This window comes from Amblyomma mixtum, chromosome 6 (genome assembly GCF_055824585.1).
Source record: "Amblyomma mixtum isolate Tamu chromosome 6, ASM5582458v1, whole genome shotgun sequence".
Taxonomy (NCBI): domain Eukaryota; kingdom Metazoa; phylum Arthropoda; class Arachnida; order Ixodida; family Ixodidae; genus Amblyomma; species Amblyomma mixtum.
Window position 1 is genome coordinate 5,747,058 of NC_143017.1, and position 70,425 is coordinate 5,817,482.

At 46.7% G+C, this 70,425-nt stretch overlaps 1 protein-coding gene across 1 annotated transcript; it reads left to right on the plus strand.

The window, feature by feature from the left end:
* The first annotated feature begins 29,421 nt into the window (after positions 1–29,421).
* Positions 29,422–50,456, plus strand: LOC149338126 (uncharacterized). The gene is made up of 5 exons (XM_089550111.1): positions 29,422–29,428; positions 46,894–47,122; positions 47,534–48,185; positions 49,293–49,397; positions 50,153–50,456. The coding sequence occupies exons 1-5, from the start codon at positions 29,422–29,424 to the stop codon at positions 50,264–50,266; spliced, it is 1,107 nt and encodes a 368-aa protein (XP_089406237.1). The 3' UTR covers positions 50,267–50,456.
* The last annotated feature ends 19,969 nt before the right edge of the window (positions 50,457–70,425 follow it).

A 70,425-nucleotide genomic window follows, 5' to 3' on the forward strand; every position in this document is an offset into this window, starting at 1 on the left:
CCCGAAACCAATACGCGGAGGCTCGTAAAGCAGAGGGTAAATTTTGTGATTGGTTTTTGAGGAAGGGAAATGCGCCGTATCTGTTTTCCACAGCTCCGAAACCAATACGTGGGGGCTCGCAAAGCAGAGGGTATAATTTGTAAATAGGTTTTTGAGGAAAGGAAATGCGCCGTATCTGTTTTCACAGCCCAGAAACCAATACGCAGGGGCACAGAAAGCAGACGGTAAAATTTCTGATTGGTTTTCGAGGATAGGAAATGCGCCGTATCTGTCCTCCAAAACTTCGAAACCAGTAGACCGGGGGCTTGGAATGCAGAGGGTAAAATTTGTGCATTGGTTATTGAGGAAAAGAATTGCGCCGTATCTGCCTTCCACAGCTTCGAAACCAGTGGACCGGAAGCTTGGAAAGCAAAGGGTAAAATTTGTGAATAGGTTTTGGAGGAACGGAAATGCACCATATCTGTCTTCCAATGCTCCGAAACAAATAACGGGGGGTATGGAAAGCAGGGGGTAAAAGTAGTAAATAGGTTTTCAAGGAAAGGAAATGCGCCATATCTGTATTCCCTAGCTTGGAAACCAGTAGAGCGGGGGCAGGGAACGCAGAGGCAAAAATTTTTATATTGGTTTTTGAGGAATGAAAATGACCATATCCTCTTCTACTGCTTCGAAACCAGTAGACCGCGCGCTTGAAAAGCAAAGAGTAAATTTTGTTCATTGGTTTATGAGGAAATGAAATGCGCCGTATCTGCCTTCCACAGCTTCGAAATTAGTAGACCGGGGGCTTGGAAAACAGACGGTAAAATTTGTTCATTGGTTCTTGAGGAAAGGAAATGCGCCGTATCTGCCTTCCACGTCTTCGAAACCAGCAGAGGGTAAAATTAGTGCATTGGTTTTTGAGGAAAGAAAATGCGCCGTATTAGTCCTACAAAGCTTCGAAACCAGGAGACCGGGATCTTGGAAAGCAAAGGGTAAAATTCGTGAATAGGATTTTGAGGAAAGTAAATGCACTGTATCTCTTTTCCACAGCCCCGAAACCAATACGCGGAGGCTCGTAAAGCAGAGGGTAAAATTTGTGACTGGTTTTTGAGGAAGGGAAATGCGCCGTATCTGTTTTCCACAGCTGCGAAACCCATACGCGGGGGCTCGGAAAGCAGAGGGTATAAATTGCAAATAGGTTTTTGAGGAAAGGAAATGCGCCCTATCTGTTTTCCACAGCCCAGAAACCAATACGCAGGGGCACAGAAAGCGGAGGGTAAAATTTCTGATTGGTTTTCGAGGATAGGAAATGCGCCGTATCTCCCTTCCACAGCTTTGAAACCAGTAGACCGGGGACTTGGAAAGCTGAGGGTAAAATTTGTGCATTGGTTTTTGAGGAAAATAAATGCGCCGTATCTGCCTTCCGCAGCTTTGAAATCAGTAGACCGGGGGCTTGGAAAGCACAGGGTAAAATTTGTGCTTTGGGGTTTGAGGAAAGGAAATGCGCCGTATCTCCCTTCCACAGCTTCGAAACCAGTAGACCGGGGGCTTGGAATGCAGAGGGTAAAATTTGTGCATTGGTTATTGAGGAAAAGAAATGCGCCGTATCTCTCTTCTACTGCTTCGAAACCAGTAGACCGCGCGCTTGAAAAGCAAAGAGTAAATTTTGTTCATTGGTTTATGAGGAAATGAAATATGCCGTATCTGCCTTCCACAGCTTCGAAATCAGTAGACAGGGGGCTTGGAAAGGAGACGGTAAAATTTGTGCATTGGATTTTGAGGAAAGGAAATGCGCCGTATTCGCCCTTCACAGCTTTGAAACCAGTAGACCGGGGGCTCGGAAAGCAAAAGGTAAAATTGAAATTGGTTTTTGAGGAAAGAAAATGCGCCGTATCAGTCCTACAGAGCTTCGAAACCAGTAGACCGGAGCTTGGAAAGCAAAGGGTAAAATTTGTGAATAGGATTTTGAGGAAAGGAAATGCACTGTATCTGTTTTCCACAGCCCGAAACCAATACGCGGGGGCTCGGAAAGAAGAGGGTAAAATTTGTGATTGTTTTTTGAGGAAAGGAAATGCGCCGTATCTGCCTTCCACGGCTTCGAAACCAGTAGACCGGGGGCTTGGAAAGCAGAGGATAAAATTTGTGCATTGGTTTTTGAGGAAAGAAAATGCGCCGTATCAGTCCTACAAAGCTTCGAAACCAGGAGAACGGGATCTTGGAAAGCAAAAGGTAAAATCTGTGAATAAGATTTTGAGGACAGGAAATACACTGTATCTGTTTTCCACAGCCCCGAAACAAATAGGCGGAGGCTCGTAACGCAGAGGGTAAATTTTGTGATTGGTTTTTGAGGAATCGAAATGCGCCGTATCTGTTTTCCACAGCTCCGAAACCAATACGCGGGGGCTCGGAAAGCAGAGGGTATAATTTGTGATTGGTTTTTGAGGAAAGGAAATGCGCCGTATCTGTCCTCCGAAGCTTCGAAACCAGTAGACCGGAAGCTTGGAAATCAAAGGGTAAAATTTGTGAATCGGTTTTTGGGGAAAGGAAATGCACCGTATCTGTTTTCCGCAGCCCTGAAACCAATAAGCAGGGGCTCGAAAATCAGAGGGTAAAATTAGTTCATTGGTTTATGAGGAAGTGAAATGCGCCGTATCTGCCTTCCACAGCTTCGAAATTAGTAGACCGGGGGCTTGGAAAACAGACGGTAAAATTTGTTCATTGGTTTTTGAGGAAAGGAAATGCGCCGTATCTGCCTTCCACGTCTTCGAAACCAGCAGAGGGTAAAATTAGTGCATTGGTTTTTGAGGAAAGAAAATGCGCCGTATCAGTCCTACAAAGCTTCGAAACCAGGAGACCGGGATCTTGGAAAGCAAAGGATAAAATTCGTGAATAGGATTTTGAGGAAAGTAAATGCACTGTATCTCTTTTCCACAGCCCCGAAACCAATACGCGGAGGCTCGTAAAGCAGAGGGTAAAATTTGTGACTGGTTTTTGAGGAAGGGAAATGCGCCGTATCTGTTTTCCACAGCTGCGAAACCCATACGCGGGGGCTCGGAAAGCAGAGGGTATAAATTGCAAATAGGTTTTTGAGGAAAGGAAATGCGCCCTATCTGTTTTCCACAGCCCAGAAACCAATACGCAGGGGCACAGAAAGCGGAGGGTAAAATTTCTGATTGGTTTTCGAGGATAGGAAATGCGCCGTATCTCCCTTCCACAGCTTTGAAACCAGTAGACCGGGGACTTGGAAAGCTGAGGGTAAAATTTGTGCATTGGTTTTTGAGGAAAATAAATGCGCCGTATCTGTCTTCCACAGCTTCGAAACCAGTAGACAGGGGGCTCGGAAAGGAAAAGGTAAAATTGGAAATTGGTTTTTGAGAAAAGAAAACGCGCCGTATCTGTCCTCCAAAGCTTCGAAACCAGTAGACCGGGAGCTTGGAAAGCAAAGGGTAAAATTTCTGAATAGGTTTTTGAGGAAAGAAAATGCACCGCATCTGTTTTCGAAAGCCCCGAAACAATACGCGGGGGCTCGGAAAGCAGAGGGTAAAATTTCTGATTGGTTTTTGAGGAAGGAAAATGCGCCGTTTCTGTCCTCCAAAGCTTCGAATCCAGTAGACCGGGAGCTTGGAAAGCAAAGGGTAAAATTTGTGAATAGGTTTTTGAGGAAAGGAAATGCACCGTATCTGTTTTCCACAGCCCCGAAACCAATGCGCGGGGGCACGGAAGGCAAGGGTACAATTTGTGATTGGTTTTTGAGGAAAGAAAATGCGAAGTATGTTTACCACAGCTCCGAAACCAATACGCGCGGGCTCGGAAAGCTGAGGGTAAACTTTGTTCATTGGTTTATGAGGAAATAAAATGCGCCGTATCTGCCTTCCGCAGCTTTGAAATCAGTAGACCGGGGGCTTGGAAAGCACAGGGTAAAATTTGTGCTTTGGGGTTTGAGGAAAGGAAATGCGCCGTATCTCCCTTCCACAGCTTCGAAACCAGTAGACCGGGGGCTTGGAATGCAGAGGGTAAAATTTGTGCATTGGTTATTGGGGAAAAGAAATGCGCCGTATCTGCCTTCCACAGCTTCGAAACCAGTTGACCGGAAGCTTGGAAAGCAAAGGGTAAAATTTGTGAATAGGTTTTTGAGGAAAGGAAACGCGCCGTATCTGTTTTCCACAGCACAGAACCCAATACGCGGAGGCTCGTAAAGCAGAGGGTAAATTATGTGATTGGTTTTTGAGGAAGGGAAATGCGCCGTATCTGTTTTCCACAGCTCCGAAATTAGTAGACCTGGGGCTTGGAAAGCAAAGGGTAAAATTTGTGAATAGCATTTTGAGGAAAGGAAATGCACTGTATCTGTTTTCCACAGCCCCGAAACCAATACGCGGAGGCTCGTAAAGCAGAGGGTAAATTTTGTGATTGGTTTTTGAGGAAGGGAAATGCGCCGTATCTGTTTTCCACAGCTCCGAAACCAATACGTGGGGGCTCGGAAAGCAGAGGGTATAATTTGTAAATAGGTTTTTGAGGAAAGGAAATGCGCCGTATCTGTTTTCACAGCCCAGAAACCAATACGCAGGGGCACAGAAAGCAGACGGTAAAATTTCTGATTGGTTTTCGAGGATAGGAAATGCGCCGTATCTGTCCTCCAAAACTTAGAAACCAGTAGACCGGGGGCTTGGAATGCAGAGGGTAAAATTTGTGCATTGGTTATTGAGGAAAAGAATTGCGCCGTATCTGCCTTCCACAGCTTCGAAACCAGTAGACCGGAAGCTTGGAAAGCAAAGGGTAAAATTTGTGAATAGGTTTTGGAGGAACGGAAATGCACCATATCTGTCTTCCAATGCTCCGAAACAAATAACGGGGGGTATGGAAAGCAGGGGGTAAAAGTAGTAAATAGGTTTTCAAGGAAAGGAAATGCGCCATATCTGTATTCCCTAGCTTGGAAACCAGTAGAGCGGGGGCAGGGAACGCAGAGGCAAAAATTTTTATATTGGTTTTTGAGGAATGAAAATGACCATATCCTCTTCTACTGCTTCGAAACCAGTAGACCGCGCGCTTGAAAAGCAAAGAGTAAATTTTGTTCATTGGTTTATGAGGAAATGAAATGCGCCGTATCTGCCTTCCACAGCTTCGAAATTAGTAGACCGGGGGCTTGGAAAACAGACGGTAAAATTTGTTCATTGGTTTTTGAGGAAAGGAAATGCGCCGTATCTGCCTTCCACGTCTTCGAAACCAGCAGAGAGTAAAATTAGTGCATTGGTTTTTGAGGAAAGAAAATGCGCCGTATCAGTCCTACAAAGCTTCGAAACCAGGAGACCGGGATCTTGGAAAGCAAAGGGTAAAATTCGTGAATAGGATTTTGAGGAAAGTAAATGCACTGTATCTCTTTTCCACAGCCCCGAAACCAATACGCGGAGGCTCGTAAAGCAGAGGGTAAAATTTGTGACTGGTTTTTGAGGAAGGGAAATGCGCCGTATCTGTTTTCCACAGCGGCGAAACCCATACGCGGGGGCTCGGAAAGCAGAGGGTATAAATTGCAAATAGGTTTTTGAGGAAAGGAAATGCGCCCTATCTGTTTTCCACAGCCCAGAAACCAATACGCAGGGGCACAGAAAGCGGAGGGTAAAATTTCTGATTGGTTTTCGAGGATAGGAAATGCGCCGTATCTCCCTTCCACAGCTTTGAAACCAGTAGACCGGGGACTTGGAAAGCTGAGGGTAAAATTTGTGCATTGGTTTTTGAGGAAAATAAATGCTCCGTATCTGTCTTCCACAGCTTCGAAACCAGTAGACAGGGGGCTCGGAAAGGAAAAGGTAAAATTGGAAATTGGTTTTTGAGAAAAGAAAACGCGCCGTATCTGTCCTCCAAAGCTTCGAAACCAGTAGACCGGGAGCTTGGAAAGCAAAGGGTAAAATTTCTGAATAGGTTTTTGAGGAAAGAAAATGCACCGCATCTGTTTTCGAAAGCCCCGAAACAATACGCGGGGGCTCGGAAAGCAGAGGGTAAAATTTCTGATTGGTTTTTGAGGAAGGAAAATGCGCCGTTTGTCCTCCAAAGCTTCGAATCCAGTAGACCGGGAGCTTGGAAAGCAAAGGGTAAAATTTGTGAATAGGTTTTTGAGGAAAGGAAATGCGCCGTGTGTGTTTTCCACAGCTCCGAAATTAGTAGACCTAGGGCTTGGAAAGCAAAGGGTAAAATTTGTGAATAGGATTTTGAGGAAAGTAAATGCACTGTTTTCCACAGCCCCGAAACCAATACGCGGACGCTCGTAAAGCAGAGGGTAAATTTTTGACTGGTTTTTGAGGAAGGGAAATGCGCCGTATCTGTTTTCCACAGCTCCGAAACCAATACGCGGGGGTTTGGAAAGCAGAGGGTATAATTTGTAAATAGGTTTTTGAGGAAAGGAAATGCGCCGTATCTGTTTTCCACAGCCCAGAAACCAATACGCAGGGGCACAGAAAGCAGAGGGTAAAATTTCTGATTGGTTTTCGAGGATAGGAAATGCGCCGTATCTGTCCCCCAAAGCGTCGAAACCAGTAGACCGGGAGCTTGGAAAGCAAAGGGTAAAATTTCTGAATAGGTTTTTGAGGAAAGAAAATGCACCGTATCTGTTTTCGACAGCCCCGAAACAATACGCTGGGGCTCGGAAAGCAGAGGGTAAAATTTCTGACTGGTTTTTGAGGAAGGAAAATGCGCCGTTTCTGTCCTCCAAAGCTTCGAATCCAGTAGACCGGGAGCTTGGAAAGCAAAGGGTAAAATTTGTGAATAGGTTTTTGAGGAAAGGAAATGCACCATATCTGTTTTCCACAGCCCCGAAACCAATGCGCGGGGGCACGGAAAGCAAGGGTACAATTTGTGATTGGTTTTTGAGGAAAGAAAATGCGAAGTATGTTTACCACAGCTCCGAAACCAATACGCGGGGGCTCGGAAAGCTGAGGGTAAACTTTGTTCATTGGTTTATGAGGAAATAAAATGCGCCGTATCTGCCTTCCGCAGCTTTGAAATCAGTAGACCGGGGGCTTGGAAAGCACAGGGTAAAATTTGTGTTTTGGGGTTTGAGGAAAGGAAATGCGCCGTATCTCCCTTCCACAGCTTCGAAACCAGTAGACCGGGGGCTTGGAATGCAGAGGGTAAAATTTGTGCATTGGTTATTGAGGAAAAGAAATGCGCCGTATCTCTCTTCTACTGCTTCGAAACCAGTAGACCGCGCGCTTGAAAAGCAAAGAGTAAATTTTGTTCATTGGTTTATGAGGAAATGAAATATGCCGTATCTGCCTTCCACAGCTTCGAAATCAGTAGACAGGGGGCTTGGAAAGGAGACGGTAAAATTTGTGCATTGGTTTTTGAGGAAAGGAAATGCGCCGTATTCGCCCTTCACAGCTTTGAAACCAGTAGACCGGGGGCTCGGAAAGCAAAAGGTAAAATTGAAATTGGTTTTTGAGGAAAGAAAATGCGCCGTATCAGTCCTTCAGAGCTTCGAAACCAGTAGACCGGAGCTTGGAAAGCAAAGGGTAAAATTTGTGAATAGGATTTTGAGGAAAGGAAATGCGCCGTATCTGCCTTCCACGGCTTCGAAACCAGTAGACCGGGGGCTTGGAAAGCAGAGGATAAAATTTGTGCATTGGTTTTTGAGGAAAGAAAATGCGCCGTATCAGTCCTACAAAGCTTCGAAACCAGGAGAACGGGATCTTGGAAAGCAAAAGGTAAAATCTGTGAATAAGATTTTGAGGAAAGGAAATACACTGTATCTGTTTTCCACAGCCCCGAAACAAATAGGCGGAGGCTCGTAACGCAGAGGGTAAATTTTGTGATTGGTTTTTGAGGAATCGAAATGCGCCGTATCTGTTTTCCACAGCTCCGAAACCAATACGCGGGGGCTCGGAAAGCAGAGGGTATAATTTGTGATTGGTTTTTGAAGAAAGGAAATGCGCCGTATCTGTCCTCCGAAGCTTCGAAACCAGTAGACCGGAAGCTTGGAAATCAAAGGGTAAAATTTGTGAATCGGTTTTTGGGGAAAGGAAATGCACCGTATCTGTTTTCCGCAGCCCTGAAACCAATAAGCAGGGGCTCGAAAATCAGAGGGTAAAATTAGTTCATTGGTTTATGAGGAAGTGAAATGCGCCGTATCTGCCTTCCACAGCTTCGAAATTAGTAGACCGGGGGCTTGGAAAACAGACGGTAAAATTTGTTCATTGGTTTTTGAGGAAAGGAAATGCGCCGTATCTGCCTTCCACGTCTTCGAAACCAGCAGAGGGTAAAATTAGTGCATTGGTTTTTGAGGAAAGAAAATGCGCCGTATCAGTCCTACAAAGCTTCGAAACCAGGAGACCGGGATCTTGGAAAGCAAAGGATAAAATTCGTGAATAGGATTTTGAGGAAAGTAAATGCACTGTATCTCTTTTCCACAGCCCCGAAACCAATACGCGGAGGCTCGTAAAGCAGAGGGTAAAATTTGTGACTGGTTTTTGAGGAAGGGAAATGCGCCGTATCTGTTTTCCACAGCTGCGAAACCCATACGCGGGGGCTCGGAAAGCAGAGGGTATAAATTGCAAATAGGTTTTTGAGGAAAGGAAATGCGCCCTATCTGTTTTCCACAGCCCAGAAACCAATACGCAGGGGCACAGAAAGCGGAGGGTAAAATTTCTGATTGGTTTTCGAGTATAGGAAATGCGCCGTACCTCCCTTCCACAGCTTTGAAACCAGTAGACCGGGGACTTGGAACGCTGAGGGTAAAATTTGTGCATTGGTTTTTGAGGAAAATAAATGCGCCGTATCTGTCTTCCACAGCTTCGAAACCAGTAGACAGGGGGCTCGGAAAGGAAAAGGTAAAATTGGAAATTGGTTTTTGAGAAAAGAAAACGCGCCGTATCTGTCCTCCAAAGCTTCGAAACCAGTAGACCGGGAGCTTGGAAAGCAAAGGGTAAAATTTCTGAATAGGTTTTTGAGGAAAGAAAATGCACCGCATCTGTTTTCGAAAGCCCCGAAACAATACGCGGGGGCTCGGAAAGCAGAGGGTAAAATTTCTGATTGGTTTTTGAGGAAGGAAAATGCGCCGTTTCTGTCCTCCAAAGCTTCGAATCCAGTAGACCGGGAGCTTGGAAAGCAAAGGGTAAAATTTGTGAATAGGTTTTTGAGGAAAGGAAATGCACCGTATCTGTTTTCCACAGCCCCGAAACCAATGCGCGGGGGCACGGAAAGCAAGGGTACAATTTGTGATTGGCTTTTGAGGAAAGAAAATGCGAAGTATGTTTACCACAGCTCCGAAACCAATACGCGGGGGCTCGGAAAGCTGAGGGTAAACTTTGTTCATTGGTTTATGAGGAAATAAAATGCGCCGTATCTGCCTTCCGCAGCTTTGAAATCAGTAGACCGGGGGCTTGGAAAGCACAGGGTAAAATTTGTGCTTTGGGGTTTGAGGAAAGGAAATGCGCCGTATCTCCCTTCCACAGCTTCGAAACCAGTAGACCGGGGGCTTGGAATGCAGAGGGTAAAATTTGTGCATTGGTTATTGAGGAAAAGAAATGCGCCGTATCTGCCTTCCACAGCTTCGAAACCAGTTGACCGGAAGCTTGGAAAGCAAAGGGTAAAATTTGTGAATAGGTTTTTGAGGAAAGGAAACGCGCCGTATCTGTTTTCCACAGCACAGAACCCAATACGCGGAGGCTCGTAAAGCAGAGGGTAAATTATGTGATTGGTTTTTGAGGAAGGGAAATGCGCCGTATCTGTTTTCCACAGCTCCGAAATTAGTAGACCTGGGGCTTGGAAAGCAAAGGGTAAAATTTGTGAATAGCATTTTGAGGAAAGGAAATGCACTGTATCTGTTTTCCACAGCCCCGAAACCAATACGCGGAGGCTCGTAAAGCAGAGGGTAAATTTTGTGATTGGTTTTTGAGGAAGGGAAATGCGCCGTATCTGTTTTCCACAGCTCCGAAACCAATACGTGGGGGCTCGGAAAGCAGAGGGTATAATTTGTAAATAGGTTTTTGAGGAAAGGAAATGCGCCGTATCTGTTTTCCACAGCTCCGAAACCAATACGCGGGGGCTCGGAAAGCAGAGGGTATAATTTGTGATTGGTTTTTGAAGAAAGGAAATGCGCCGTATCTGTCCTCCGAAGCTTCGAAACCAGTAGACCGGAAGCTTGGAAATCAAAGGGTAAAATTTGTGAATCGGTTTTTGGGGAAAGGAAATGCACCGTATCTGTTTTCCGCAGCCCTGAAACCAATAAGCAGGGGCTCGAAAATCAGAGGGTAAAATTAGTTCATTGGTTTATGAGGAAGTGAAATGCGCCGTATCTGCCTTCCACAGCTTCGAAATTAGTAGACCGGGGGCTTGGAAAACAGACGGTAAAATTTGTTCATTGGTTTTTGAGGAAAGGAAATGCGCCGTATCTGCCTTCCACGTCTTCGAAACCAGCAGAGGGTAAAATTAGTGCATTGGTTTTTGAGGAAAGAAAATGCGCCGTATCAGTCCTACAAAGCTTCGAAACCAGGAGACCGGGATCTTGGAAAGCAAAGGATAAAATTCGTGAATAGGATTTTGAGGAAAGTAAATGCACTGTATCTCTTTTCCACAGCCCCGAAACCAATACGCGGAGGCTCGTAAAGCAGAGGGTAAAATTTGTGACTGGTTTTTGAGGAAGGGAAATGCGCCGTATCTGTTTTCCACAGCTGCGAAACCCATACGCGGGGGCTCGGAAAGCAGAGGGTATAAATTGCAAATAGGTTTTTGAGGAAAGGAAATGCGCCCTATCTGTTTTCCACAGCCCAGAAACCAATACGCAGGGGCACAGAAAGCGGAGGGTAAAATTTCTGATTGGTTTTCGAGGATAGGAAATGCGCCGTACCTCCCTTCCACAGCTTTGAAACCAGTAGACCGGGGACTTGGAACGCTGAGGGTAAAATTTGTGCATTGGTTTTTGAGGAAAATAAATGCGCCGTATCTGTCTTCCACAGCTTCGAAACCAGTAGACAGGGGGCTCGGAAAGGAAAAGGTAAAATTGGAAATTGGTTTTTGAGAAAAGAAAACGCGCCGTATCTGTCCTCCAAAGCTTCGAAACCAGTAGACCGGGAGCTTGGAAAGCAAAGGGTAAAATTTCTGAATAGGTTTTTGAGGAAAGAAAATGCACCGCATCTGTTTTCGAAAGCCCCGAAACAATACGCGGGGGCTCGGAAAGCAGAGGGTAAAATTTCTGATTGGTTTTTGAGGAAGGAAAATGCGCCGTTTCTGTCCTCCAAAGCTTCGAATCCAGTAGACCGGGAGCTTGGAAAGCAAAGGGTAAAATTTGTGAATAGGTTTTTGAGGAAAGGAAATGCACCGTATCTGTTTTCCACAGCCCCGAAACCAATGCGCGGGGGCACGGAAAGCAAGGGTACAATTTGTGATTGGCTTTTGAGGAAAGAAAATGCGAAGTATGTTTACCACAGCTCCGAAACCAATACGCGGGGGCTCGGAAAGCTGAGGGTAAACTTTGTTCATTGGTTTATGAGGAAATAAAATGCGCCGTATCTGCCTTCCGCAGCTTTGAAATCAGTAGACCGGGGGCTTGGAAAGCACAGGGTAAAATTTGTGCTTTGGGGTTTGAGGAAAGGAAATGCGCCGTATCTCCCTTCCACAGCTTCGAAACCAGTAGACCGGGGGCTTGGAATGCAGAGGGTAAAATTTGTGCATTGGTTATTGAGGAAAAGAAATGCGCCGTATCTGCCTTCCACAGCTTCGAAACCAGTTGACCGGAAGCTTGGAAAGCAAAGGGTAAAATTTGTGAATAGGTTTTTGAGGAAAGGAAACGCGCCGTATCTGTTTTCCACAGCACAGAACCCAATACGCGGAGGCTCGTAAAGCAGAGGGTAAATTATGTGATTGGTTTTTGAGGAAGGGAAATGCGCCGTATCTGTTTTCCACAGCTCCGAAATTAGTAGACCTGGGGCTTGGAAAGCAAAGGGTAAAATTTGTGAATAGCATTTTGAGGAAAGGAAATGCACTGTATCTGTTTTCCACAGCCCCGAAACCAATACGCGGAGGCTCGTAAAGCAGAGGGTAAATTTTGTGATTGGTTTTTGAGGAAGGGAAATGCGCCGTATCTGTTTTCCACAGCTCCGAAACCAATACGTGGGGGCTCGGAAAGCAGACGGTAAAATTTGTTCATTGGTTTTTGAGGAAAGGAAATGCGCCGTATCTGCCTTCCACGTCTTCGAAACCAGCAGAGGGTAAAATTAGTGCATTGGTTTTTGTGGAAAGAAAATGCGCCGTATCAGTCCTACAAAGCTTCGAAACCAGGAGACCGGGATCTTGGAAAGCAAAGGATAAAATTCGTGAATAGGATTTTGAGGAAAGTAAATGCACTGTATCTCTTTTCCACAGCCCCGAAACCAATACGCGGAGGCTCGTAAAGCAGAGGGTAAAATTTGTGACTGGTTTTTGAGGAAGGGAAATGCGCCGTATCTGTTTTCCACAGCTGCGAAACCCATACGCGGGGGCTCGGAAAGCAGAGGGTATAAATTGCAAATAGGTTTTTGAGGAAAGGAAATGCGCCCTATCTGTTTTCCACAGCCCAGAAACCAATACGCAGGGGCACAGAAAGCGGAGGGTAAAATTTCTGATTGGTTTTCGAGGATAGGAAATGCGCCGTACCTCCCTTCCACAGCTTTGAAACCAGTAGACCGGGGACTTGGAACGCTGAGGGTAAAATTTGTGCATTGGTTTTTGAGGAAAATAAATGCGCCGTATCTGTCTTCCACAGCTTCGAAACCAGTAGACAGGGGGCTCGGAAAGGAAAAGGTAAAATTGGAAATTGGTTTTTGAGAAAAGAAAACGCGCCGTATCTGTCCTCCAAAGCTTCGAAACCAGTAGACCGGGAGCTTGGAAAGCAAAGGGTAAAATTTCTGAATAGGTTTTTGAGGAAAGAAAATGCACCGCATCTGTTTTCGAAAGCCCCGAAACAATACGCGGGGGCTCGGAAAGCAGAGGGTAAAATTTCTGATTGGTTTTTGAGGAAGGAAAATGCGCCGTTTCTGTCCTCCAAAGCTTCGAATCCAGTAGACCGGGAGCTTGGAAAGCAAAGGGTAAAATTTGTGAATAGGTTTTTGAGGAAAGGAAATGCACCGTATCTGTTTTCCACAGCCCCGAAACCAATGCGCGGGGGCACGGAAAGCAAGGGTACAATTTGTGATTGGCTTTTGAGGAAAGAAAATGCGAAGTATGTTTACCACAGCTCCGAAACCAATACGCGGGGGCTCGGAAAGCTGAGGGTAAACTTTGTTCATTGGTTTATGAGGAAATAAAATGCGCCGTATCTGCCTTCCGCAGCTTTGAAATCAGTAGACCGGGGGCTTGGAAAGCACAGGGTAAAATTTGTGCTTTGGGGTTTGAGGAAAGGAAATGCGCCGTATCTCCCTTCCACAGCTTCGAAACCAGTAGACCGGGGGCTTGGAATGCAGAGGGTAAAATTTGTGCATTGGTTATTGAGGAAAAGAAATGCGCCGTATCTGCCTTCCACAGCTTCGAAACCAGTTGACCGGAAGCTTGGAAAGCAAAGGGTAAAATTTGTGAATAGGTTTTTGAGGAAAGGAAATGCACTGTATCTGTTTTCCACAGCTCCGAAACCAATACGTGGGGGCTCGGAAAGCAGAGGGTATAATTTGTAAATAGGTTTTTGAGGAAAGGAAATGCGCCGTATCTGTTTTCACAGCCCAGAAACCAATACGTGGGGGCTCGGAAAGCAGAGGGTATAATTTGTAAATAGGTTTTTGAGGAAAGGAAATGCGCCGTATCTGTTTTCACAGCCCAGAAACCAATACGCAGGGGCACAGAAAGCAGACGGTAAAATTTCTGATTGGTTTTCGAGGATAAGAAATGCGCCGTATCTGTCCTCCAAAACTTCGAAACCAGTAGACCGGGGGCTTGGAATGCAGAGGGTAAAATTTGTGCATTGGTTATTGAGGAAAAGAATTGCGCCGTATCTGCCTTCCACAGCTTCGAAACCAGTAGACCGGAAGCTTGGAAAGCAAAGGGTAAAATTTGTGAATAGGTTTTGGAGGAACGGAAATGCACCATATCTGTCTTCCAATGCTCCGAAACAAATAACGGGGGGTATGGAAAGCAGGGGGTAAAAGTAGTAAATAGGTTTTCAAGGAAAGGAAATGCGCCATATCTGTATTCCCTAGCTTGGAAACCAGTAGAGCGGGGGCAGGGAACGCAGAGGCAAACATTTTTATATTGGTTTTTGAGGAATGAAAATGACCATATCCTCTTCTACTGCTTCGAAACCAGTAGACCGCGCGCTTGAAAAGCAAAGAGTAAATTTTGTTCATTGGTTTATGAGGAAATGAAATATGCCGTATCTGCCTTCCACAGCTTCGAAATCAGTAGACAGGGGTTTGGAAAGGAGACGGTAAAATTTGTGCATTGGTTTTTGAGGAAAGGAAATGCGCCGTATTCGCCCTTCACAGCTTTGAAACCAGTAGACCGGGGGCTCGGAAAGCAAAAGGTAAAATTGAAATTGGTTTTTGAGGAAAGAAAATGCGCCGTATCAGTCCTACAGAGCTTCGAAACCAGTAGACCGGAGCTTGGAAAGCAAAGGGTAAAATTTGTGAATAGGATTTTGAGGAAAAGAAATGCACTGTATCTGTTTTCCACAGCCCAAAACCAATACGCGGGGGCTCGGAAAGAAGAGGGTAAAATTTGTGATTGTTTTTTGAGGAAAGGAAATGCGCCGTATCTGCCTTTAGCGGCTTCGACACCAGTAGACCGGGGGCTTGGAAAGCAGAGGATAAAATTTGTGCATTGGTTTTTGAGGAAAGAAAATGCGCCGTATCAGTCCTACAAAGCTTCGAAACCAGGAGAACGGGATCTTGGAAAGCAAAAGGTAAAATCTGTGAATAAGATTTTGAGGAAAGGAAATACACTGTATCTGTTTTCCACAGCCCCGAAACAAATAGGCGGAGGCTCGTAACGCAGAGGGTAAATTTTGTGATTGGTTTTTGAGGAATCGAAATGCGCCGTATCTGTTTTCCACAGCTCCGAAACCAATACGCGGGGGCTCGGAAAGCAGAGGGTATAATTTGTGATTGGTTTTTGAGGAAAGGAAATGCGCCGTATCTGTCCTCCGAAGCTTCGAAACCAGTAGACCGGGAGCTTGGAAATCAAAGGGTAAAATTTGTGAATCGGTTTTTGGGGAAAGGAAATGCACCGTATCTGTTTTCCGCGGCCCTGAAACCAATAAGCAGGAGCTCGAAAATCAGAGGGTAAAATTAGTTCATTGGTTTATGAGGAAGTGAAATGCGCCGTATCTGCCTTCCACAGCTTCGAAATTAGTAGACCGGGGGCTTGGAAAACAGACGGTAAAATTTGTTCATTGGTTTTTGAGGAAAGGAAATGCGCCGTATCTGCCTTCCACGTCTTCAAAACCAGCAGAGGGTAAAATTAGTGCATTGGTTTTTGAGGAAAGAAAATGCGCCGTATCAGTCCTACAAAGCTTCGAAACCAGGAGACCGGGATCTTGGAAAGCAAAGGGTAAAATTCGTGAATAGGATTTTGAGGAAAGTAAATGCACTGTATCTCTTTTCCACAGCCCCGAAACCAATACGCAGAGGCTCGTAAAGCAGAGGGTAAAATTTGTGACTGGTTTTTGAGGAAGGGAAATGCGCCGTATCTGTTTTCCACAGCTGCGAAACCAATACGCGGGGGCTCGGAAAGCAGAGGGTATAAATTGCAAATAGGTTTTTGAGGAAAGGAAATGCGCCCTATCTGTTTTCCACAGCCCAGAAACCAATACGCAGGGGCACAGAAAGCGGAGGGTAAAATTTCTGATTGGTTTTCGAGGATAGGAAATACGCCGTATCTCCCTTCCACAGCTTTGAAACCAGTAGCCTGGGGACTTGGAAAGCTGAGGGTAAAATTTGTGCATTGGTTTTTGAGGAAAATAAATGCGCCGTATCTGTCTTCCACAGCTTCGAAACCAGTAGACAGGGGGCTCGGAAAGGAAAAGGTAAAATTGGAAATTGGTTTTTGAGAAAAGAAAACGCGCCGTATCTGTCCTCCAAAGCTTCGAAACCAGTAGACCGGGAGCTTGGAAAGCAAAGGGTAAAATTTCTGAATAGGTTTTTGAGGAAAGAAAATGCACCGCATCTGTTTTCGAAAGCCCCGAAACAATACGCGGGGGCTCGGAAAGCAGAGGGTAAAATTTCTGATTGGTTTTTGAGGAAGGAAAATGCGCCGTTTCTGTCCTCTAAAGCTTCGAAACCAGTAGACCGGGAGCTTGGAAAGCAAAGGGTAAAATTGGTGAATAGGTTTTTGAGGAAAGGAAATGCACCATATCTGTTTTCCACAGCCCCGAAACCAATGCGCGGGGGCACGGAAAGCAAGGGTAAAATTTGTGATTAGTTTTTGAGGAAAGAAAATGCGCCGTATGTTTACCACAGCTCCGAAACCAATACGCGGGGGCTTGGAAAGCTGAGGGTAAAATTTTTTCATTGGCTTTTGAGAAAAAGAAACGCGCCGTATCTGCCTTCCACGGCTTCGAAACCAGTAGACCGCGGGCTTGGAAAGCAGAGGGTAAAATTTGTGCTTTTGTGTTAGAGGAAAGGAAATGCGCCGTATCTGCCTTCCACAGCTTCGAAACCAGTAGACGGGGGCTTGGAAAGCAGAGGGTAAAATTTGTGAATAGGTTTTTGAGGAAGGGAAACGCGCAGTATCTGTTTTCCACAGCACAGAACCCAATACGCGGGGGCACGGAAAGCAGAGGGTAAAAGTTGTGATTGGTTTTTGAGGAAAGAAAATGCGCCGCATCTGTCTTCCAAAGCTTCGAAACCAGTAGACCGGGAGCTTGAAAATCAAAGGGTAAAATTTGTGAATATGTTTTTGACGAGTGAAAATGCACCGTATGTTGTCCACAGCATCGACACCAATTTGTGGGGCTCGGATAGCAGAGGATAAAATTTGTGATTGGTTTTTGAATAAAGGAAATGCGCCGTATCTGTCCTTCAAAGCTTCGAAACCAGTAGACCGGGAACTTGGAAAGCAAAGGGTAAAATTTGTGAATAGGTTTTGGAGGAAGGGAAATGCACCGTATCTGACTTCCAATGCTCCGAAACAAATAACCGGGGGTATGGAAAGGAGGGGGTAAAAGTAGTAAATAGTTTTTCAAGGAAAGGAAATGCGCCATATCTGTATTCCCTAGCTTGGAAACCAGTAGAACGCGCGCTTGAAAAGCAAAGAGTAAATTTTGTTCATTGGTTTATGAGCAAATGAAATATGCCGTATCTGCCTTCCACAGCTTCGAAATCAGTAGACCGGGGGCTTGGAAAGGAGACGGTAAAATTTGTGCATTGGTTTTTGAGGAAAGGAAATGCGCCGTATTTGCCCTTCACAGCTTCGAAACCAGTAGACCGGGGGCTCGGAAAGCAAAAGGTAAAATTGAAATTGGTTTTTGAGGAAAGAAAATGCGCCGTATCAGTCCTACAAAGCTTCGAAACCAGTAGACCGGGAGCTTGGAAAGCAAGGGGTAAAATTTGTGAATAGGATTTTGAGGAAAGGATATGCACTGTATCTGTTTTCCACAGCCCGAAACCACACGCGGGGGCTCGGAAAGCAGAGGGTAAAATTTGTTCAATAGTTTATGAGGAAATGAAATGCGCCGTATCTGCCTTCCACAGCTTCGAAATCAGTAGACCGGGGGCTTGGAAAAGAGATGGTAAAATTTGTGGATTGGTTTTTGAGGAAAGGAAATGCGCCGTGTCGCCCTTCACCAGCTTCGAAACCAGTAGACCGGGAGCTTGGAAAGCAAAAGTTAAAATATGTGAATCGGTTTTTGAGGAAAGAAATTCACTGTATCTGTTTTCCACAGCCCCGAGACCAATACGCGGGGGCTCGGAAAGCAGAGGGTAAAATTTGTGTTTGGTTTTTGAGGAAATGAATTTCGCTGTATCTGCCTTCCACAGCTTCGACACCAATACGCCGGGGCTCGGAAAGCAGAGGGTAAAATTTGTGATTGTTTTTTGAGGAAAGGAAATGCACTGTATCTGTTTTCCACAGCCCGAAACCAATACGCGGGGGCTCGGAAAGCAGAGGGTAAAATTTGTTCAATAGTTTTGTGAGGAAATGAAATGCGCCATATCTGCCTTCCACAGCTTCGAAATCAGTAGACCGGGGGCTTGGAAAAGAGACGGTAAAACTTGTGGATTGGTTTTTGAGGAAAGGAAATGCGCCGTGTCTGCCTTCCACAGCTTCGAAACCAGTAGACCGGGAGCTTGGAAATCAAAGGGTAAAATATGTGAATCGGTTTTTGATGAAAGGAAATTCACTGTATCTGTTTTCCACAGCCCCGAGACCAATGCGCGGGGGCTCGGAAAGCAGAGGGTAAAATTTGTGTTTGGTTTTTGAGGAAATTAACTTCACCGTATCTGCCTTCCACAGCTTCGAAACCAATACGCGGGGGCTCGGAAAGCAGAGGGTAAAATTTGTGATTGTTTTTTGAGGAAAGGAAATGCGCCGTATCTGCCTCCACAGCTTCGAAACCAGTAGACCGGGGACTTGGAAAGCAGAGGGTAAAATTTGTGCATTGGTTTTTGAGGAAAGGAAATGCGCCGCATCTGCCCTCCACAGCTTCGAAACGACTAAACCGGGAGCTTGGAAAGCAAAGGGTAAAATTTGTGAATAGGATTTTGAGGAAAGGAAACCACTGTATCTGTTTTCCACAGCCCCGAAACCAATACGAGGGGGCTCGTAAAGCAGAGGGCAAAATTTGTGATTGGTTTTTGAGGAAGGGAAATGCGCCGTATCTGTTTTCCACAGCTCCGAAACCAATACACGGGGGCTCGGAAAGCAGAGGATATAATTGGTGAATAGGTTTTTCAGGAAAGGAAATGCGCCGTATCTGTTTTTCACAGCCCAGAAACCAATACGCGGAGATACGGAAAGCAGAGGGAAAAATTTGTGATTGGTTTTTGAGGAAAGGAAATGCGCCGTATCTGTCCTCCGAAGCTTCGAAACCAGTAGACCGGGAGCTTAGAAATCAAAGGGTAAACTTTGTGAATAGGTTTTTGAGGAAAGGAAATACACTGTATCTGTTTTCCACAGTCCCGAAACAAATAGGCGGGGGCTCGTAAAGTAGAGGGTAAAATGTGTGATTGCTTTTTGAGGAAGGGAAATGCGCCGTATCTGTTTTCCACAGCTCCGAACCGAAACCAATACGCAGGGGCACAGAAAGCAGAGGGTAAAGTTTCTGATTGGTTTTCGAGGATAGGAAATGCGCCGTATCTGTCCTCCAAAGCGTCGAAACCAGTAGACCGGGAGCTTGGAAATCAAAGTGTAAAATTTGTGAATATGTTTTTGAGGAAGGGAAATGCGCCGTATCTCCCTTCCACAGCTTTGAAACCAGTAGACCGGGGACTTGGAAAGCTGAGGGTAAAATTTGTGCATTGGTTTTTGAGGAAAATAAATCCGCCGTATCTGTCTTCCAGAGCTTCGAAACCAGTAGACAGGGGGCTCGGAAAGCAAAAGATAAAATTGGAAATTGGTTTTTGAGAAAAGAAAACGCGGCGTATCTGTCCTCCAAAGCTTTGAAACCAGTAGACCGGGAGCTTGGAAACCAAAGGGTGAAATTTCTGAATAAGTTTTTGAGGAAAGAAAATGCACCATATCTGTTTTCGACAGCCTCGAAACAATACGCGGGGGCTCGGAAAGCACAGGGTAAAATTTCTGATTAGTTTTTGAGCAAAGAAAATGCGCCGTATGTTTACCACAGCTCCGAAACCAATACGCGGGGGCTCGGAAAGCTGAGGGTAAAATTTTTTCAATGGCTTTTGAGAAAAAGAAACGCGCTGTATCGGCCTTCCACAGCTTCGAAACCAGTACACCAGGGGCTTGGAAAGCGAAGGGTATAATTTGTGAATAGGTTTTTGAGGAAGGGAAATGCGCCGTATCTGTTTTCCACAGCTCCGAAACCAATACTCGGGGGCTCGGAAAGCAGAGGGTAAACTTTGTTCATTGGTTTATGAGGAAATGAAATGCGCCGTATCTGCCTTCCGCAGCTTCGAAATCAGTAGACCGGGGGCTTGGAAAGCAGAGGGTAAAATTTGTGCTTTGGTGTTTGAGGAAAGGAAATGCGCCGTATCTGCCTACCACAGCTTCGAAACCAGTAAACGGGGGCTTGGATAGCAGAGGGTAAAATTTGTCTATTGGTTTTTGAGGAAAAGAAATACGCCGTATCCGCCTTCCACACCTTCGAAACCCTTAGACCGGGAGCTTGGAAACCAAAGGGTAAAATTTGTGAATATGTTTTTGAGGAAGGGAAATGCACCGTATCTGTCCACCAAAGCTTCGAAAGCAGTAGACCGGAGGCTTGGAAAGCAAAGGGCAAAATATGTGAATCGGTTTTTGAGGAAAGGAAATTCACTGTATCTGTTTTCCACAGCCCCGAGACCAATTCGCGGGGGCTCGGAAAGCAAGGTTAAAATTTGTGATTGGTTTCTGAGGAAAGAAAATGCGAAGTATGTTTACCACAGCTCCGAAACCAATACGCGGGGGCTCGGAAAGCTGAGGGTAAAATTTTTTCATTGGTTTTTGAGGAAAAGAAACGCGCCGTATCTGCCTTCCGCAGCTTTGAAATCAGTAGACCGGGGGCTTGGAAAGCACAGGGTAAAATTTGTGCTTTGGGGTGTGAGGAAAGGAAATGCGCCGTATCTCCGTTCCACAGCTTCGAAACCAGTAGACCGGAAGCTTGGAAAGCAAAGGGTAAAATTTGTGAATAGGTCTTTGAGGAAAGGAAACGCGCCGTATCTGTTTTCCACAGAACAGAACCCAATACGCGGGGGCACGGAAAGCAGAGGGTAAAACTTGTGATTGGTTTTTGAGGAAAGAAAATGCGCCGCATCTGTCTTCCAAGGCTTCGAAACCAGTAGACCGGGAGCTTGGAAATCAAAGGGTAAAATTTGTGAATAGGTTTTTGACGAATGAAAATGCACCGTATGTTTTCCACAGCATCGAAACCAATTTGTGGGGCTCGGAAAGCAGATGATAAAATTTGTGATTGGTTTTTGAATAAAGGAAATGCGCCGTATCTGTCCTCGAAAGCTTCGAAACCAGTAGACTCGGAGCTTGGAAAGCAAATGGTAAAATTTGTGAATAGGATTTTGAGGAAAGGAAATGCACTGTATCTGTTTTCCACAGCCCGAAACCAGTACGCGGGGGCTCGGAAAGCAGAGGTTAAAATTTGTTCAATAGTTTATGAAGAAATGAAATGCGCCGTATCTGCCTTCCACAGCTTCGAAATCAGTAGACCGGGGGCTTGGAAAAGAGACGGTAAAATTTGTGGATTGGTTTTTGAGGAAAGGAAATGCGCCGTGTCTGCCTTCCACAGCTTCGAAACCTGTAGACCGGGAGCTTGGAAAGCAAAGGGTAAAATATGTGAGTCGGTTTTTGAGGAAAGGAAATTCACTGTATCTCTTTTCCACAGCCCCGAGACCAATACGCGGGGGCTCGGAAAGCAGAGGGTAAAATTTGTGTTTTGTTTTTGAGGAAATGAAATTCGGCGTATCTGCCTTCCACAGCTTCGAAACCAATACGCGGGGGTCTCGGAAAGCAGAGGGTAAAATTTGTGATTGTTTTTTGAGGAAAGGAAATGCGCCGTATTTGCCTTCACAGCTTCGAAACCAGTAGACCGGGGACTTGGAAAAGAGACGGTAAAATTCGTGCATTGGCTTTTGAGGAAAGGAAATGCGCCGTATCTGCCCTCCACAGCTTCGAAACGAGTAGACCGGGAGCTTGGAAAGCAAAGGGTAAAATTTGTGAATAGGATTTTGAGGAAAGGAAACCAACTGTATCTGTTTTCCACAGCCCCGAAACCAATACGCGGGGGCTCGTAAAGCAGAGGGCAAAATTTGTGATTAGTTTTTGAGGAAGGGAAATCCGCCGTATCTGTTTTCCACAGCTCCGAAACCAATACACGGGGGTTCGGAAAGCAGAGGATATAAATGGTGAATAGGTTTTTGAGGAAAGGAAATGCGCCGTATCTCTTTTCCACAGCCCAGAAACCAATACGCGGATGTACGGAAAGCAGAGGGTAAAATTTGTGATTGGTTTTTGAGGAAAGGAAATGCGCCGTATCTGTCCTCCGAAGCTTCGAATCCACTAGACCGGGAGCTTGGAAATCAAAGGGTAAAATTTGTGAATATGTTTTTGAGGAAAGGAAATGCACCGTATCTGTTTTCCGCAGCCCCGAATCCAATAAGCAGGGGCTCGAAAATCAGAGGGTAAAATTAGTTCATTGGTTTATGAGGAAGTGAAATGCGCCGTATCTGCCTTCCACAGATTCGAAATTAGTAGACCGGGGGCTTGGAAAACACACGGTAAAATTTGTTCATTGGTTTTTGAGGAAAGGAAATGCGCCGTATCTGCCTTCCACGGCTTCGAAACCAGCAGAGGCTAAAATTAGTGCACTGGTTTTTGAGGAAAGAAAATGCGCCGTATCAGTTCTACAAAGCTTCGAAACCAGGAGACCGGGATCTTGGAAAGCAAAGTGTAAAATCTGTGAATAAGATTTTGAGGAAAGGAAATACACTGTACCTGTTTTCCACAGTCCCGAAACAAATAGGCGGGGGCTCGGAAAGCAGAGGGTATAATTTGTGAATACGTTTTTGAGGAAAGGAAATGCGCCGTGTCTGTTTTCCACAGCTCCGAAATTAGTAGACCTGGGGCTTGGAAAGCAAAGGGTAAAATTTGTGAATAGGATTTTGAGGAAAGTAAACGCACTGTATCTGTTTTCCACAGCCCCTAAACCAATACGCGGAGGCTCGTAAAGCAGAGGGTAAAATTTGTGACTGGTTTTTGAGGAAGGGAAATGCGCCGTATCTGTTTTCCACAGCTCCGAAACCAATACGCGGGGGCTCGGAAAGCAGAGGGTATAATTTGTAAATAGGTTTTTGAGGAAAGGAAATGCGCCGTATCTGTTTTCACAGCCCAGAAACCAATACGCAGGGGCACAGAAAGCAGACGGTAAAATTTCTGATTGGTTTTCGAGGATAGGAAATGCGCCGTATCTGTCCTCCAAAGCTTCGAAACCAGTAGACCGGGAGCATGGAAATCAAAGTGTAAAATTTGTGAATAGGTTTTTGAGGAAGGGAAATGTGCCGTATCTCCCTTCCACAGCTTTGAAACCAGTAGACCGGGGACTTGGAAAGCTGAGGGTAAAATTTGTGCATTGGTTTTTGAGGAAAATAAATGCGCCGTATCTGTCTTCCACAGCTTCGAAACCAGTAGACAGGGGGCTCGGAAAGCAAAAGGTAAAATTGGAAATCGGTTTTTGAGAAAAGAAAACGCGCCGTATCTGTCCTCCAAAGCTTCGAAACCAGTAGACCGGGAGCTTGGAAAGCAAAGGGTAAAATTTCTGAATAGGTTTTTGAGGAAAGAAAATGCACCGTATCTGTTTTCGACAGCCCCGAAACAATACGCGGGGGCACAGAAAGCAAGGGTAAAATTCGTGATTAGTTTTTGAGGAAAGAAAATGCGCCGTATGTTTACCACAGCTCCGAAACCAATACGCGGGGGCTCGGAAAGCTGAGGGTAAAATTTTTTCATTGATTTTTGAGGAAAAGAAACGCGCCGTATCTGCCTTCCTCAGCTTCGAAATCAGTAGACCAGGGGCTTGGAAAGCAAAGGGTAAAATTTGTGAATAGGTTTTTGAGGAAGGGGAATGCGCCGTATCTGTTTTGCACAGCTCCGAAACCAATACTCGGGGGCTCGGAAAGCAGAGGGTAAACTTTGTTCATTGGTTTATGAGGAAATGAAATGCGCCGTATCTGCCTTCCGCAAGTTTGAAATCAGTAGACCGGGGGCTTGGAAAGCAGAGAGTAAAATTTGTGCTTTGGGGTATGAGGAAAGGAAATGCGCCGTATCTCCCTTCCACAGCTTCGATACAAGTAGACCGGGGGCTTGGAATGCAGAGGGTAAATTTTGTGCATTGGTTATTGAGGAAAAGAATTGCGCCGTATCTGTTTTCCACAGCCCCGAAACCAATACGCTATGGCTCGGAAAGCAAGGGTAAACTTTGAAATTGCTTTTGAGGAAAGAAAATGCGCCGTATCTGTCCTCCAAAACTTCGAAAGCAGTAGACCGGGAGCTTGGAAAGCAAAGGGTAAAATTTGTGAATAGGTTTATGAGGAAATGAAATATGCCGTATCTGCCTTCCACAGCTTCGAAATCAGTAGACCGGGGGCTTGGAAAGGAGACGGTAAAATTTGTGCATTGGTTTTTGAGGAAAGGAAATGCGCCGTGTCGGCCTTCCACAGCTTCGAAACCAGTAGACCGGGAGTTGGAAAGCAAAGGGTAAAATTTCTGAATAGGTTTTTGAGGAAAGAAAATGCACCGTATCTGTTTTCGAAAGCCCCGAAACAATACGCGGGGGCTCGGAAAGCAGAGGGTAAAATTTCTGATTGGTTTTTGAGGAAGGAAAATGCGCCGTTTCTGTCCTCTAAAGCTTCGAAACCAGTAGACCGGGAGCTTGGAAAGCAAAGGGTAAAATTTGTGAATAGGTTTTTGAGGAAAGGAAATGCACCATATCTGTTTTCTACAGCTCCGAAACCAATACTCGGGGGCTCGGAAAGCAGAGGGTAAACTTTGTTCATTGGTTTATGAGGAAATGAAATGCGCCGTATCTGCCTTCCGCAGCTTCGAAATCAGTAGACCGCGGGCTTAGAAAGCAGAGGGTAAAATTTGTGCTTTGGTGTTAGAGGAAAGGAAATGCGCCGTATCTGCCTTCCACAGCTTCGAAACCAGTAGACGGGGGCTTGGAAAGCAGAGGGTAAAATTTGTGAATAGGTTTTTGAGGAAGGGAAACGCGCCGTATCTGTTTTCCGCAGCACAGAACCCAATACGCGGGGGCACGGAAAGCAGAGGGTAAAAGTTGTGATTGGTTTTTGAGGAAAGAAAATGCGCCGCATCTGTCTTCCAAAGCTTCGAAACCAGTAGACCGGGAGCTTGAAAATCAAAGGGTAAAATTCGTGAATAGGTTTTTGACGAATGAAAATGCACCGTATGTTTTCCACAGCATCGACACCAATTTGTGGGGCTCGGATAGCAGAGGATAAAATTTGTGATTGGTTTTTGAATAAAGGAAATGCGCCGTATCTGTCCTCCAAAGCTTCGAAACCAGTAGACCGGGAACTTGGAAAGCAAAGGGTAAATTTTGTGAATAGGTTTTGGAGGAAGGGAAATGCACCGTATCTGACTTCCAATGCTCGGAAACAAATAACCGGGGGTATGGAAAGCAGGGGGTAAAAGTAGTAAATAGGTTTTCAAGGAAAGGAAATGCGCCATATTTGTATTCCCTAGCTTGGAAACCAGTAGAGCGGGGGCAGGGAAAGCAGAGGAAAAAATTTTTATATTGGTTTTTGAGGAATGAAAATGACCATATCTCTCTTCTACTGCTTCGAAACCAGTAGACCGCGCGCTTGAAAAGCAAAGAGTAAATTTTGTTCATTGGTTTATGAGGAAATGAAATATGCCGTATCTGCCTTCCACAGCTTCGAAACCAATACGCCGGGGCTCGAAAAGCAGAGGGTAAAATTTGTGATTGTTTTTTGAGGAAAGGAAATGCACTGTATCTGTTTTCCACAGCCCGAAACCAATACGCGGGGGCTCGGAAAGCAGAGGGTAAAATTTGTTCAATAGTTTATGAGGAAATGAAATGCGCCATATCTGCCTTCCACAGCTTCGAAATCAGTAGACCGGGGGCTTGGTAAAGAGACGGTAAAATTTGTGGATTGGTTTTTGAGGAAAGGAAATGCGCCGTGTCTGCCTTCCACAGCTTCGAAACCAGCAGACCGGGAGCTTGGAAATCAAAGGGTAAAATATGTGAATCGGTTTTTGAGGAAAGGAAAATCACTGTATCTGTTTTCCACAGCCCCGAGACCAATGCGCGGGGGCTCGGAAAGCAGAGGGTAAAATTTGTGTTTTGTTTTTGAGGAAATGAAATTCGGCGTATCTGCCTTCCACAGCTTCGAAACCAATACGCGGGGGTCTCGGAAAGCGGAGGGTAAAATTTGTGATTGTTTTTTGAGGAAAGGAAATGCGCCGTATTTGCCTTCACAGCTTCGAAACCAGTAGACCGGAGACTTGGAAAAGAGACGGTAAAATTCGTGCATTGGCTTTTGAGGAAAGGAAATGCGCCGTATCTGCCCTCCACAGCTTCGAAACGAGTAGACCGGGAGCTTGGAAAGCAAAGGGTAAAATTTGTGAATAGGATTTTGAGGAAAGGAAACCCACTGTATCTGTTTTCCACAGCCCCGAAACCAATACGCGGGGGCTCGTAAAGCAGAGGGCAAAATTTGTGATTAGTTTTTGAGGAAGGGAAATCCGCCGTATCTGTTTTCCACAGCTCCGAAACCAATACACGGGGGTTCGGAAAGCAGAGGATATAAATGGTGAATAGGTTTTTGAGGAAAGGAAATGCGCCGTATCTCTTTTCCACAGCCCAGAAACCAATACGCGGATGTACGGAAAGCAGAGGGTAAAATTTGTGATTGGTTTTTGAGGAAAGGAAATGCGCCGTATCTGTCCTCCGAAGCTTCGAATCCACTAGACCGGGAGCTTGGAAATCAAAGGGTAAAATTTGTGAATATGTTTTTGAGGAAAGGAAATGCACCGTATCTGTTTTCCGCAGCCCCGAATCCAATAAGCAGGGGCTCGAAAATCAGAGGGTAAAATTAGTTCATTGGTTTATGAGGAAGTGAAATGCGCCGTATCTGCTTTCCACAGATTCGAAATTAGTAGACCGGGGGCTTGGAAAACACACGGTAAAATTTGTTCATTGGTTTTTGAGGAAAGGAAATGCGCCGTATCTGCCTTCCACGGCTTCGAAACCAGCAGAGGCTAAAATTAGTGCACTGGTTTTTGAGGAAAGAAAATGCGCCGTATCAGTTCTACAAAGCTTCGAAACCAGGAGACCGGGATCTTGGAAAGCAAAGTGTAAAATCTGTGAATAAGATTTTGAGGAAAGGAAATACACTGTACCTGTTTTCCACAGTCCCGAAACAAATAGGCGGGGGCTCGGAAAGCAGAGGGTATAATTTGTGAATACGTTTTTGAGGAAAGGAAATGCGCCGTGTCTGTTTTCCACAGCTCCGAAATTAGTAGACCTGGGGCTTGGAAAGCAAAGGGTAAAATTTGTGAATAGGATTTTGAGGAAAGTAAACGCACTGCATCTGTTTTCCACAGCCCCGAAACCAATACGCGGAGGCTCGTAAAGCAGAGGGTAAAATTTGTGACTGGTTTTTGAGGAAGGGAAATGCGCCGTATCTGTTTTCCACAGCTCCGAAACCAATACGCGGGGGCTCGGAAAGCAGAGGGTATAATTTGTAAATAGGTTTTTGAGGAAAGGAAATGCGCCGTATCTGTTTTCACAGCCCAGAAGCCAATACGCAGGGGCACAGAAAGCAGACGGTAAAATTTCTGATTGGTTTTCGAGGATAGGAAATGCGCCGTATCTGTCCTCCAAAGCTTCGAAACCAGTAGACCGGGAGCATGGAAATCAAAGTGTAAAATTTGTGAATAGGTTTTTGAGGAAGGGAAATGTGCCGTATCTCCCTTCCACAGCTTTGAAACCAGTAGACCGGGGACTTGGAAAGCTGAGGGTAAAATTTGTGCATTGGTTTTTGAGGAAAATAAATGCGCCGTATCTGTCTTCCACAGCTTCGAAACCAGTAGACAGGGGGCTCGGAAAGCAAAAGGTAAAATTGGAAATCGGTTTTTGAGAAAAGAAAACGCGCCGTATCTGTCCTCCAAAGCTTCGAAACCAGTAGACCGGGAGCTTGGAAAGCAAAGGGTAAAATTTCTGAATAGGTTTTTGAGGAAAGAAAATGCACCGTATCTGTTTTCGACAGCCCCGAAACAATACGCGGGGGCACAGAAAGCAAGGGTACAATTCGTGATTAGTTTTTGAGGAAAGAAAATGCGCCGTATGTTTACCACAGCTCCGAAACCAATACGCGGGGGCTCGGAAAGCTGAGGGTAAAATTTTTTCATTGATTTTTGAGGAAAAGAAACGCGCCGTATCTGCCTTCCTCAGCTTCGAAATCAGTAGACCAGGGGCTTGGAAAGCAAAGGGTAAAATTTGTGAATAGGTTTTTGAGGAAGGGAAATGCGCCGTATCTGTTTTGCACAGCTCCGAAACCAATACTCGGGGGCTCGGAAAGCAGAGGGTAAACTTTGTTCATTGGTTTATGAGGAAATGAAATGCGCCGTATCTGCCTTCCGCAAGTTTGAAATCAGTAGACCGGGGGCTTGGAAAGCAGAGAGTAAAATTTGTGCTTTGGGGTTTGAGGAAAGGAAATGCGCCGTATCTCCCTTCCACAGCTTCGATACAAGTAGACCGGGGGCTTGGAATGCAGAGGGTAAATTTTGTGCATTGGTTACTGAGGAAAAGAATTGCGCCGTATCTGTTTTCCACAGCCCCAAAACCAATACGCTATGGCTCGGAAAGCGAGGGTAAACTTTGAAATTGCTTTTGAGGAAAGAAAATGCGCCGTATCTGTCCTCCAAAACTTCGAAACCAGTAGACCGGGAGCTTGGAAAGCAAAGGGTAAAATTTGTGAATAGGTTTATGAGGAAATGAAATATGCCGTATCTGCCTTCCACAGCTTCGAAATCAGTAGACCGGGGGCTTGGAAAGGAGACGGTAAAATTTGTGCATTGGTTTTTGAGGAAAGGAAATGCGCCGTGTCGGCCTTCCACAGCTTCGAAACCAGTAGACCGGGAGTTGGAAAGCAAAGGGTAAAATTTCTGAATAGGTTTTTGAGGAAAGAAAATGCACCGTATCTGTTTTCGAAAGCCCCGAAACAATACGCGGGGGCTCGGAAAGCAGAGGGTAAAATTTCTGATTGGTTTTTGAGGAAGGAAAATGCGCCGTTTCTGTCCTCTAAAGCTTCGAAACCAGTAGACCGGGAGCTTGGAAAGCAAAGGGTAAAATTTGTGAATAGGTTTTTGAGGAAAGGAAATGCACCATATCTGTTTTCCACAGCTCCGAAACCAATACTCGGGGGCTCGGAAAGCAGAGGGTAAACTTTGTTCATTGGTTTATGAGGAAATGAAATGCGCCGTATCTGCCTTCCGCAGCTTCGAAATCAGTAGACCGCGGGCTTAGAAAGCAGAGGGTAAAATTTGTGCTTTGGTGTTAGAGGAAAGGAAATGCGCCGTATCTGCCTTCCACAGCTTCGAAACCAGTAGACGGGGGCTTGGAAAGCAGAGGGTAAAATTTGTGAATAGGTTTTTGAGGAAGGGAAACGCGCCGTATCTGTTTTCCGCAGCACAGAACCCAATACGCGGGGGCACGGAAAGCAGAGGGTAAAAGTTGTGATTGGTTTTTGAGGAAAGAAAATGCGCCGCATCTGTCTTCCAAAGCTTCGAAACCAGTAGACCGGGAGCTTGAAAATCAAAGGGTAAAATTCGTGAATAGGTTTTTGACGAATGAAAATGCACCGTATGTTTTCCACAGCATCGACACCAATTTGTGGGGCTCGGATAGCAGAGGATAAAATTTGTGATTGGTTTTTGAATAAAGGAAATGCGCCGTATCTGTCCTCCAAAGCTTCGAAACCAGTAGACCGGGAACTTGGAAAGCAAAGGGTAAATTTTGTGAATAGGTTTTGGAGGAAGGGAAATGCACCGTATCTGACTTCCAATGCTCGGAAACAAATAACCGGGGGTATGGAAAGCAGGGGGTAAAAGTAGTAAATAGGTTTTCAAGGAAAGGAAATGCGCCATATTTGTATTCCCTAGCTTGGAAACCAGTAGAGCGGGGGCAGGGAAAGCAGAGGAAAAAATTTTTATATTGGTTTTTGAGGAATGAAAATGACCATATCTCTCTTCTACTGCTTCGAAACCAGTAGACCGCGCGCTTGAAAAGCAAAGAGTAAATTTTGTTCATTGGTTTATGAGGAAATGAAATATGCCGTATCTGCCTTCCACAGCTTCGAAACCAATACGCCGGGGCTCGGAAAGCAGAGGGTAAAATTTGTGATTGTTTTTTGAGGAAAGGAAATGCACTGTATCTGTTTTCCACAGCCCGAAACCAATACGCGGGGGCTCGGAAAGCAGAGGGTAAAATTTGTTCAATAGTTTATGAGGAAATGAAATGCGCCATATCTGCCTTCCACAGCTTCGAAATCAGTAGAGCGGGGGCTTGGAAAAGAGACGGTAAAATTTGTGGATTGGTTTTTGAGGAAAGGAAATGCGCCGTGTCTGCCTTCCACAGCTTCGAAACCAGCAGACCGGGAGCTTGGAAATCAAAGGGTAAAATATGTGAATCGGTTTTTGAGGAAAGGAAATTCACTGTATCTGTTTTCCACAGCCCCGAGACCAATGCGCGGGGGCTCGGAAAGCAGAGGGTAAAATTTGTGTTTGGTTTTTGAGGAAATGAACTTCACCGTATCTGCCTTCCACAGCTTCGAAACCAATACGCGGGGGCTCGGAAAGCAGAGGGTAAAATTTGTGATTGTTTTTTGAGGAAAGGAAATGCGCCGTATCTGCCTCCACAGCTTCGAAACCAGTAGACCGGGGACTTGGAAAGCAGAGGGTAAAATTTGTGCATTGGTTTTTGAGGAAAAGAAATGCGCCGTATCTGCCTTCCACTGCTTCGGAACCAGTAGACCGGGGGCTTGGAAAAGAGACGGTAAAATTTGTGCATTGGTTTTTGAGGAAAGGAAATGCGCCGTATCTGCCCTCCACAGCTTCGAAACGACTAAACCGGGAGCTTGGAAAGCAAAGGGTAAAATTTGTGAATAGGATTTTGAGGAAAGGAAACCACTGTATCTGTTTTCCACAGCCCCGAAACCAATACGCGGGGGCTCGTAAAGCAGAGGGCAAAATTTGTGATTGGTTTTTGAGGAAAGGAAATGCGCCGTATTCCACAGCTCCGAAACCAATACACGGGGGCTCGGAAAGCAGAGGATATAATTGGTGAATAGGTTTTTGAGGAAAGGAAATGCGCCGTATCTGTTTTTCACAGCCCAGAAACAATACGCGGAGATACGGAAAGCAGAGGGTAAAATTTGTGATTGGTTTTTGAGGAAAGGAAATGCGCCGTATCTGTCCTCCGAAGCTTCGAAACCAGTAGACCGGGAGCTTGGAAATCAAAGGGTAAAATTTGTGAATAGGTTTTTGAGGAAAGGAAATACACTGTATCGGTTTTCCACAGTCCCGAAGCAAATAGGCGGGGGCTCGTAAAGCAGAGGGTAAAATGTGTGATTGCTTTTTGAGGAAGGGAAATGCGCCATATCTGTTTTCCACAGCTCCGAAACCAATACACGGGGGCTCGGAAAGCAGAGGGTATAATTTGTGACTGGTTTTCGAGGATAGGAAATGCGCCGTATCTGTCCTCCAAAGCGTCGAAACCAGTAGACCGGGAGCTTGGAAATCAAAGTGTAAAATTTGTGAATATGTTTTTGAGGAAGGGAAATGCGCCGTATCTCCCTTCCACAGCTTTGAAACCAGTAGACCGGGGACTTGGAAAGCTGAGGGTAAAATTTGTGCATTGGTTTTTGAGGAAAATAAATGCGCCGTATCTGTCTTCCACAGCTTCGAAACCAGTAGACAGGGGGCTCGGAAAGCAAAAGGTAAAATTGGAAATTGGTTTTTGAGAAAAGAAAACGCGCCGTATCTGTCCTCCAAAGCTTCAAAACCAGTAGACCGGGAGCTTGGAAAGCAAAGGGTAAAATTTCTGAATAGGTTTTTAGGAAAGAAAATGCTCCGTATCTGTTTTCGACAGCCCCGAAACAATACGCGGGGGCACGGAAAGCAAGGGTAAAATTTGTGATTAGTTTTTGAGGAAAGAAAATGCACCGTATGTTTACCACAGCTCCGAAACCAATACGCGGGGGCTCGGAAAGCTGAGGGTAAAATTTTTTCATTGGTTTATGAGGATATGAAATGCGCCGTATCTGCCTTCCGCAGCTTTGAAATCAGTAGACCGGGGGCTTGGAATGCAGAGGGTAAAATTTGTGCATTGGTTATTGAGGAAAAGAATTGCGCCGTATCTGCCTTCCACAGCTTCGAAACCAGTAGACCGGAAGCTTGGAAAGCAAAGGGTAAAATTTCTGAATAGGTTTTTGAGGAAAGGAAACGCGCCGTATCTGTTTTCCACAGCACAAAACCCAATACGCGGGGGCACGGAAAGCAGAGGGTAAAACTTGTGATCAGTTTTTGAGGAAAGAAAATGCGCCGCATCTGTCTTCCAAAGCTTCGAAACCAGTGGACCGGAGCTTGGAAATCAAAAGGTAAAATTTGTGAATAGGTTTTTGACGAATGGAAATGCACCGTATGTCTTCCACAGCTTCGAAACCAATTTGTGGGGCTCGGAAAGCAGAGGATAAAATTTGTGATTGGTTTTTGAATAAAGGAAATGCGCCGTATCTGTCCTCCAAAGCTTCGAAACCAGTAGACCGGGAGCTTGGAAAGCAGAGGGTATAATTTGTGATTGGTTTTTGAGGAAAAGAAATGCGCCGTGTCTGCCTTCCACAGCTTCGAAATCAGTAGACCGGGAGCTTGGAAGGAAGAGGGTTAAATTTGTGAATAGGTTATTTAGGAAAGGAAATGCACCGTATCTGTTTTCCACAGCCCCAAAACCAATACGCTATGGCTCAGAAAGCAAGGGGAAAATTTGAAATTGATTTTGAGGAAAGAAAATGCGCCGTATCTGTCCTCCAAAACTTCGAAACCAGTAGACCGGGAGCTTGGAAAGCAAAGGGTAAAATTTGTGAATAGGTTTATGAGGAAATGAAATATGCCGTATCTGCCTTCCACAGCTTCGAAATCAGTAGACCGGGGGCTTGGAAAGGAGACGGTAAAATTTGTGCATTGGTTTTTGAGGAAAGGAAATGCGCCGTATCAGTCCTACAAAGCTTCGAAACCAGTAGACCGGGAGCTTGGAAAGCAAACGGCAAAATTTGTGAATAGGATTTTGAGGAAAGGAAATGCACTGTATCTGTTTTCCACAGCCCGAACCCAATACGTGGGGGCTGGGAAAGCAGAGGGTAAAATTTGTTCAATAGTTTATGAGGAAATGAAATGCGCCGTATCTGCCTTCCAGAGCTTCGAAACCAATACGCGGGGGCTCGGAAAGCAGAGGGTAAAATTTGTGATTGTTTTTTGAGGAAAGGAAATGCGCCGTATCTGTTTTCCACAGCTCCGAAATTAGTTGACCGGGGGCTTGGAAAGCAAAGGGTAAAATTTGTGAATAGGATTTTGAGGAAAGGAAATCCACTGTATCTGTTTTCCACAGCCCCGAAACCAATACGCGGGGGCACGTAAAGCAGAGGGCAAAATTTGTGATTAGTTTTTGAGGAAGGGAAATGCGCCGCATCTGTTTTCCACAGCTCCGAAACCAATACGCGAAGGTACGGAAAGCAGAGTGTAAAATTTGTGATTGGTTTTTGAGGAAAGGAAATGCGCCGTATCTGTCCTCCGAAGCTTCGAAACCAGTAGACCAGGAGCTTGGAAATCAAAGGGTAACATTTTTGAATAGGTTTTTGAGGAAAAGAAATGCGCCGTATCTGCCTTCCACAGCGCCGAAACCAATACGCGGAGGTCCGGAGTGCAGAGGGAAAAATTTGTTCATTGGTTTATGAGGAAATGAAATGCGCCGTATCTGCCTGCCACAGCTTCGAAATCAGTAGACCGGGGGCTTGGAAAAGAGACGGTAAAATTTGTGAATAGGTTTTTGAGGAAAGGAAATGCACCGTATCTGTTTTCCGCAGCCCCGAAACCAATAAGCAGGGGCTCGAAAATCAGAGGGTAAAATTAGTGCCTTGGTTTTTGAGGAAAGAAAATGCGCCGTATCAGTCCTACAAAGCTTCGAAACCAGGAGACCGGGATCTTGGAAAGCAAAGGGTAAAATCTGTGAATAAGATTTTGAGGAAAGGAAATACACTGTATCTGTTTTCCACAGTCCCGAAACAAATAGGCGGGGGCCCGTAAAGCAGAGGGTAAAATGTGTGATTGCTTTTTGAGGACGGGAAATGCGCCCTATCTGTTTTCCACAGCTAAGAAACCAATACACGGGGGCTCGGAAAGCAGAGGGTATAATTTGTGAATAGGTTTACCTTTTGCTTTACCTTTTTGCTTTACCTTTTGCTTTGCGCCTTGTCTGCCCTCCACAGCTTCGAAACGAGTGAACCGGTAGCTTGGAATGCAAAGGGTAAAATTTGTGAATAGGTTTTTGAGGAAAGGAAATGCACCGTATCAGTCCTACAAAGCTTCGAAACCAGGAGACCGGGATCTTGGAAAGCAAAGGGTAAAATCTGTGAATAAGATTTTGAGGAAAGGAAATACACTGTATCTGTTTTCCACAGACCCGAAACAAATAGGCGGGGGCTCGTAAAGCAGAGGGTAAAATGTGTGATTGCTTTTTGAGAAAGGGAAATGCGCCATATCTGTTTTCCACAGCTCTGAAACCAATACACGGGGCTCGGAAAGCAGAGGGTATAAATTGTGAATAGGTTTTTGAGGAAAGGAAATGCGCCGTGTGTCTTTTCCACAGCTCCGAAATTAGTAGACCTAGGGCTTGGAAAGCAAAGGGTAAAATTTGTGAATAGGATTTTGAGGAAAGTAAATGCACTGTTTTCCACAGCACCGAAACCAATACGCGGACGCTCGTAAAGCAGAGGGTAAAATTTTTGACTGGTTTTTGAGGAAGGGAAATGCGCCGTATCTGTTTTCCACAGCTCCGAAACCAATACGCGGGTGCCCGGAAAGGAGAGGGTATAATTTGTAAATAGGCTTTTGAGGAAAGGAAATGCGCCGTATCTGTTTTCCACAGCCCAGAAACCAATACGCAGGGGCACAGAAAGCAGAGGGTAAAATTTTTGATTGGTTTTCGAGGATAGGATATGTGCCGTATCTGTCCCCAAAGCGTCGAAACCAGTAGACCGGGAGCTTGGAAAGCAAAGGGTAAAATTTCTGAATAGGTTTTTGAGGAAAGAAAATGCACCGTATCTGTTTTCGACAGCCCCGAAACATTACGCGGGGGCTCGGAAAGCAGAGGGTAAAATTTCTGATTGGTTTTTGAGGAAGGAAAATGCGCCATTTCTGTCCTCCAAAGCTTCGAATCCAGTAGACCGGGAGCTTGGAAAGCAAAGGGTAAAATTTGTGAATAGGTTTTTGAGGAAAGGAAATGCACCATATCTGTTTTCCACAGCCCCGAAACCAATGCGCGGGGGCACGGAAAGCAAGGGTACAATTTGTGATTAGTTGTTGAGGAAAGAAAATGCGCCGTATGTTTACCACAGCTCCGAAACCAATACGCGGGGGCTCGGAAAGCTGAGGGTAAAATTTTTTCATTGGCTTTTGAGAAAAAGAAACGCGCCGTATCTGCCTTCCACGGCTTCGAAACCAGTAGACCAGGAGCTTGGAAAGCGAAGGGTAAAATTTGTGAATAGGTTTTTGAGGAAGAGAAATGCGCTGTATCTGTTTGCCATAGCTCCGAAACCAATACTCGGGGGCTCGGAAAGCAGAGGGTAAACTTTGTTCATTGGTTTATGAGGAAGTGAAATGCGCCGTATCTGCCTTCCGCAGCTTCGAAATCAGTATCCGGGGGCTTGGAAAGCAGAGGGTAAAATTTGTGCTTTGGTTTTTGAGGAAAGGAAATGCGCCGTAACTGCCTTCCACAGCTTCGAAACCAGTAGACGGGGGCTTGGAACGCAGAGGGTAAAATTTGTGTATTGGTGTTTGAGGAAAAGAAATGCGCCGTATCTGCCTTCCACAGCTTCGAAACCAGTAGACCGGGAGCTTGGAAACCAAAGGGTAAAATTTGTGAATAGGTTTTTGAGGAAGGGAAATGCACCGTATCTGTCCACCAAAGCTTCGAAAGCAGTAGACCGGAAGCTTGGAAAGCAAAGGGTAAAATATGTGAATCGGTTTTTGAGGAAACGAAATTCACTTTATCTGTTTTCCCCAGCCCCGAGACCAATACGCGGGGGCTCGGAAAGCAAGGGTAAAATTTGTGAATGGTTTATTGAGGGAAGAAAATGCGCCGTGTCGGCCTTCCACAGCTTCGAAACCAGTAGACCGGTAGTTGGAAAGCAAAGGGTAAAATATGTGAATCGGTTTTTGAGGAAAGGAAATTCACTGTATCTGTTTTCCACAGCCCCGAGACCAATACGCGGGGGCTCGGAAAGCAGAGGGTAAAATTTGTGTTTGGTTTTTGAGGAAATGAAATTCGCCGTATCTGCCTTCCACAGCTTCGAAACCAATACGCGGGGGCTCGGAAAGCAGAGAGTAAAATTTGTGATTGTTTTTTGAGGAAAGGAAATGCGCCGTATCTGTTTTCCACAGCTCCGAAATTAGTTGACCGGGTGCTTGGAAAGCGAAGGGTAAAATTTCAGAATAGGTTTTTGAGGAAAGAAAATGCACCGTATCTCTTTTCGACAGCCCCGAAACAATACGCGGGGTCTCGGAAAGCAGAGGGTAAAATTTCTGATTGGTTTTTGAGGAAGGAAAATGCGCTGTTTCTGTCCTCCAAAGCTTCGCATCCAGTAGACCGGGAGCTTGGAAAGCAAAGGGTAAAATTTGTGAATAGGTTTTTGAGGAAAGGAAATGCACCATATCTGTTTTCCACAGCCCCGAAACCAATGCGCGGGGGCACGGAAAGCAAGGGTACAATTTGTGATTGGTTTTTGAGGAAAGAAAATGCGAAGTATGTTTACCACAGCTCCGAAACCAATACGCGGGGGCTCGGAAAGCTGAGGGTAAACTTTGTTCATTGGTTTATGAGGAAATAAAATGCGCCGTATCTGCCTTCCGCAGCTTTGAAATCAGTAGATCGGGGGCTTGGAAAGCACAGGGTAAAATTTGTGCTTTGGGGTTTGAGGAAAGGAAATGCGCCGTATCTCCCTTCCACAGCTTCGAAACCAGTAGACCGGGGGCTTGGAATGCAGAGGGTAAAATTTGTGCATTGGTTATTGAGGAAAAGAAATGCGCCGTATCTCTCCTCTACTGCTTCGAAACCAGTAGACCGCGCGCTTGAAAAGCATAGAGTAAATTTTGTTCATTGGTTTATGAGGAAATGAAATATGCCGTATCTGCCTTCCACAGCTTCGAAATCAGTAGACAGGGGGCTTGGAAAGGAGACGGTAAAATTTGTGCATTGGTTTTTGAGGAAAGGAAATGCGCCGTATTCGCCCTTCACAGCTTTGAAACCAGTAGACCGGGGGCTCGGAAAGCAAAAGGTAAAATTGAAATAGGTTTTTGAGGAAAGAAAATGCGCCGTATCAGTCCTACAGAGCTTCGAAACCAGTAGACCGGAGCTTGGAAAGCAAAGGGTAAAATTTGTGAATAGGATTTTGAGGAAAGGAAATGCACTGTATCTGTTTTCCACAGCCCGAAACTAATACGCGGGGGCTCGGAAAGAAGTGGGTAAAATTTGTGATTGTTTTTTGAAGAAAGGAAATGCGCCGTATCTGCCTTCCACGGCTTCGAAACCAGTAGACCGGGGGCTTGGAAAGCAGAGGATAAAATTTGTGCATTGGTTTTTGAGGAAAGAAAATGCGCCGTATCAGTCCTACAAAGCTTCGAAACCAGGAGATCGGGATCTTGGAAAGCAAAAGGTAAAATCTGTGAATAAGATTTTGAGGAAAGGAAATACACTGTATCTGTTTTCCACAGCCCCGAAACAAATAGGCGGAGGCTCGTAACGCAGAGGGTAAATTTTGTGATTGGTTTTTGAGGAATCGAAATGCGCCGTATCTGTTTTCCACAGCTCCGAAACCAATACGCGGGGGCTCGGAAAGCAGAGGGTATAATTTGTGATTGGTTTTTGAGGAAAGGAAATGCGCCGTATCTGTCCTCCGAAGCTTCGAAACCAGTAGACCGGAAGCTTGGAAATCAAAGGGTAAAATTTGTGAATCGGTTTTTGGGGAAAGGAAATGCACCGTATCTGTTTTCCGCAGCCCTGAAACCAATAAGCAGGGGCTCGAAAATCAGAGGGTAAAATTAGTTCATTGGTTTATGAGGAAGTGAAATGCGCCGTATCTGCCTTCCACAGCTTCGAAATTAGTAGACCGGGGGCTTGGAAAACAGACGGTAAAATTTGTTCATTGGTTTTTGAGGAAAGGAAATGCGCGGTATCTGCCTTCCACGTCTTCGAAACCAGCAGAGGGTAAAATTAGTGCATTGGTTTTTGAGGAAAGAAAATGCGCCGTATCAGTCCTACAAAGCTTCGAAACCAGGAGACCGGGATCTTGGAAAGCAAAGGGTAAAATTCGTGAATAGGATTTTGAGGAAAGTAAATGCACTGTATCTCTTTTCCACAGCCCCGAAACCAATACGCGGAGGCTCGTAAAGCTGAGGGTAAAATTTGTGACTGGTTTTTGAGGAAGGGAAATGCGCCGTATCTGTTTTCCACAGCTGCAAAACCCATACGCGGGGGCTCGGAAAGCAGAGGGTATAAATTGCAAATAGGTTTTCGAGGATAGGAAATGCGCCGTATCTCCCTTCCACAGCTTTGAAACCAGTAGACCGGGGACTTGGAAAGCTGAGGGTAAAATTTGTGCATTGGTTTTTGAGGAAAATAAATGCGCCGTATCTGTCTTCCACAGCTTCGAAACCAGTAGACAGGGGGCTCGGAAAGGAAAAGGTAAAATTGGAAATTGGTTTTTGAGAAAAGAAAACGCGCCGTATCTGTCCTCCAAAGCTTCGAAACCAGTAGACCGGGAGCTTGGAAAGCAAAGGGTAAAATATCTGAATAGGTTTTTGAGGAAAGAAAATGCACCGCATCTGTTTTCGAAAGCCCCGAAACAATACGCGGGGGCTCGGAAAGCAGAGGGTAAAATTTCTGATTGGTTTTTGAGGAAGGAAAATGCGCCGTTTCTGTCCTCCAAAGCTTCGAATCCAGTAGACCGGGAGCTTGGAAAGCAAAGGATAAAATTTGTGAATAGGTTTTTGAGGAAAGGAAATGCACCGTATCTGTTTTCCACAGCCCCGAAACCAATGCGCGGGGGCACGGAAAGCAAGGGTACAATTTGTGATTGGTTTTTGAGGAAAGAAAATGCAAAGTATGTTTACCACAGCTCCGAAACCAATACGCGGGGGCTCGGAAAGCTGAGGGTAAACTTTGTTCATTGGTTTATGAGGAAATAAAATGCGCCGTATCTGCCTTCCGCAGCTTTGAAATCAGTAGACCGGGGGCTTGGAAAGCACAGGGTAAAATTTGTGCTTTGGGGTTTGAGGAAAGGAAATGCGCCGTATCTCCCTTCCACAGCTTCGAAACCAGTAGACCGGGGGCTTGGAATGCAGAGGGTAAAATTTGTGCATTGGTTATTGAGGAAAAGAAATGCGCCGTATCTGCCTTCCACAGCTTCGAAACCAGTTGACCGGAAGCTTGGAAAGCAAAGGGTAAAATTTGTGAATAGGTTTTTGAGGAAAGGAAACGCGCCGTATCTGTTTTCCATAGCACAGAACCCAATACGCGGAGGCTCGTAAAGCAGAGGGTAAATTATGTGATTGGTTTTTGAGGAAGGGAAATGCGCCGTATCTGTTTTCCACAGCTCCGAAATTAGTAGACCTGGGGCTTGGAAAGCAAAGGGTAAAATTTGTGAATAGCATTTTGAGGAAAGGAAATGCACTGTATCTGTTTTCCACAGCCCCGAAACCAATACGCGGAGGCTCGTAAAGCAGAGGGTAAATTTTGTGATTGGTTTTTGAGGAAGGGAAATGCGCCGTATCTGTTTTCCACAGCTCCGAAACCAATACGTGGGGGCTCGGAAAGCAGAGGGTATAATTTGTAAATAGGTTTTTGAGGAAAGGAAATGCGCCGTATCTGTTTTCACAGCCCAGAAACCAATACGCAGGGGCACAGAAAGCAGACGGTAAAATTTCTGATTGGTTTTCGAGGATAGGAAATGCGCCGTATCTGTCCTCCAAAACATCGAAACCAGTAGACCGGGGGCTTGGAATGCAGAGGGTAAAATTTGTGCATTGGTTATTGAGGAAAAGAATTGCGCCGTATCTGCCTTCCACAGCTTCGAAACCAGTAGACCGGAAGCTTGGAAAGCAAAGGGTAAAATTTGTGAATAGGTTTTGGAGGAACGGAAATGCACCATATCTGTCTTCCAATGCTCCGAAACAAATAACCGGGGGTATGGAAAGCAGGGGGTAAAAGTAGTAAATAGGTTTTCAAGGAAAGGAAATGCGCCATATCTGTATTCCCTAGCTTGGAAACCAGTAGAGCGGGGGCTTGGAATGCAGAGGGTAAAATTTGTGCATTGGTTATTGAGGAAAAGAAATGCGCCGTATCTGCCTTCCACAGCTTCGAAACCAGTTGACAGGAAGCTTGGAAAGCAAAGGGTAAAATTTGTGAATAGGTTTTTGAGGAAAGGAAACGCGCCGTATCTGTTTTCCACAGCACAGAACCCAATACGCGGAGGCTCGTAAAGCAGAGGGTAAATTATGTGATTGGTTTTTGAGGAAGGGAAATGCGCCGTATCTGTTTTCCACAGCTCCGAAATTAGTAGACCTGGGGCTTGGAAAGCAAAGGGTAAAATTTGTGAATAGCATTTTGAGGAAAGGAAATGCACTGTATCTGTTTTCCACAGCCCCGAAACCAATACGCGGAGGCTCGTAACGCAGAGGGTAAATTTTGTGATTGGTTTTTGAGGAATCGAAATGCGCCGTATCTGTTTTCCACAGCTCCGAAACCAATACGCGGGGGCTCGGAAAGCAGAGGGTATAATTTGTGATTGGTTTTTGAGGAAAGGAAATGCGCCGTATCTGTCCTCCGAAGCTTCGAAACCAGTAGACCGGGAGCTTGGAAATCAAAGGGTAAAATTTGTGAATCGGTTTTTGGGGAAAGGAAATGCACCGTATCTGTTTTCCGCGGCCCTGAAACCAATAAGCAGGGGCTCGAAAATCAGAGGGTAAAATTAGTTCATTGGTTTATGAGGAAGTGAAATGCGCCGTATCTGCCTTCCACAGCTTCGAAATTAGTAGACCGGGGGCTTGGAAAACAGACGGTAAAATTTGTTCATTGGTTTTTGAGGAAAGGAAATGCGCCGTATCTGCCTTCCACGTCTTCGAAACCAGCAGAGGGTAAAATTAGTGCATTGGTTTTTGAGGAAAGAAAATGCGCCGTATCAGTCCTACAAAGCTTCGAAACCAGGAGACCGGGATCTTGGAAAGCAAAGGGTAAAATTCGTGAATAGGATTTTGAGGAAAGTAAATGCACTGTATCTCTTTTCCACAGCCCCGAAACCAATACGCAGAGGCTCGTAAAGCAGAGGGTAAAATTTGTGACTGGTTTTTGAGGAAGGGAAATGCGCCGTATCTGTTTTCCACAGCTGCGAAACCAATACGCGGGGGCTCGGAAAGCAGAGGGTATAAATTGCAAATAGGTTTTTGAGGAAAGGAAATGCGCCCTATCTGTTTTCCACAGCCCAGAAACCAATACGCAGGGGCACAGAAAGCGGAGGGTAAAATTTCTGATTGGTTTTCGAGGATAGGAAATGCGCCGTATCTCCCTTCCACAGCTTTGAAACCAGTAGACCGGGGACTTGGAAAGCTGAGGGTAAAATTTGTGCATTGGTTTTTGAGGAAAATAAATGCGCCGTATCTGTCTTCCACAGCTTCGAAACCAGTAGACAGGGGGCTCGGAAAGGAAAAGGTAAAATTGGAAATTGGTTTTTGAGAAAAGAAAACGCGCCGTATCTGTCCTCCAAAGCTTCGAAACCAGTAGACCGGGAGCTTGGAAAGCAAAGGGTAAAATTTCTGAATAGGTTTTTGAGGAAAGAAAATGCACCGCATCTGTTTTCGAAAGCCCCGAAACAATACGCGGGGGCTCGGAAAGCAGAGGGTAAAATTTCTGATTGGTTTTTGAGGAAGGAAAATGCGCCGTTTCTGTCCTCTAAAGCTTCGAAACCAGTAGACCGGGAGCTTGGAAAGCAAAGGGTAAAATTGGTGAATAGGTTTTTGAGGAAAGGAAATGCACCATATCTGTTTTCCACAGCCCCGAAACCAATGCGCGGGGGCACGGAAAGCAAGGGTAAAATTTGTGATTAGTTTTTGAGGAAAGAAAATGCGCCGTATGTTTACTGTATCGTATCGCAACCTGCGTGCGCAAGATAGCGCTGTGCCCTCGCCCTGACTTGATATTGTGTCCCCTCTTTCTTAACCCCCTTGCCACTATTTCTCTTTAAATATGCTCGCTGAATAAACAGCACGGCATTGTTCCCTTCACACTGGCATGCGTCACTTCACTGGACAACGAGACGAAACATGGTGTCAGAAGTGGGATAAGGCTCGGCCTAAGGAACGCCCCTGCACCTAGGACCTGGAACGGCTGCCGGCGGCGTGCTGCTGGAAGCAAGAAATGGAGCGCCTAAGGCCGCCATAACCACTGCGTCTAACAGGAGACGGCGGTCGAAGTTTGTGGGTTTCTAAGTGGACACAGGCCACCACCCACCGCGGGTTCGAGCTTCGCGCGAGCCAAGGGCCCCGATCAGCCGTCACCACACACACACTGGGACACCGATGCGGCGCACTCAACCTCCGCAGGGAGGAGAGCGATTCGCCGCAAAGAAATAGGCCTCCAAGTTCACAAAGGAGACGTTTATTCACATCGTCCTCCAGCTGATACACACACACTCAATAGTCACCCCGTCCCGGGGGCGCGCGAGGAGCAAGGCTCCGCTGCGCGCACGAAGCGACTTGAGTAATGCGCACCGCTAGCACGCCGCTGCAGGAGAATGTCCCCGCGGCAGTGCTGTGATCTCTCTCTCGTGTCGACCGTTGGGCCGGTTGCGAGAGAGAGTGGGCAATCAACGCAAGGTACGCCTGTCTGAGGTCGCTGGACCCCGCTGGACAGGCTCGAGCCGCTGCAGGTCAGAGGACACGTGCGGGCGAGCTCGAGTAAGCACTGGTCCGAACGGCAAGGCCGGCACGGACAAACAGTAACGTACGCACCTTACGCTGTCTCGGAGGGAACTCTCTCTCTCTGGGCCCCGCTCGGACGGTCGCGCAGTGCGCGGCCGCCCAAAGCGGGTCCCGGATTCCCGCCAAAAGGCGCCAATGGCAAAGGCCCTTGGGGAGCCGGGGCGGAGCTGTGGCTAAATGACAGTGATTAGTCACCCAGCCGCCTCTCCACCGCCTGAGGCGGGAGCAAGGGAAAGAGGAGAAACAACGCGGGAGGCCGGCTAGCCGCGCAAAGGCGACGGCAGAAAGCCAGGATTCCCACATCCCCCTCTCCTTAAATGCCCTCCTACCCATCGGCAAAGCACGCGGCCAAAATAAAGAAATCAATACACAAAAAAAAATAAGCTACACTTCAGTTCCAAAATAAAGAAATGAATACACAAAAAAACTAGTTACACATCAGTTCCAGCCAGAACAATGTAAAAAAACAAAGGAAAAACAAGGCAAACAACACTTGCATACGCTTCAGTAAATCAAAACAGCTTGCAGATTATATACACGGTACACAAGAAGATGTGAATACAACTGTACAACTATGTTACAGGTGGATGCCAGCCTCAAAGTTCGGTGGCGAGGCCCAGTGGGCCTGTCGGCGACTCACCGCTCGCAGACTTCAAGTTGAACAGGTTGGGAGGGCCGACGACTTATGGCGGTCTTCTTTCCGTTGATGTAGGGTGCGTTGATGACGACGGGGCCGCGGCAGAGCACTGACCTCGCGCCCTTGGACACGACATCACGTTCGGGCACAAGACAGTTAGTGCACCCCCTTCACGCCGGCTGAAACGGGCGAGGACGTTCGGCGGCGTCCAGATGTGTAACCTTGTCCACAGCGAGGGGTCCTTCTCATCCTCGCGCTCACGCAGAAGGACACAACGGCACAACTCACAGGCGTCGCCTTGGCTCATGGTTACGCGCGCACACAGTCACAGCCACAACCACGCATACACCGGCAAGTGCGCGGACGCTGGTCGGCGACAACGATCCCCCCATCAGAAGCGTCCAGAAGCGCCGCGGCGAGGGTCAAAGGGTGCACTTTCCGCCCCCCCATCGCCCCAAACGCCCCGCCAACTTCCCCTCCATACGGGCCGCACAAAACTCACACCGCGACACACGGCTCCTTAACGAGCCAACCACCCACAGTCGGGCCGGAAATGAGAAAAGGAGCGCTGTACAAACGACACCCAATCTATTCTATTCCTTCTAGAAGATAAGAGCAAGCACGAGCGGGCTGAAGTTTGCCTATGTACAAGTCTGGTAAAAAAAAAAACTGAACGCCAATGCTGACGCATGTTGCCTATGTACAATCTCGGTACGTTAGAACGAAAACAGACGTACAAGCAGGAAACGAAAGTGGCTAGAAACTGACGTAAGCAAACAAATAAATAAACAGATAAACACACAAGGCTGGAACTGAGCATGCTGCAAAAACAACAAAAAAAATAACACACCGTGCTTCGCCTGGGTAGGGCCCGACGAGAAAGCTCGCCAGCTAGCTGAGGCTGCCTGCCTTCGGTTGCGGAAAAGTCCGCCGTCCGGCATCAATCACACAGGTGACCGTCGCCTCAGATTGTACCGGTGCTCCGTACGCTTGCGTTCCGCAGCACCAGTTGTGCCTTTGCGCTTGCCTTTGATACCAATGGGTACCGGCGCAAGCTCGTCAGACCGTGACGCGTAGGCCTTCAGGTCTATGAACCCCTGCTTGCTCCTGGGGAAAGGCCCCATCAAATCGCAGGTGGCCATCTGCCACGGACGCACACTGTCAATCGGTTTCATCATTCCAGGCGGCTTGCCACCTCGTGACTTCACTGCTTGACAGACATGGCAGGAACGGCAATAGCGGATAATGTCACGCTTCATGCCGGGCCACGTCACCGGTTGACTCAGTTTTGCAAAAACTCTGGAGTCACTCAGATGACCGGCCAGTGGTTCGTCATGAGAGAATCGCAAAAGTGCGCCTCTTAGACTTTTGGGGATAACCACCTAGAACGGGTCGATGGACTCGTCATCGGTGGCTATGTACTTCAGCACGAGCCCGTCATTGTCCAGCAAATATGAATCCCCGGGGTTCGCCGCGACACACGCTGGCTTCTGCCCCCCTGCGCCCGCTACAATACAAGTAGCGTCACGGCGCTCCGTCTCCCTGAGACCGTCGCTCACCTCGCGACAAAACGGGTCATTTTGCTGGGCTTTCAGTAGCTCTTACGGCTGAAAACGATTCCAGTCATCCCAGAGGGGAGCCTGGTCTCGTCCCCACTCAGGTTTGCAGCCAAAATTTCCGTTCGCGTCGGCAACTCCGAGGCGCTCACGAAGAGCTTTGCCTCTCGTCCGCTTTGCGAAGCGCTGCTCGCCTGGTTAGCGGAATGGGTTAACCCGTTTGCGGGTTCCCCCTCCTTGCCGCCCGGCGGCTCGTCCGCTGTTTCGCCCCCTCCGCCTACAGGCGTCAAGGCGCCGCTGGCGAGTGGGGCACGGGATAGCGCGTCAGCTACCACGTTTGTGCTCCCCTTTCGACACTGCACGGAAAAGTCGTAATGCTGTATCAGGAGAGCCCAGCGCGCCAGCCGACCCGCAGGCTCGCGGAGCCGCATCAGCCAACTGAGCGCACTGCACCCCTGCCTCAGTGGAGGCTTGGGCGGGCTGCACGAACGAGGGAGGCAAGGCTCCTAGTTCGATGAGCGGCGTGGTTTCCACAGGGAACCGGGCCAGCGCCTCGCCGTTCCCAGAGCAGAATTGACTGCTCGCGGGGCACGGCTGCTGCTGTTCGAAACTGCCGGTTGCGGCAGCGTGACACGAACTGCTTTCGCACTGGACGGAAAGCTTGCACAGCTGAGGCATGTGACCAGCGGATGCACCGCAGGGTGCTTCCGATACAGCTCCAATGGGAGCCACGTGGTCAACATTTTGGGTTGTGTCACCGTAAACCCCAATGGGGCCGCGGCCAACCACGGTGTCTAGCTATTCGAAGGAACAGCAGCCAGCGGATCATACGACGCTACAACTCCGTAGGGAGCCGACATGTAGCTGCCGAGTGCCGCGCTGGGGGTGGTAGACACGGTGCGCAAGCGTGATCGTCAAGGCGACCTGCTCGGCTAATGTGCCATCAAAGGCGTAAGCGCCAATGACTTAGCACGTTGGGCGCCAGTTGTGGGTTTCTAAGTGGACACAGGCCACCACCCACCGCGGGTTCGAGCTTCGCGCGAGCCAAGGGCCCCGATCAGCCGTCACCACACACACACTGGGACACCGATGCGGCGCACTCAACCTCCGCAGGGAGGAGAGCGATTCGCCGCAAAGAAATAGGCCTCCAAGTTCACAAAGGAGACGTTTATTCACATCGTCCTCCAGCTGATACACACACACTCAATAGTCACCCCGTCCCGGGGGCGCGCGAGGAGCAAGGCTCCGCTGCGCGCACGAAGCGACTTGAGTAATGCGCACCGCTAGCACGCCGCTGCAGGAGAATGTCCCCGCGGCAGTGCTGTGATCTCTCTCTCGTGTCGACCGTTGGGCCGGTTGCGAGAGAGAGTGGGCAATCAACGCAAGGTACGCCTGTCTGAGGTCGCTGGACCCCGCTGGACAGGCTCGAGCCGCTGCAGGTCAGAGGACACGTGCGGGCGAGCTCGAGTAAGCACTGGTCCGAACGGCAAGGCCGGCACGGACAAACAGTAACGTACGCACCTTACGCTGTCTCGGAGGGAACTCTCTCTCTCTGGGCCCCGCTCGGACGGTCGCGCAGTGCGCGGCCGCCCAAAGCGGGTCCCGGATTCCCGCCAAAAGGCGCCAATGGCAAAGGCCCTTGGGGAGCCGGGGCGGAGCTGTGGCTAAATGACAGTGATTAGTCACCCAGCCGCCTCTCCACCGCCTGAGGCGGGAGCAAGGGAAAGAGGAGAAACAACGCGGGAGGCCGGCTAGCCGCGCAAAGGCGACGGCAGAAAGCCAGGATTCCCACAAGTTGGAAGTTGTTCAAACAGAAATTTGAACTCTTTTTGCAAGCAACGTCCAGTTCCAGCAAGCCAGCATCAGAAGCAGAAAAAACCACTGCCAGCAAGCCAGCATCAGAAGCAGCAAAAACTGCACTCTTCCTTAGCGTGGCCGGTGAGGATGCAATTGAAGTGTTCAATAATTTTTTGTTTGCCGACGGGGAAGACAGAGAAGACTACGCCACCGTCATTGCGAAGTTCGAGGAATACTGCGTCGAGCAACAGAACGAAGTACACGAACGGTATGTGTTTCGTTCACGGATCCAAGGCGAAGCAGAGCCATTCGAACAGTTCCTTCGCGACCTAAAAAAGCAGGCCATGAATTGCAACTTTGGGACAAGTGCAGACGATATGGTTCGCGACCAAATTGTATTCGGCACGAACTCTCCAAAACTGCGAGAAAAAATGCTGAGGGAAAAGTAGCTAACTCTGGGAAAAGCCGTAGATTTGTGCAAGGCGGCAGAAACATCAGCACGTCAGAACGAGTTCTGGAGTCGAACAAAGAAACCGTCCGAGATCAACGCTGTCTCTTCGAGTAGAACCGGAGTGAAGCTACAACAGCTCTCGAGGCGAGTTTCCAGGTGCAGTCGATGCGACCGCACTCACGCCCCACGACAGTGCCCTGCCTATGGCAAGACTTGCTATTCGTGCAGCAGGCCCAACCACTTCGCATCGTGCTACAGAGCGAATGCCCACGTTCAAGAAGTACAGCACGAAGGTGACGATTTTGACGTTCTGGACATAGCCATTGGCAGTGTCATAAGCAACCGCGACTGGTGTGTGAAGGCCAAATTTGGCGGCAAGGAGGTGACGTTCAAGGTCGACACTGGCTCCCAGGCGAATCTTGTACCTATGTCACTCTTTCGGACGTTAAATGCAGGTGCACTGAAGCCCAGTGGTGCCGTTCTGCGGTCGTACGGAGGTGGTATCATCAAACACTGCGGCACGTGCTCAGCGCCGGTGCAAGTAGGTGAACGAAAAATTTGCACTGAATTCTTCATAGTCAAGAAAAACCACCAGGCCATCTTGGGACTTCAAGCCAGCGAGCTGCTAGGTCTACTTCGCCGCACAGTGGACACCGTCACCTCGACCTCTTCTCATGAAGTGGCTAGGGAGTACCCTGGGCTCTTTCAAGGAACTGGGTGCTTACAACGTGAATACAGGATACTGCTGCGCAAGGACGCTGTGCCCGTCGTTCAAGCTGCTCGGAGGGTGCCCATTGCCTTACAGGAGCCATTGCGTACTGAGCTACAGCGAATGGAGAAAGAAGGAATCATCAGAAAGGTCAGCGACCCAACCGACTGGGTAAGCCCACTAGTCATTACACGCAAGAAAGACGGAAAAATGAGGGTGTGCATGGATCCGAGAAGGATCAACGACAGCCTGAAAAGAGAGCACTACCAGATGCCGCGTCGGGAAGATATCGAGGCGGAGTTAGCGGGAGCTAAGTTCTTTTCTCGTCTAGACGCAAATGCGGGCTTTCACCAGATCCCGCTTGAGGAGCGGTCGTCGAAACTTTGTACGTTCGCAACGCCCTTCGGCCGGTACTGCTTTCTCCGGCTTCCTTTCGGGCTCGCGTCCGCCAGCGAGGTGTTTCAAAAGGCGCTGAATGAAGTCTTTGACGGTGTTCCTGGAGTACGGGTGTACGTGGATGACGTTCTCATTTGGGGCACTACCAGAGAAGAGCACGATGAACGACTAAGATGTGCACTAAAAGCAGCTGAAGCTGCAGGCCTGACATTCAATGTTGCAAAATGCGAGTTTGGCGCCGAAAAAATAGCATTTTTAGGCGACGTGATCAGCAGCGAAGGAATAAGCCCTAGTCCGGCCCTGGTCGAAAGCGTAAGGAACATGCCAAAACCACAAAACAAACAGGCAGTACACAGGTTGCTCGGGGTGGTAAATTACTTCAGCAAGTACTTGCCATCCCTAGCTCTGCGAACACCAATTCTCCGCTCTCTTCTAAAGAAAAATGTTTTATTCGAATGGACGGCCAATCACGAGAGAGAGTGGAAAGATATATGCGACGCGCTCACCAAGGCACCATTACTCGCAATTTTTGACCCACAGAAAGAAACAAAAGTGACGTCAGACGCGTCACAGAACGGCATCGGTTCAGCTCTGCTACAGCGGCACGGCGTAAATTGGAGGCCAGTCGCTTACGCGTCGAAAACACTGACAGAGTGTGAACAGCGCTATTCACAGATCGAAAAAGAAGCGATGGCTCTCGTATTTGGCTGTGAGAAGTTTGACCACTTCACATACGGTCGCCCAGTCTTGCTTGAAAGTGACCATCAGCCGCTAATAAATATATCAAAAAAGGCCATAGCAGACATGCCGCCGAGATTGCAGCGGTTTTTCCTGAGACTGTTGAAATATGATTACGCTCTAACATTTGTTCCGGGTAAACAGATGCAGTTGGCAGACATGCTCTCAAGGTCGGCGGGTCCTGCTGACATCAGCCACTCGGAGACAGAAGATGTTGAAGTCCATGCCATCAGCATTTTGTCTGCACTGGTGAGTGACAGAACAGCTGCACTACTTGCGCGTGAGACGGGAGCTGATACCTATCTCAAAGTGGTGATGCAGAACCTCGCAGACGGGGTCACGGTTGAAGGTCCGCTCAAATCTGTGGCTGCTGAACTTTCAGTAGTGGGTGGAATACTGTTTAAAGGAACGAAGGTCGTTATACCTCGAAGCATGCGGGCCGAGACATTGAAACGCATTCATGCTGGGCATCTTGGCATTGCGAAGTGCAGAGCAAGGGCAAGGCAGCTGGTGTACTGGCCAAACATCAACAGTGACGTTGCATCGATGATTGAGGGTTGTTCAACCTGCAGAAAGTATGCTTATAACCAACCATCAGAGCCACTGATGCTCCGCGCCACTCCAACCCAAGCCTGGTACCGCGTTGGTGTCGACATATTTCAATATGGCGGAAAATACTACCTCATTGCTTACGATGCCATGTCGAATTTTCCAGATGTCGAGGAGCTCTGCGACCAAACGGCATCCGGCGTCATCGAAAAACTTGGGGCCATGTTTTCACGATTCGGAATCCCGATGGAGGTATGCACAGATAATGGCCCACAGTTCTCCAGCCATGAGTTCGCTCTTTTCGCTGAGCTGTACGACTTCAAACATGTTACGTCAAGCCCGATGTTTCCTCGGTCCAATGGGCTGGCCGAAAAGGGAGTGCAAGTAGTAAAGCGTATCCTCAAGAAAACCACAGAGGCGAATGAAAACTTTTGGCTTGGTATGCTCAATTACAGATCAAGCCCATTGGAAGACGGCCGGTCGCCCGGCGAACTGCTCCAAGGGAGGACCCTGCGCACGACTTTGCCAGACTTTCGACGTCAGGCTGTTACACGGGTCAAGAAACATGAGCAGGCGAGTCACGCCACCCGATGCCTGACCCCACTTCAAAAAGACGACGTCGTGCGCATTAAGGGGACAACGTGGGATCGCAAGGCCAAGGTAACTGCAGCGGCAGCTCCTCGCTCCTACTACGTGCAAACCAATGATGGCAAGACGTTGCGGCGCAATCGACAACATTTACTGGCAACAAAGGAGAAGTTTGACACTAAGGCCTCAGACAGCGATGAATCTAGCGATGACAGCATTTTAGCCCGGGAAGAGTCGTCAACCCTACCACCGGCACCAGCGGCTCCGGTTATGCCGACCAGAGACACCAGTCCGGCGCCCCAGCAACCCCGCCGGTCCGCACGTGTGAGAAAGCCGCTTGACCGCCTTCATTACGACGAGAACTTCAAGCAAATCAGCCACCAGCGTTAAATGTGCTGCGAAAAACTGTGACGGAGGAGGATGTATCGTATCGCAACCTGCGTGCGCAAGATAGCGCTGTGCCCTCGCCCTGACTTGATATTGTGTCCCCTCTTTCTTAACCCCCTTGCCACTAATTCTCTTTAAATATGCTCGCTGAATAAACAGCACGGCATTGTTCCCTTCACACTGGAATGCGTCACTTCACTGGACAACGAGACGAAACAAGCCCCGAAACAATACGCGGGGGCTCGGAAAGCAGAGGGTAAAATTTCTGATTGGTTTTTGAGGAAGGAAAATGCGCCGTTTCTGTCCTCTAAAGCTTCGAAACCAGTAGACCGGGAGCTTGGAAAGCAAAGGGTAAAATTGGTGAATAGGTTTTTGAGGAAAGGAAATGCACCATATCTGTTTTCCACAGCCCCGAAACCAATGCGCGGGGGCACGGAAAGCAAGGGTAAAATTTGTGATTAGTTTTTGAGGAAAGAAAATGCGCCGTATGTTTACCACAGCTCCGAAACCAATACGCGGGGGCTTGGAAAGCTGAGGGTAAAATTTTTTCATTGGCTTTTGAGAAAAAGAAACGCGCCGTATCTGCCTTCCACGGCTTCGAAACCAGTAGACCGCGGGCTTGGAAAGCAGAGGGTAAAATTTGTGCTTTGGTGTTAGAGGAAAGGAAATGCGCCGTATCTGCCTTCCACAGCTTCGAAACCAGTAGACGGGGGCTTGGAAAGCAGAGGGTAAAATTTGTGAATAGGTTTTTGAGGAAGGGAAACGCGCAGTATCTGTTTTCCACAGCACAGAACCCAATACGCGGGGGCACGGAAAGCAGAGGGTAAAAGTTGTGATTGGTTTTTGAGGAAAGAAAATGCGCCTCATCTGTCTTCCAAAGCTTCGAAACCATTAGACCGGGAGCTTGAAAATCAAAGGGTAAAATTTGTGAATAGGTTTTTGACGAGTGAAAATGCACCGTATGTTTTCCACAGCATCGACACCAATTTGTGGGGCTCGGATAGCAGAGGATAAAATTTGTGATTGGTTTTTGAATAAAGGAAATGCGCCGTATCTGTCCTCCAAAGCTTCGAAACCAGTAGACCGGGAACTTGGAAAGCAAAGGGTAAAATTTGTGAATAGGTTTTGGAGGAAGGGAAATGCACCGTATCTGACTTCCAATGCTCCGAAACAAATAACCGGGGGTATGGAAAGGAGGGGGTAAAAGTAGTAAATAGTTTTTCAAGGAAAGGAAATGCGCCATATCTGTATTCCCTAGCTTGGAAACCAGTAGAACGCGCGCTTGAAAAGCAAAGAGTAAATTTTGTTCATTGGTTTATGAGGAAATGAAATATGCCGTATCTGCCTTCCACAGCTTCGAAATCAGTAGACCGGGGGCTTGGAAAGGAGACGGTAAAATTTGTGCATTGGTTTTTGAGGAAAGGAAATGCGCCGTATTTGCCCTTCACAGCTTCGAAACCAGTAGACCGGGGGCTCGGAAAGCAAAAGGTAAAATTGAAATTGGTTTTTGAGGAAAGAAAATGCGCCGTATCAGTCCTACAAAGCTTCGAAACCAGTAGACCGGGAGCTTGGAAAGCAAGGGGTAAAATTTGTGAATAGGATTTTGAGGAAAGGAAATGCACTGTATCTGTTTTCCACAGCCCGAAAACACACGCGGGGGCTCGGAAAGCAGAGGGTAAAATTTGTTCAATAGTTTATGAGGAAATGAAATGTGCCGTATCTGCCTTCCACAGCTTCGAAATCAGTAGACCGGGGGCTTGGAAAAGAGATGGTAAAATTTGTGGATTGGTTTTTGAGGAAAGGAAATGCGCCGTGTCGCCCTTCACCAGCTTCGAAACCAGTAGACCGGGAGCTTGGAAAGCAAAAGTTAAAATATGTGAATCGGTTTTTGAGGAAAGAAATTCACTGTATCTGTTTTCCACAGCCCCGAGACCAATACGCGGGGGCTCGGAAAGCAGAGGGTAAAATTTGTGTTTGGTTTTTGAGGAAATGAAATTCGCTGTATCTGCCTTCCACAGCTTCGAAACCAATACGCCGGGGCTCGGAAAGCAGAGGGTAAAATTTGTGATTGTTTTTTGAGGAAAGGAAATGCACTGTATCTGTTTTCCACAGCCCGAAACCAATACGCGGGGGCTCGGAAAGCAGAGGGTAAAATTTGTTCAATAGTTTTGTGAGGAAATGAAATGCGCCATATCTGCCTTCCACAGCTTCGAAATCAGTAGACCGGGGGCTTGGAAAAGAGACGGTAAAATTTGTGGATTGGTTTTTGAGGAAAGGAAATGCGCCGTGTCTGCCTTCCACAGCTTCGAAACCAGTAGACCGGGAGCTTGGAAATCAAAGGGTAAAATATGTGAATCGGTTTTGAGGAAAGGAAATTCACTGTATCTGTTTTCCACAGCCCCGAGACCAATGTGCGGGGGCTCGGAAAGCAGAGGGTAAAATTTGTGTTTGGTTTTTGAGGAAATGAACTTCACCGTATCTGCCTTCCACAGCTTCGAAACCAATACGCGGGGGCTCGGAAAGCAGAGGGTAAAATTTGTGATTGTTTTTTGAGGAAAGGAAATGCGCCGTATCTGCCTCCACAGCTTCGAAACCAGTAGACCGGGGACTTGGATAGCAGAGGGTAAAATTTGTGCATTGGTTTTTGAGGAAAGGAAATGCGCCGCATCTGCCCTCCACAGCTTCGAAACGACTAAACCGGGAGCTTGGAAAGCAAAGGGTAAAATTTGTGAATAGGATTTTGAGGAAAGGAAACCACTGTATCTGTTTTCCACAGCCCCGAAACCAATACGCGGGGGCTCGTAAAGCAGAGGCCAAAATTTGTGATTGGTTTTTGAGGAAGGGAAATGCGCCGTATCTGTTTTCCACAGCTCCGAAACCAATACACGGGGGCTCGGAAAGCAGAGGATATAATTGGTGAATAGGTTTTTCAGGAAAGGAAATGCGCCGTATCTGTTTTTCACAGCCCAGAAACCAATACGCGGAGATACGGAAAGCAGAGGGAAAAATTTGTGATTGGTTTTTGAGGAAAGGAAATGCGCCGTATCTGTCCTCCGAAGCTTCGAAACCAGTAGACCGGGAGCTTAGAAATCAAAGGGTAAAATTTGTGAATAGGTTTTTGAGGAAAGGAAATACACTGTATCTGTTTTCCACAGTCCCGAAACAAATAGGCGGGGGCTCGTAAAGTAGAGGGTAAAATGTGTGATTGCTTTTTGAGGAAGGGAAATGCGCCGTATCTGTTTCCCACAGCTCCGAACCGAAACCAATACGCAGGGGCACAGAAAGCAGAGGGTAAAGTTTCTGATTGGTTTTCGAGGATAGGAAATGCGCCGTATCTGTCCTCCAAAGCGTCGAAACCAGTAGACCGGGAGCTTGGAAATCAAAGTGTAAAATTTGTGAATATGTTTTTGAGGAAGGGAAATGCGCCGTATCTCCCTTCCACAGCTTTGAAACCAGTAGACCGGGGACTTGGAAAGCTGAGGGTAAAATTTGTGCATTGGTTTTTGAGGAAAATAAATCCGCCGTATCTGTCTTCCAGAGCTTCGAAACCAGTAGACAGGGGGCTCGGAAAGCAAAAGATAAAATTGGAAATTGGTTTTTGAGAAAAGAAAACGCGGCGTATCTGTCCTCCAAAGCTTTGAAACCAGTAGACCGGGAGCTTGGAAACCAAAGGGTGAAATTTCTGAATAGGTTTTTGAGGAAAGAAAATGCACCATATCTGTTTTCGACAGCCTCGAAACAATACGCGGGGGCTCGGAAAGCACAGGGTAAAATTTCTGATTGCTTTTTGAGGAAGGAAAATGCGCCGTTTCTGTCCTCCAAAGCTTCGAAACCAGTAGACCGGGAGCTTGGAAAGCAAAGGGTAAAATTTGTGAATAGGTTTTTGAGTAAAGGAAATGCACCATATCTGTTTTCCACAGCCCCGAAACCAATGCGCGGGGGCACGGAAAGCAAGGGTAAAATTTGTGATTAGTTTTTGAGCAAAGAAAATGCGCCGTATGTTTACCACAGCTCCGAAACCAATACGCGGGGGCTCGGAAAGCTGAGGGTAAAATTTTTTCAATGGCTTTTGAGAAAAAGAAACGCGCTGTATCGGCCTTCCACAGCTTCGAAACCAGTACACCAGGGGCTTGGAAAGCGAAGGGTATAATTTGTGAATAGGTTTTTGAGGAAGGGAAATGCGCCGTATCTGTTTTCCACAGCTCCGAAACCAATACTCGGGGGCTCGGAAAGCAGAGGGTAAACTTTGTTCATTGGTTTATGAGGAAATGAAATGCGCCGTATCTGCCTTCCGCAGCTTCGAAATCAGTAGACCGGGGGCTTGGAAAGCAGAGGGTAAAATTTGTGCTTTGGTGTTTGAGGAAAGGAAATGCGCCGTATCTGCCTTCCACAGCTTCGAAACCAGTAAACGGGGGCTTGGATAGCAGAGGGTAAAATTTGTCTATTGGTTTTTGAGGAAAAGAAATGCGCCGTATCCGCCTTCCACAGCTTCGAAACCCTTAGACCGGGAGCTTGGAAACCAAAGGGTAAAATTTGTGAATAGGTTTTTGAGGAAGGGAAATGCACCGTATCTGTCCACCAAAGCTTCGAAAGCAGTAGACCGGAAGCTTGGAAAGCAAAGGGCAAAATATGTGAATCGGTTTTTGAGGAAAGGAAATTCACTGTATCTGTTTTCCACAGCCCCGAGACCAATTCGCGGGGGCTCGGAAAGCAAGGTTAAAATTTGTGATTGGTTTCTGAGGAAAGAAAATGCGAAGTATGTTTACCACAGCTCCGAAACCAATACGCGGGGGCTCGGAAAGCTGAGGGTAAAATTTGTGAATAGGTTTTTGAGGAAAGGAAATGCGCCGTGTGTGTTTTCCACAGCTCCGAAATTAGTAGACGTAGGGCTTGGAAAGCAAAGGGTAAAATTTGTGAATAGGATTTTGAGGAAAGTAAATGCACTGTTTTCCACAGCCCCGAAACCAATACGCGGACGCTCGTAAAGCAGAGGGTAAAATTTTTAACTGGTTTTTGAGGAAGGGATATGCGCCGTATCTGTTTTCCACAGCTCCGAAACCAATACGCGGGGGCTCGGAAAGCAGAGGGTATAATTTGTAAATAGGTTTTTGAGGAAAGGAAATGCGCCGTATCTGTCTTCCACAGCCCAGAAACCAATACGCAGGGGCACAGAAAGCAGAGGGTAAAATTTCTGATTGGTTTTTGAGGATAGGAAATGCGCCGTATCTGTCCCCCAAAGCGTCGAAACCAGTAGACCGGGAGCTTGGAAAGCAAAGGGTAAAATTTCTGAATAGGTTTTTGAGGAAAGAAAATGGACCGTATCTGTTTTCGACAGCCCCGAAACAATACGCGGGGGCTCGGAAAGCAGAGGGTAAAATTTCTGATTGGTTTTTGAGGAAGGAAAATGCGCCGTTTCTGTCCTCCAAAGCTTCGAATCCAGTAGACCGGGAGCTTGGAAAGCAAAGGGTAAAATTTGTGAATAGGTTTTTGAGGAAAGGAAATGCACCATATCTGTTTTCCACAGCCCCGAAACCAATGCGCGGGGGCACGGAAAGCAAGGGTACAGTTTGTGATTAGTTGTTGAGGAAAGAGAATGCGCCGTATGTTTACCACAGCTCCGAAACCAATACGCGGGGGCTCGGAAAGCTGAGGGTAAAATTTTTTCATTGGCTTTTGAGAAAAAGAAACGCGCCGTATCTGCCTTCCACGGCTTCGAAACCAGTAGACCAGGGGCGTGGAAAGCGAAGGGTAAAATTTGTGAATAGGTTTTTGAGGAAGGGAAATGCGCCGTATCTGTTTTCCACAGCTCCGAAACCAATACTCGGGGGCTCGGAAAGCAGAGGGTAAACTTTGTTCATTGGTTTATGAGGAAATGAAATGCGCCGTATCTGCCTTCCGCAGCTTCGAAATCAGTAGACCGGGGGCTTGGAAAGCAGAGGGTAAAATTTGTGCTTTGGTTTTTGAGGAAAAGAAATGCGCCGTATCCGCCTTCCACAGCTTCGAAACCAGTAGACCGGGAGCTTGTAAACCAAAGGGTAAAATTTGTGAATAGGTTTTTGAGGAAGGGAAATGCACCGTATCTGTCCACCAAAGCTTCGAAAGCAGTAGACCGGAAGCTTGGAAAGCAAAGGGTAAAATATGTGAATCGGTTTTTGAGGAAAGGAAATTCACTGTATCTGTTTTCCACAGCCCCGAGACCAATACGCGGGGGCTCGGAAAGCAAGGGTAAAGTTTGTGATTGGTTTTTGAGGAAAGAAAATGCGAAGTATGTTTACCACAGCTCCGAAACCAATACGCGGGGGCTCGGAAAGCTGAGGGTAAACTTTGTTCATTGGTTTATGAGGAAATGAAATGCGCCGTATCTGCCTTCCGCAGCTTTGAAATCAGTAGACCAGGGGCTCGGAAAGCAGAGGGTATAATTTGTGAATAGGTTTTTGAGGAAAGTAAATGCGCCGTGTGTGTTTTCCACAGCTCAGAAATTAGTAGACCTAGGGCTTGGAAAGCAAAGAATAAAATTTGTGAATAGGATTTTGAGGAAAGTAAATGCACTGTTTTCCACAGCCCCGAAACCAATACGCGGACGCTCGTAAAGCAGAGGGCAAAATTTTTGACTGCTTTTTGAGGAAGGGAAATGCGCCGTATCTGTTTTCCACAGCTCCGAAACCAACACGCGGGGGCTCGGAAAGGAGAGGGTATAATTTGTAAATAGGTTTTTGAGGAAAGGAAATGCGCCGTATCTGTTTTCCACAGCCCAGAAACCAATACGCAGGGGCACAGAAAGCAGAGGGTAAAATTTCTGATTGGTTTTCGAGGATAGGAAATGCGCCGTATCTGTCCCCCAAAGCGTCGAAACCAGTAGACCGGGAGCTTGGAAAGCAAAGGGTAAAATTTGTGAATAGGTTTTTGAGGAAAGGAAATGCACCATATCTGTTTTCCACAGCCCCGAAACCAATGCGCGGGGGCACGGAAAGCAAGGGTACAATTTGTGATTAGTTGTTGAGGAAAGAAAATGCGCCGTATGTTACCACAGCTCCGAAACCAATACGCGGGGGCTCGGAAAGCTGAGGGTAAAATTTTTTCATTGGCTTTTGAGAAAAAGAAACGCGCCGTATCTGCCTTCCACGGCTTCGAAACCAGTAGACCAGGGGCGTGGAAAGCGAAGGGTAAAATTTGTGAATAGGTTTTTGAGGAAGGGAAATGCGCCGTATCTGTTTTCCACAGCTCCGAAACCAATACTCGGGGGCTCGGAAAGCAGAGGGTAAACTTTGTTCATTGGTTTATGAGGAAATGAAATGCGTCGTATCTGCCTTCCGCAGCTTCGAAATCAGTAGACCGGGGGCTTGGAAAGCAGAGGGTAAAATTTGTGCTTTGGTTTTTGAGGAAAAGAAATGCGCCGTATCCGCCTTCCACAGCTCCGAAACCAGTAGACCGGGGGCTTGGAATGCAGAGGGTAAAATTTGTGCATTGGTTTTTGAGGAAAAGAAATGCGCCGTATCTGCCTTCCACAGCTTCGAAACCAGATGACCGGAAGCTTGGAAAGCAAAGGGTAAAATTTGTGAATACGTTTTTGAGGAAAGGAAACGCGCCGTATCTGTTTTCCACAGCACAGAACCCAATACGCGGAGGCTCGTAAAGCAGAGGGTAAATTATGTGATTGGTTTTTGAGGAAAGAAAATGCGCCGTATCTCCGTTCCACAGCTTCGAAACCAGTAGACCGGAAGCTTGGAAAGCAAAGGGTAAAATTTGTGAATAGGTCTTTGAGGAAAGGAAACGCGCCGTATCTGTTTTCCACAGGTGAGAACCCAATACGCGGGGGCACGGAAAGCAGAGGGTAAAACTTGTGATTGGTTTTTGAGGAAAGAAAATGCGCCGCATCTGTCTTCCAAAGCTTCGAAACCAGTAGACCGGGAGCTTGGCAATCAAAGGGTAAAATTTGTGAATCGGTTTTTGACGAATGAAAATGCACCGTATGTTTTCCACAGCATCGAAACCAATTAGTGGGGCTCGGAAAGCAGAGGATAAAATTTGTGATTGGTTTTTGAATAAAGGAAATGCGCCGTATCTGTCCTCCAAAGCTTCGAAACCAGTAAACCGTGAGCTTGGAAAGCAGAGGGTATAATTTGTGATTGGTTTTTGAGGAAAAGAAATGCGCCGTGTCTGCCTTCCACAGCTTCGAAATCAGTAGACCGGGAGCTTGGAAGGAAGAGGGTTAAATTTGTGAATAGGTTTTTTGAGGAAAGGAAATGCACCGTATCTGTTTTCCACAGCCCCAAAACCAATACGCTATGGCTCGGAAAGCAGAGGGTAAACTTTGAAATTGATTTTGAGGAAAGAAAATGCGCCGTATCTGTCCTCCAAAGCTTCGAAACCAGTAGACCGGGAGCTTGGAAAGCAAAGGGTAAAATTTATGAATAGGTTTTGGAGGAAGGGAAATGCACCGTATCTGTCTTCCAATGATCCGAAACAAATAACCGGGGGTATGGAAAGCAGGGGGTAAAAGTAGTAAATAGGTTTTCAAGGAAAGGAAATGCGCCATATCTGTATTCCCTAGCTTGGAAACCAGTAGAGGGGGGGGCAGGGAATGCAGAGGCAAAAATTTTTGTATTGGTTTTTGAGGAATGAAAATGTCCATATCTCTCTTCTACTGCTTCGAAACCAGTAGACCGCGCGCTTGAAAAGCAAAGAGTAAATTTTGTTCATTGGTTTATGAGTAAATGAAATATGCCGTATCTGCCTTCCACAGCTTCGAAATCAGTAGACCGGGGGCTTGGAAAGGAGACGGTAAAATTTGTGCATTGGTTTTTAAGGAAAGGAAATGCGCCGTGTCTGCCTTCCACAGCTTCGAAACCTGTAGACCGGGAGCTTGGAAAGCAAAGGGTAAAATATGTGAGTCGGTTTTTGAGGAAAGGAAATTCACTGTATCTGTTTTCCACAGCCCCGAGACCAATACGCGGGGGCTCGGAAAGCAGAGGGTAAAATTTGTGTTTGGTTTTTGAGGAAATGAAATTCGCCGTATCTGCCTTCCACAGCTTCGAAACCAATACGCGGGGGTCTCGGTAAGCAGAGGGTAAAATTTGTGATTGTTTTTTGAGGAAAGGAAATGCGCCGTATCTCCCTTCCACAGCTTTGAAACCAGTAGACCGGGGACTTGGAAAGCTGAGGGTAAAATTTGTGCATTGGTTTTTGAGGAAAAGAAATGCGCCGTATCTGTCTTCCACAGCTTCGAAACCAGTAGACAGGGGGCTCGGAAAGCAAAAGGTAGAATTGGAAATTGGTTTTGAGAAAAGAAAACGCGCCGTATCTGTCCTCCAAAGCTTCGAAACCAGTAGACCGGGAGCTTGGAAAGCAAAGGGTAAAATTTCTGAATAGGTTTTTGAGGAAAGAAAATGCGCCGTATGTTTACCACAGCTCCGAAACCAATACGCGGGGGCTCGGAAAGCGGAGGGTAAAATTTTTTCATTGGTTTTTGAGGAAAAGAAACGCGCCGTATCTGCCTTGCTCAGCTTCGAAACCAGTAGACCAGGGGCTTGGAAAGCAAAGGGTAAAATTTGTGAATAGGTTTTTGAGGAAGGGAAATGCACCGTATCTGTTTTGCACAGCTCCGAAACCTAGTACTCGGGGGCTCGGAAAGCAGAGGGTAAACTTTGTTCATTGGTTTATGAGGAAATGAAATGCGCCGTATCTGCCTTCCGCAGCTTTGAAATCAGTAGACCGGGGGCTTGGAAAGCAGAGTGTAAAATTTGTGCTTTGGGGTTTGAGGAAAGGAAATGCGCCGTATCTCCCTTCCACAGCTTCGATACAAGTAGACCGGGGGCTTGGAATGCAGAGGGTAAAATTTGTGCATTGGTTATTGAGGAAAAGAATTGCGCCGTATCTGCCTTCCACAGCTTCGAAACCAGTAGACCGGAAGCTTGGAAAGCAAAGGGTAAAATTTGTGAATAGGTTTTGGAGGAAGGGAAATGCACCATATCTGTCTTCCAATGCTCCGAAACAAATAACCGGGGGTATGGAAAGCAGGGGGTAAAAGTAGTAAATAGGTTTTCAAGGAAAGGAAATGCGCCATATCTGTATTCCCTAGCTTGGAAACAAGTAGAGGGGGGGGGCAGGGAATGCAGAGGCAAAAATTTTTGTATTGGTTTTTGAGGAATGAAAATGTCCATATCTCTCTTCTACTGCTTCGAAACCAGTAGACCGCGCGCTTGAAAAGCAAAGAGTAAATTTTGTTCATTGGTTTATGAGTAAATGAAATATGCCGTATCTGCCTTCCACAGCTTCGAAATCAGTAGACCGGGGGCTTGGAAAGGAGACGGTAAAATTTGTGCATTGGTTTTTAAGGAAAGGAAATGCGCCGTGTCTGCCTTCCACAGCTTCGAAACCTGTAGACCGGGAGCTTGGAAAGCAAAGGGTAAAATATGTGAGTCGGTTTTTGAGGAAAGGAAATTCACTGTATCTGTTTTCCACAGCCCCGAGACCAATACGCGGGGGCTCGGAAAGCAGAGGGTAAAATTTGTGTTTGGTTTTTGAGGAAATGAAATTCGCCGTATCTGCCTTCCACAGCTTCGAAACCAATACGCGGGGGTCTCGGTAAGCAGAGGGTAAAATTTGTGATTGTTTTTTGAGGAAAGGAAATGCGCCGTATCTGCCTTCACAGCTTCGAAACCAGTAGACCGGGGATTGGAAAGGAGAGGGTAAAATTTGTGCATTGGTTTTTGAGGAAAAGAAATGCGCCGTATCTGCCTTCCACAGCTTCGAAACCAGTAGACCGGGGGCTTGGAAAAGAGACGGTAAAATTTGTGCATTGGCTTTTGAGGAAAGGAAATGCGCCGTATCTGCCCTCCACAGCTTCGAAACGAGTAAACCGGGAGCTTGGAAAGCAAAGGGTAAAATTTGTGAATAGGATTTTGAGGAAAGGAAACCCACTGTATCTGTTTTCCACAGCTCCGAAACCAATACACGGGGGTTCGAAAAGCAGAGGATATAAATGGTGAATAGGTTTTTGAGGAAAGGAAATGCGCCGTATCTGCCTTCACAGCTTCGAAACCAGTAGACCGGGGACTTGGAAAGCAGAGGGTAAAATTAGTGCACTGGTTTTTGAGGAAAGAAAATGCGCCGTATGAGTCCTACAAAGCTTCGAAACTAGGAGACCGGGATCTTGGAAAGCAAAGGGTAAAATCTGTGAATAAGATTTTGAAGAAAGGAAATACACTGTATCTGTTTTCCACAGCCCCGAAACCAATACGCGTAGCCTCGTAAAGCAGAGGGTAATATTTGTGACTGGTTTTTGAGGAAGGGAAATGCGCCGTATCTGTTTTCCACAGCTCCGAAACCAATACGCGGGGGCTCGGAAATCAAAGTGTAAAATTTGTGAATGGGTTTTTGAGGAAGGGAAATGCGCCGTATCTCCCTTCCACAGCTTTGAAACCAGTAGACCGGGGACTTGGAAAGCTGAGGGTAAAATTTGTGCATTGGTTTTTGAGGAAAATAAATGCGCCATATCTGTCTTCCACAGCTTCGAAACCAGTAGACAGGGGGCTCGGAAAGCAAAAGGTAAAATTGGAAATTGGTTTTGAGAAAAGAAAACGCGCCGTATCTGTCCTCCAAAGCTTCGAAACCAGTAGACCGGGAGCTTGGAAAGCAAAGGGTAAAATTTCTGAATAGGTTTTTGAGGAAAGAAAATGCACCGTATCTGTTTTCGACAGCCCCGAAACAATACGCGGGGGCACGGAAAGCAAGGGTAAAATTTGTGATTAGTTTTTGAGGAAAGAAAATGCGCCGTATGTTTACCACAGCTCCGAAACCAATACGCGGGGGCTCGGAAAGCGGAGGGTAAAATTTTTTCATTGGTTTTTGAGGAAAAGAAACGCGCCGTATCTGCCTTGCTCAGCTTCGAAACCAGTAGACCAGGGGCTTGGAAAGCAAAGGGTAAAATTTGTGAATAGGTTTTTGAGGAAGGGAAATGCACCGTATCTGTTTTGCACAGCTCCGAAACCTAGTACTCGGGGGCTCGGAAAGCAGAGGGTAAACTTTGTTCATTGGTTTATGAGGAAATGAAATGCGCCGTATCTGCCTTCCGCAGCTTTGAAATCAGTAGACCGGGGGCTTGGAAAGCAGAGTGTAAAATTTGTGCTTTGGGGTTTGAGGAAAGGAAATGCGCCGTATCTCCCTTCCACAGCTTCGATACAAGTAGACCGGGGGCTTGGAATGCAGAGGGTAAAATTTGTGCATTGGTTATTGAGGAAAAGAATTGCGCCGTATCTGCCTTCCACAGCTTCGAAACCAGTAGACCGGAAGCTTGGAAAGCAAAGGGTAAAATTTGTGAATAGGTTTTGGAGGAAGGGAAATGCACCATATCTGTCTTCCAATGCTCCGAAACAAATAACCGGGGGTATGGAAAGCAGGGGGTAAAAGTAGTAAATAGGTTTTCAAGGAAAGGAAATGCGCCATATCTGTATTCCCTAGCTTGGAAACCAGTAGAGCGGGGGCAGGGAAAGCAGAGGCAAAAATTTTTATATTGGTTTTTGAGGAATGAAAATGACCATATCTCTCTTCTACTGCTTCGAAACCAGTAGACCGCGCGCTTGAAAAGCAAAGAGTAAATTTTGTTCATTGGTTTATGAGGAAATGAAATATGCCCTATCTGCCTTCCACAGCTTCGAAATCAGTAGACCGGGGGCTTGGAAAGGAGATGGTAAAATTTGTGCATTGGTTTTTGAGGAAAGAAAATTCACTGTATCTGTTTTCCACAGCCCGAAACCAATACGCGGGGCTCGGAAAGCAGAGGGTAAATTTTGTTCAATAGTTTATGAGGAAATGAAATGCGCCGTATCTGCCTTCCAGAGCTTCGAAATCACTAGACCGGGGGCTTGGAAAAGAGACGGTAAAATTTGTGGATTGGTTTTTGAGGAAAGGAAATGCGCCGTGTCGGCCTTCCACAGCTTCGAAACCAGTAGACCGGGAGTTGGAAAGCAAAGGGTAAAATATTTGAATCGGTTTTTGAGGAAAGGAAATTCACTGTATCTGTTTTCCACAGCCCCGAGACCAATACGCGGGGGCTCGGAAAGCAGAGGGTAAAATTTGTGTGTGGTTTTTGAGGCAATGAAATTCGCCGTATCTGCCTTCCACAGCTCCGAAATTAGTTGACCGGGGGCTTGGAAAGCAAAGGGTAAAATTTGTGAATAGGATTTTGAGGAAAGGAAATCCACTGTATCTGTTTTCCACAGCCCCGAAACCCATACGCGGGGGCTCGTAAAGCAGAGTGCAAAATTTGTGATTGGTTTTTGAGGAAGGGAAATGCGCCGTATCTGTTGTCCACAGCTCCGAAACCAATACGCTGAGGTACGGAAAGCACAGTGTAAAATTTGTGATTGGTTTTTGAGGAAAGGAAATGCGCCGTATCTGTCCTCCGAAGCTTCGAAACCAGTAGACCGGGAGCTTGGAAATCAAAGGGTAACATTTTTGAATAGGTTTTTGAGGAAGGGAAATGCGCCGTATCTGTTTTCCACAGCTCCGAAACCAATACGCGGGGGCTCGGAAAGCAGAGGGTATAATTTGTGATTGGTTTTTGAGGAAAGGAAACGAGCCGTATCTGTCCTCCGAAGCTTCGAAACCAGTAGCCCGGGAGCTTGGAAATCAAAGGGTAAAATTTGTGAATAGGTTTTTGAGGAAAGGAAATGCACCGTATCTCTTTTCCGCAGCCCCGAAACCAATAAGCAGGGTCTCGAAAATCAGAGGGTAAAATTAGTTCATTGGTTTATGAGGAAGTGAAATGCGCTGTATCTGCCTTCCACAGCTTCGAAATTAGTAGACCGGTGGCTTGGAAAACAGACGGTAAAATTTGTCCATTGGTTTTTTAAGAAAGGAAATGCGCCGTATCTGCCTTCCACAGCTTCGAAACCAGTAGACCGGGGGCTTGGAAAGCAGAGGACAAAATTTGTGCATTGGTTTTTGAGGAAAGAAAATGCGCCGTATCAGTCCTACAAAGCTTCGAAACCAGGAGACCGGGATCTTGGAAAGCAAAGGGTAAAATCTGTGAATAAGATTTTGAGGAAAGGAAATACACTGTATCTGTTTTCCACAGCCCCGAAACAAAGAGGCGGAGGCTCGTAAAGCAGAGGGTAATATGTGTGATTGCTTTTTGAGGAAGTGAAATGCGCCGTATCTGTTTTCCACAGCTCCGAAACCAATACGCGGGGGCTCGGAAAGCAGAGGGTATAATTTGTGAAGAGTTTTTTGAGGAAAGAAAATGCGCCGTATCAGTCCTACAAAGCTTCGAAACCAGGAGACCGGGATCTTGGAAAGCAAAGGGTAAAATCTGTGAATAAGATTTTGAGGAAAGGAAATACACTGTATCTGTTTTCCACAGACCCGAAACAAATATGCGGGGGCTCGTAAAGCAGACGGTAAAATGTGTGATTGCTTTTTGAGGAAGGGAAATGCGCCAAATCTGTTTTCCACAGCTCCGAAACCAATACACGGGGGCTCGGAAAGCAGAGGGTATAATTTGTGAATAGGTTTTTGAGGAAAGGAAATGCGCCGTGTGTGTTTTCCACAGCTCCGAAATTAGCAGACCTAGGGCTTGGAAAGCAAAGGGTAAAATTTGTGAATAGGATTTTGAGGAAAGTAAATGCACTGTTTTCCACAGCCCCGAAACCAATACGCGGACGCTCGTAAAGCAGAGGGTAAAATTTTTGACTGGTTTTTGAGGAAGGGAAATGCGCCGTATCTGTTTTCCACAGCTCCGAAACCAATACGCGGGGGCTCGGAAAGCAAAGGGTATAATTTGTAAATAGGTTTTTGAGGAAAGGAAATGCGCCGTATCTCTTTTCCACAGCCCAGAAACCAATACGCAGTGGCACAGAAAGCAGAGGGTAAAATTTCTGATTGGTTTTCGAGGATAGGAAATGCGCCGTATCTGTCCCCCAAAGCGTCGAAACCAGTAGACCGGGAGCTTGGAAAGCAAAGAGTAAAATTTCTGAATAGGTTTTTGAGGAAAGAAAATGCACCGTATCTGTTTTCGGCAGCCCCGAAAGAATACGCGGTGGCTCGGAAAGCAGAGGGTAAAATTTCTGATTGGTTTTTGAGGAAGGAAAATGCACCGTCTCTGTCCTCCAAAGCTTCGAATCTAGTAGACCGGGAGCTTGGAAAGCAAAGGGTAAAATTTGTGAATAGGTTTTTGAGGAAAGGAAATGCACCATATCTGTTTTCCACAGCCCCGAAACCAATGCGCGGGGGCACGGAAAGCAAGGGTACAATTTGTGATTAGTTGTTGAGGAAAGAAAATGCGCCGTTTGTTTACCACAGCTGCGAAACCAATACGCGGGGGCTCGGAAAGCTGAGGGTAAACTTTGTTCATTGGTTTATGAGGAAATGAAATGCGCCGTATCTGCCTTCCGCAGCTTCGAAATCAGTTGACCGGGGGCTTGGAAAGCAGAGGGTAAAATTTGTGCTTTGGTTTTTGATGAAAGGAAATGCGCCGTATCTGCCTTCCACAGCTTCGAAACCAGTAGACGGGGGCTTGGAACGCAGAGGGTAAAATTTGTGTATTGGTTTTTGACGAAAAGAAATGCGCCGTATCCGCCTTCCACAGCTTCGAAACCAGTAGACCGGGAGCTTGTAAACCAAAGGGTAAAATTTGTGAATAGGTTTTTGAGGAAGGGCAATGCACCGTATATGTCCACCAAAGCTTCGAAAGCAGTAGACCGGAAGCTTGGAAAGCAAAGGGTAAAATATGTGAATCGGTTTTTGAGGAAAGGAAATTCACTGTATCTGTTTTCCACAGCCCCGAGACCAATACGCGAGGGCTCGGAAAGCAAGGGTAAAATTTGTGATTGGTTTTTGAGGAAAGAAAATGCGAAGTATGTTTACCACAGCTCCGAAACCAATACGCGGGGGCTCGGAAAGCTGAGGGTAAACTTTGTTCATTGGTTTATGAGGAAATGAAATGCGCCGTATCTGCCTTCCGCAGCTTTGAAATCAGTAGACCAGGGGCTTGGAAAGCGAAGGGTAAAATTTGTGAATAGGTTTTTGAGGAAGGGAATTGCGCCGTATCTGTTTTCCACAGCTCCGAAACCAATACTTGGGGGCTCGGAAAGCAGAGGGTAAACTTTGTTCATTGGTTTATGAGGAAATAAAATGCGCCTTATCTGCCTTCCGCAGCTTTGAAATCAGTAGACCGGGGGCTTGGAAAGCACAGGGTAAAATTTGTGCTTTGGTTTTTGAGGAAAGGAAATGCGCCGTATCTGCCTTCCACAGCTTCGAAACCAGTGGACGGGGGCTTGGAACTCTGAGGGTAAAATTTGTGTATTGGTTTTTGAGGAAAAGAAATGCGCCGTATCCGCCTTCCACAGCTTCGAAACCAGTAGACCGGGAGCTTGTAAACCAAAGGGTAAAATTTGTGAATAGGTTTTGGAGGAAGGGAAATGCACCGTATCTGTCCACCAAAGCTTCGAAAGCAGTAGACCGGAAGCTAGGAAAGCAAAGGGTAAAATATGTGAATCGGTTTTTGAGGAAAGGAAATTCACTGTATCTGTTTTCCAGAGCCCCGAGGCCAATACGCGGGGGCTCGGAAAGCAAGGGTAAAATTTGTGATTGGTTTTTGAGGAAAGAAAATGCGAAGTATGTTTACCACAGCTCCGAAACCAATACGCGGGGGCTCGGAAAGCTGAGGGTAAACTTTGTTCATTGGTTTATGAGGAAATTAAATGCGCCGTATCTGCCTTCCGCACCTTTGAAATCAGTAGACCAGGGGCTTGGAAAGCGAAGGGTAAAATTTTTGAATAGGTTTTTGAGGAAGGGAATTGCGCCGTATCTGTTTTCCACAGCTCCGAAACCAATACTTGGGGGCTCAGAAAGCAGAGGGTAAACTTTGTTCATTGGTTTATGAGGAAATGAAATGCGCCGTATCTGCCTTCCGCAGCTTTGAAATCAGTAGACCTGGGGCTTGGAAAGCACAGGGTAAAATTTGTGCTTTGGGGTTTGAGGAAAGGAAATGCGCCGTATCTCCCTTCCACAGCTTCGAAACCAGTAGACCGGTGGGCTTGGAATGCAGAGGGTAAAATTTGTGCATTGGTTATTGAGCAAAAGAAATGCGCCGTATCTGCCTTCCACAGCTTCGAAACCAGTAGACCGGAAGCTTGGAAAGCAAAGGGTAAAATTTGTGAATAGGTTTTTGAGGAAAGGAAACGCGCCGTATCTGTTTTCCACAGCACAGAACCCAATACGCGGAGGCTCGTAAAGCAGAGGGTAAATTTTGTGATTTGTTTTTGAGGAAGGGAAATGCGCCGTATCTGTTTTCCACAGCTCCGAAATTAGTAGACCTGGGGCTTGGAAAGCAAAGGGTAAAATTTGTGAATAGGATTTTGAGGAAAGGAAATGCACTGTATCTTTTCCACAGCCCCGAAACCAATACGCGGAGGCTCGTAAAGCAGAGGGTAAATTTTGTGATTAGTTTTTGAGGAAGGGAAATGCGCCGTATCTGTTTTCCACAGCTCCGAAACCAATACGCGGGGGCTCGGAAATCAGAGGGTATAATTTGTGATTGGTTTTTGAGGAAAGGAAATGCGCCGTATCTGTCCTCCGAAGCTTCGAAACCAGTAGCCCGGGAGCTTGGAAATCAAAGGGTAAAATTTGTGAATAGGTTTTTGAGGAAAGGAAATGCACCCTATCTGTTTTCCGCAGCCCCGAAACCAATAAGCAGGGGCTCGAAAATCAGAGGGTAAAATTAGTTCATTGGTTTATGAGGAAGTGAAATGCGCTGTATCTGCCTTCCACAGCTTCGAAATTAGTAGGCCTGTGGCTTGGAAAACAGACGGTAAAATTTGTTCATTTGTTTTTGAGGAAAGCAAATGCGCCGTATCTGCCTTCCACGGCTTCGAAACCAGCAGAGGGTAAAATTAGTGCATTGATTTTTGAGGAAAGAAAATGCGCCGTCTCAGTCCTACAAAGCTTCGAAACCAGGAGACCGGGATCTTGGAAAGCAAAGGGTAAAATCTGTGAATAAGATTTTGAGGAAAGGAAATACACTGTATCTGTTTTCCACAGACCCGAAACAAATAGGCGGGGGCTCGTAAAGCAGAGGGTAAAATGTGTGATTGCTTTTTGAGGAAGGGAAATGCGCCGTATCTGTTTTCCACAGCTCCGAAACCAATACGCGGGGGCTGGGAAAGCAGAGGGTATAATTTTTAAATAGGTTTTTGAGGAAAGGAAATGCGCCGTATCTGTTTTCCACAGCCCAGAAACCAATACGCAGGGGCACAGAAAGCAGAGGGTAAAATTTCTGATTGGTTTTCGAGGATAGGAAATGCGCCGTATCTGTCCTCCAAAGCGTCGAAACCAGTAGACCGGGAGCTTGGAAAGCAAAGGGTAAAATTTCTGAATAGGTTTTTGAGGAAAGAAAATGCACCGTATCTGTTTTCGACAGCCTCGAAACAATACGCGGGGGCTCGGAAAGCAGAGGATAAAATTTCTGATTGGTTTTTGAGGAAGGAAAATGCGCCGTTTCTGTCCTCCAAAGCTTCGAAACCAGTAGACCGGGAGCTTGGAAAGCAAAGGGTAAAATTTGTGAATAGGTTTTTGAGGAAAGGAAATGCACCATATCTGTTTTCCACAGCCCCGAAACCAATGCGCGGGGGCACGGAAAGCAAGGGTACAATTTGTGATTAGTTGTTGAGGAAAGAAAATGCGCCGTATGTTTACCACAGCTCCGAAACCAATACGCGGGGGCTCGGAAAGCTGAGGGTAAAATTTTTTCATTGGCTTTTGAGAAAAAGAAACGCGCCGAATCTGCCTTCCACGGCTTCGAAACCAGTAGACCAGGGGCTTGGAAAGCGAAGGGTAAAGTTTGTGAATAGGTTTTTGAGGAAGGGAAATGCGCCGTATCTGTTTTCTACAGCTCCGAAACCAATACTTGGGGGCTCGGAAAGCAGAGGGTAAACATTGTTCATTGGTTTATGAGGAAATGAAATGCGCCGTATCTGCCTTCCGCAGCTTCGAAATCAGTAGACCGGGGGCTTGGAAAGCAGAGGGTAAAATTTGTGCTTTGGTTTTTGAGGAAAGGAAATGCGCCGTATCTGCCTTCCACAGCTTCGAAACCAGTAGACGGGGGCTTGGAACGCAGAGGGTAAAATTTGTGTATTGGTTTTTGAGGAAAAGAAATGCGCCGTATCCGCCTTCCACAGCTTCGAAACCAGTAGACCGGGAGCTTGTAAACCAAAGGGTAAAATTTGTGAATAGGTTTTTCAGGAAGGGAAATGCACCGTATCTGTCCACCAAAGCTTCGAAAGCAGTAGACCGGAAGCTTGGAAAGCAAAGGGTAAAATATGTGAATCAGTTTTTGAGGAAAGGAAATTCACTGTATCTGTTTTCCACAGCCCCGAGACCAATACGCGGGGGCTCGGAAAGCAAGGGTAAAATTTGTGATTGGTTTTTGAGGAAAGAAAATGCGAAGTATGTTTACCACAGCTCCGAAACCAATACGCGGGGGCTCGGAAAGCTGAGGGTAAACTTTGTTCATTGGTTTATGAGGAAATTAAATGCGCCGTATCTGCCTTCCGCACCTTTGAAATCAGTAGACCTGGGGCTTGGAAAGCGAAGGGTAAAATTTGTGAATAGGTTTTTGAGGAAGGGAATTGCGCCGTATCTGTTTTCCACAGCTCCGAAACCAATACTTGGGGGCTCGGAAAGCAGAGGGTAAACTTTGTTCATTGGTTTATGAGGAAATAAAATGCGCCGTATCTGCCTTCCGCAGCTTTGAAAT

Bases quoted from the DNA above. Each gene is read 5' to 3' on its own strand.
- LOC149338126 (XM_089550111.1), top strand. The intron at 47,123-47,533 runs GTATGTGTTTCG...CTATTCGTGCAG, and splicing joins CAGAACGAAGTACACGAACG to CAGGCCCAACCACTTCGCAT. The intron at 49,398-50,152 runs GTGAGTGACAGA...GCTCAATTACAG, and splicing joins TCAGCATTTTGTCTGCACTG to ATCAAGCCCATTGGAAGACG.